The sequence below is a fragment of the Numida meleagris genome, chromosome 1 (assembly GCF_002078875.1).
Source record: "Numida meleagris isolate 19003 breed g44 Domestic line chromosome 1, NumMel1.0, whole genome shotgun sequence".
Taxonomy (NCBI): domain Eukaryota; kingdom Metazoa; phylum Chordata; class Aves; order Galliformes; family Numididae; genus Numida; species Numida meleagris.
Window position 1 is genome coordinate 169,399,646 of NC_034409.1, and position 72,089 is coordinate 169,471,734.

A 72,089-nucleotide genomic window follows, 5' to 3' on the forward strand; every position below is an offset into this window, starting at 1 on the left:
TCTGTATGAATATAACCTGACAAATTTGATAGATAAAGTTTGATATTATTCATCTCCTGCAGTACCACATAACAGGCATAAAAGACAAGGCCTTGGCCAAGTAATGATGCTGCCCTGTTGCCCATGGTTGTTGGCTGCAAGCTCCCTCCACAGTTTTAAGGGACCTCTTTTCCATATTTAGTGCTTCTACCAGCAAGGGTCCATAGTGAGCCCCGTGCTTTTAACAGCTTCAGGAATTAACTTCTGTAAACAGGAACTCAGATAGAAATCAAATTTCCCAGCCAGCTGTAACTAATAATAACATTCTGTATCAGAAAGTTTTGCCTGATCCTTACATATACACATTTCATAATTTTCGCTATGTCTGTCCTGCTTAGAACTGTTATTTTATATAGTGCCAAAATGTAAAATTTATGTTTTTAAGAGACAAATGAAGCAGTAGAGGTATACTGATTTTGTAGCCATTTAAGGCATTTGCCTTCACACAAAGCTACAGTATGAAGCATTCATTTAAACTCTCACCTGCCCTCTGCTACATGAAAAACTGTACTCAGAAAGCAGGCTTAATAAATCAATACAGTTTGATTAATTAAATGCTTTTGTCCTTTTTCTTTTCTTAGGAATGTAGTGAATGCTCTTTTATCCTCTTCTGGAGTCACAGATCTGTTTAAATAAATCCTAATATTCCTCAGCTACTTTCTGACTTACAATAACACACGATACTTTCCATAGACGAGCACAGACACAGCAGTTTCAAAGCCTTTCATTCAGTGAGTTGGTGAGATTTTAAGAAAAAGGTATTTCAATTTCATCCATTTGGGGCTTTCCTTCTGACAAGAATATAATCAAGAACAAGACTGCTATCAAACGTTACCTTAAAAATGAATGAGCCAACAGGAGCTGCTCACTGAGGACTTAGAAACTGAGTATTACCATAGTCTTTTTAATTTATATACTTATTGCTCTAGAAAGTCAATTTATATTGGCTTTGTAAATCTATTGTTCTATTTTTCTCACCTGCCTATAAATTACATCTGTGCTTCCATTACTGCAGGCTCATGTCCTCCTTCCTGCTATCATTACGTGCCTTATGCAATTGTATCTCTTGCTGTGATATGTTCCCAGGGCTTCCACCACTGGCAATAGACATTTCAACAAAATATTCTATGCCCCATTTCTGAAACAAAAGGTGTCTGGCTGTGGCTGAGTTCAGTCCTGAAAGGAAAACAATGCCAAGAAAGAACAGAGGAAATCTTCAAGGTTTATCACAGAGAGCTCTTGTATCACATTTGCCCCATTTCTGGGGTAGCACATGTTCTCCTAGGGGTAGGGAGAGTTTTACAGAATTTGCAGTGCTTTCCTCTGTGATGTGCAGAAGAGATTGTTAGAGATGGGAGGAAGAGAGGTGGAAAAGAACCAATTTTAACATCTCCTTCTCTCTCCTCATCCCACTGAAGGAGATCAATGCATGAGACAAGGGGCAGGTATCCTGCATGTGGCAGATGGAAAACAACTACAACTAAAGAAATTTGTGTATTAATTCACCTTCCTGTAAATTGGCTCAAAATGTTAAGTTAGTATTTCTTAGTGGCATAGAGTTTAATTGCTGAGGAGTTTCTTGCAATGGATCAGACATTCTAAATTTGAGCTAGTCAGCCACAAAACAAGAAGTGAACACTGTCACAGTTGCTCTCCACAATCCACCAATAACAGAAGTTCTACTATTCAACAGACTACACAGCTTTGCAAAGTGTTTTGTTTAACCACAATGGGAGAAACAAGACCAAACCAATCCCATGTCTCACTTACAATCAGTTGAAAACAGTGATGTGAACCTCTCTCCACTGAAGAAAGCAGTTTTGTCCACCTCCCAAGTGAAGCAGCTCAGAGCGTGAGATCTTTCACACAGCTTTCATTAACAAAAACAAAACAAAACAAAAAAATGTGTTATTTAATAGAATAAAGACTATTCCATAATTTTTATAGTCCCTTCCAGCAGTTTGGATAATTTAAAAATGCCTGAAAATGTTTCTCATCCTCTATTTACTGTGTTTCTCACCACTCTGCATGAGAGCTGCTGTAGTTAGCAAGGAAATAATAGTGTATGGTACACAGCATTGAAGTATTTCTTAAGAACTTCTTCAAAACAAAACAAAAAAACACCAAATCAAACCAAACCAATAAGCAACAAAAGAGACCAAAAAGTTAAAAACAAAGAACCAAAAGAAAACTATGGAGGAAAACTAAGGCACAGAAAGCATTTTGGGGCATTCTTAAATTCACTCAGTAGTCAAAAGCAGATTCAAGAATTAAAGAGAGGTTCACCTGAGCACTAGCCAAAATAGACTACTATTCCTTTCCCTCAACTACCTGCAGTACTCTTAATCTATACCATAAAAATGCCTCAATCCAAAGCTCACCTAGCTCAGGACTTAGCTGAATAGCTGGATAAATCTTTTTTTTTTTTTTTTCTTCAGAAAAATAAAATACACTCCAGTACCCATGAGAAAAGAATGAGTATTTAGAAGAATACGCATCTTCCAGACCTATGTTGTACAATGAGCAGCGGATAATCAATAATCATCAATAATCGGATACAAAACAATTCTCAAGAAAGCAAGCAATGACCATCCTGGAATGGGAAGGAAAGCTTCCTTTGGGTTAAGCTGTTTGCCAGATGTTCTCAGGGAAGCTCTTCTGCCACAGACTACTTTCCTACTTCAAAAAGCTGCCTTTCACCACAGAATTTTTTGAGAAAAACAAACCGTTCTCGTGAAGCAATGTGGAGAATATAAACATAACCAAGCATTAAAGGAAAAGGTCAGAACTAATTTCATGATTGAGCTTTCCAGACTAATATATTATGTTTCCAGAGTACTGAAGCTTGTTTTATTTTCTGTAGAAAAAGGCACCTACAGTTATTGGTCCACAATGATGTTCTCAATATCCGCTTTGGAAAAGAAGAAGACAAAGTAACTTAATTTTCGAGAATTAAATTGGAGTTTGGGGAAAAAAAAATAAACTATACTACTGTAAATGCAGTAAAACACTGGAACAGAAAACCTCACAAGACTGCAGCGTTTCCTTTATTGGTGCTTTCAAAGAAGAACAACATGCTTTTAGACACATCTTGGGAAACAAACAGGAGCTGGAAGCTACCGTGCTACTAGAAAACCATGACAGAGTTATTGTCACCAAAAGCTGGTGAGATGATTCCCATGACTGCAGTGTGGCTATCAATGGCTACAAGCTGTTCAGAAGGGACAGGTGAGGAAGGAGGGATGGGTTGTTGCTATCTACATCAGGAAAGGAATAGAATGTGAAGAGCTGTCCCTAAAGAACAGTCATGAACAAGTTGAAAGCCTGTGACAGAGACCAAGGCAGCAAAGGGAGCCTTGTGATCAGACTCTACTACAAGCCACCGGATCAGGCAGAGTCTTTCGATGAGGCCTTCTACCTCCAGCTACAGGAGGCATCACGACTGCAAGCACTTGTCCTGCTGAGGTACTTCAGCCACCTAGACATATGCTGGAAAAGTGGCATGGAGAGCTGCGGGCAATAAAAGAGGCTCCTGGAATGCATTGAGGATAACTTCCTGAGTCAAGTAATAGACAGCTCCACCAAGGGAGATGCAACACTGGACCTGTTGCTCACCGATGTAAATGAACTGATTGGTGACATCAGGATTGGAGGCAGCCTGGGCTGTAGTGATCATGCTATGGTTGAGTTCACACTCCGGAGGGACATGAGACAGGCAAAGAGTAAAATTTGGAAGCTAAACTTTTAAAAAGCTAACTTCCAGCTCTTCAGGGAGTTAGTCAACTGGGAAACTGCCCTCATGGGCAAGGGTGAGGAGCAGAGCTGGCAGATCTTTAAGGAGGCTTTCTTCAGGGCACAAGATCTTTCCATCCCCAGGTGTAGCAAGTCAGGAAAGGAAGGCAAGAGATTGGAGTGGCTGAACCAGGACCTGCTGGTCAAACTGAAGAGTAAGAAGAAAGCCACAGGCAGTGGAAACAGGGACAGGTACCGAGGGAAGAGTATAAGAAAGCTGCTAGGCTGTGTAGGGATGAGGTCAGGAAAGCCAAGGCCCAGCTTGAACTGAACTTGGCAAGGGATGCCAGAAAGAATAAGAAAGGCTTCTACAAGTACCTCAACAAGAAAAGGAAAGTCCAGGAGGGCATATACCCCCCTAGTGAGTGACACAGGCAAGCTGGTAAAAACAGACAAGGAGGAGACCGAGGTTCTTAACAACTTTTTTGCCTCAGTCTTCTCTGACAACTGCTTGCCACACAGTCCTCAAACATTTGGTTTGACAGGAGGGAATCGGGGAAGCAATGTCCCTTTCACTGTAAGCGAAGCGAAGACCACGTTCATGACCACTTGAGGAACTTGAACATCCACAAGTCTATGGATCCCAATGAGATGCATCCCTGAGTCTTGAGAGAATTAGCTGATGTAGTAGCCAGATGACTGATGTCATCTATCCTGACTTCAGCAAGACATTTACACAGTACTCCACAACATCCTTCTCTCCAAATTGGAAAGATATGGATTTGATGGGTGGACTGTTCAATGGATGAAGAACTGGCTGCAGGATCAAGTCCAGAGAGTGGTGGTCAATGGCTCAACGTGTGAATGAAAATCAGTGACAAGTGGTGTCCCCCAGGAGTTGGTGCTGGGGCCGATACTCTTTAATATCTTCATCAATTACATTGACAGTCAGGATGAGTGCACCCTCAGCAAGTTTGCTGATGACACCAAGCTGTGGGGTGTGGTTGACACATCAGAGGGATAAGATGCCATTCAGAGGGACCTAGATAGGCTTGAGCAGTGGGCCCAGGTAAACCTCATGAGGTTCAATAAATCCAAATGTAAGATCCTGTAACTGGGTTGAGGCAACCACCATTTTACCAATAGAAGCTAGAGGATGAAAGGATTGAGCCCAGCCCTGCCGAAAAAGACCTGGGGTACTGGTGGATGGGAAGCTGGACACGAGCCAGCAATATGCCCTCGCAGCCCAGAAAGCCAACCCTATCCTGGGCTGCATCAAAGGCAGCGTGGCCAGCAGGGCAAGGGAGGTGAAAAGACAGGAGAGACAAGAAGGGGAAAGAAGGGGACACACTCTTTAGCACCATCTGTGGTGATAGAACAAGGGGAAATTGTTTCAACCTCAAAGAGGGCAGATTTAGGTTAGATATAAGGAAAAAATCTTTTATAGCGAGGGTGGTGAGGCACTGGAACAGGTTGTCCAGAAATGTGCTTGATATCCCGTCCCTGAAGACTTTCAAGGTGAGGATTGATCAGGCCCTGGGCAACCTGATCAAGATGTGGTGTTCCTGTTCATTGCAAGGGAGCTGGACTAGATGGCCTCCATAGGTCCCTTCCAACTCCAAGGATTCTATGATTCTATATTCTGCCTTTTTCAATATTTAGACCCCTTACAGTTTTCCAGAACATTTAGATACCTTTGGAAATCCTACATACGTTGATTACATGTTATTCATGTAAGCCTGTTGACAACAGAAATACTGGAAGAATTATTGAATAAAGAAGTCACAATTCATTATACTTACAGTCTTCTTTGTTAAACCGAGTAAGGTATTACCAGCAGTTTTTTAAACCAAAATAAAGCAGAATTAGAGCATCTCAGTTGTAGGTCTTCCCCATCCAGCTTATAACGATATTTCATTTTTAGTAAAAGTTCACAGGAGCTTAAGATGATCATACATATTATTGAAACCATAACTACATATTTTAGGACTCACAGTTATTCATTCGTTTTTGGACGGAATCAATGTTGAAATCACCACTACAGGATAATGGAAGTAATTATTTGTCTTCATATAGCTTTTAGATTGAAATACAATGCGGACCTTTTAGAATAAATTATTTTTCTCACCCATAACAGGGAAGGATTACTAAAACAAATTGTTAAGAACTAGTAAGCAGGCATATACTTTGCATTTACCAGCATGCAGTGTCAACTCATCCTCAGATAAAGGCTGTCAAGAGTTGTGAATTCATTAATGTCATTTCCACCAACTAGACAAACCCTGAGTTAAGGCTTCTTGACAAACATCTTGATTTTGTGTTGAACACTGGCAGGTATTACAGCCTTTCTGTGTCATTCCGATTTGAGGTCATCACAGCAGCAATATAATAAAGCTTTTTCAAGGTGATCTCACAGTTTAAACTGAAAATAAAATTTGCATTTAAGGCACAATATGAAACAATGAAGGCATACTTTGCTTTGATAGCTGCATGTTCAGTACAAAGTGGTAGAGATATGTACTTTCTTCTCATTTTATTTCAGAAACCAAAAAAATAACCAAGAACTTTTAACTCTTTATAGAGTAGGGTCCAAAGCATTTTTAATATTTGCTATGTTTTCTTGAGGGTTTCTCAGTGGAAGTTGCATTATTTCAATAGTTTAGATATGAAATAATCTATATTACTTTAATGACAAAAGACATGATGCCTCCTATGTAAGTATCACTGATACCAGACAGACTATGCTAAGCAGTCAGAACTGAAAGAATTAAAGAGAATTTTTTTAGATATGCCTGGAGACCAACTGCCTCTTTGGTTTGTGCTTGGAAGTGTTTGGAAGCAGAGCAATCCAATAACCACAGGTCAATTGTCACCAATCAAAATTTGGAGAGAACTGCATCAAAGAAATAGGACTTCAAGCCACATCAGTTCCTGCAATACCCAAGTGCTGTCATTTCTAAGATCCTCTACAAATTCTGTCGTTGCTGCTGTTTTTATTTTAAACCCCACTAACATCTTCTGTGCCTGAAATTTTTTCTGTCATTAAGTTCCTCTGGTGTGTCAGTAGTACAGAAGAAATTTGAAAGTCACTGGGCAATTCAAAAAAACACATGGCTAAAATTGTTTCCCTGTCATTTACGGACATAGGCCAATAAACCTTCAAGAATCCCTGACCCTTAATGACAAAAACAAATGGATGACCTCTATTCTAATTTTCTCTGGCCACGAGGTTGCAAATGAAAATGAGTCAAAAAGTGAGAATTAAATGAATCTCACATAAATAATTGGACCATTTTGATTTCATTGACATCCATATTGGATATCATGGATTACTGTACAGTTGGCAACACATGCTGTGCAGTTGTTCACGTGCTAACGATCTGCTCTGCATGGGTGGTGCTTATTGACATTGAATGCTTGTACGATCTTTCATTTTTCATGCTGGGGGTAAGGACACCTAGCTGCTGTTATTGTTAGCAGGTATTGTTTGTATCCTACTCAAGAGCCTTGAGGAACGGAAGAGAACCGCATTACAAGTTAATGGGTCTCTACTGCTAAATCATTACTGCTAACTCAAAATGTCAATGTAAAACTGAATTGAAAGATGCTAATTTTTCAAGCAACATGGATCCTCTGACAGCATTTTATTACAGTAATGGTATTTACATTCCCTCCCCTGCTTAAGTAAAATGTGATTTAGAAAGTTACAGCAGTAAATGTTATTTGATCAGCTACATCAAAAACCATCTGTTTTCAACACAAACATTAAAAATGTCATTTACAAGATGTCTAATATTAATGTCATAATGAACACAAATGCATTCATATTTCACCTATCAGACTCCAAATTACTCATTCAACTGCCACAGCTTCTACACAACAGTAGAGGACAGTACGATTTTGGCTAATCCCTTTGATCAAACTTCTGCTTTCTTCCAGCAGGAGGTCAAGGACTGTAATCCTTCACAAGTATTCTGAGAAAATACAGGTGTGAGGAGGCTAAAAAGGGTTCAAGTAGGAAGAACTGTGGCTGTATAATGCCTCCAATTCCTGGGCAAGTATCTAAGTTAAAGGAAGTTGTAGCTCTTTTCCTACCAACAAAATGCTGGGAGAAAAAGAGTAAGGGAAGAACTGGCCAGGGAGTTTCTTCGGCTGGAAAGACCATCTTAAGTGCTGCTGAGAGAGAGGCCAGCCTCAAAGTTCCATCAGTTGCTCAGGGCCCTGTCTGATCTTGTTTTGAGAATCAGCAAAGATGGAGACTCCACAACGTCTCTTGGCAACCAGTTCTTGTCTGAGCACTCACCATGAATATTTTTCTTATAATTTATCAGAAACTCACATGTTGCAGTACATCCACTACTTTCACTTTCTACCTCCAACTATATTGCCTTCACCTTCCCTATAGCAACCCATCAGATTCTTGAAAACGGCACTGAAATTCCCCATTATCTTTCTATGCCTCAAACTTAACAAAAGCAGCTCTGTTGCTCTGTCCTGCATTATGGGCTCCAGTTCCCCAACCATCCTGGTAGTACTCTAGCAGACATACTGCAGTTCGTTGATGCCCTTTGTAGAGTAAGGCCCCGAACTGCTAAGCATGCAGCTCTCACTGCTGCTGCCAATTTGGCATCAGGGCATTCTCTCCAACTCCAAAAGCAGGGCTACCTGGGCTCACCTGTATCACTAAGAATGATGACTCAGTTTTCTCCTTATCTTGAAGACAGACTTCATTTTTCAGGAAAATGCTGAAAACAGTAGGTTAGGCGCTATCCACTTTATGGCACTGTGTGCACCCATGCATAGTTAACTGTAAGAAAGATGAGTACTATCAGAGAGAAAATGAGAAAATACATTTATATATTTGTATTTGGAACTCTCTCTCTGGATATGCCTCAGAACAATAATGTTGTTCTCCCTTTTCTCACTACCTCTTCCCTTTTTTAATGCTGGCTGTTGCATGTGCAACACAGATACCCCTCCCAGAACAATGGATGGAGTCCTCTTTCGTCTGGTTTTAGGCACTACGCCATCAAACAAGTCCTGGTTCTGGGTTTCTTCTTTATCATGCAACAGCTATAGAGACAGAACAGAAAATGTTACCTTCATAAGGAATTCATAAGATAAGCAAAAAAAACCCTAACAAGTCAATTCTGAAGTATGAATCTAGTCTCATAATACCTAAAACTGTCCAGTTGTCAGCCCCAGTTCATTCCACTGCAACAGGGTTCCCCTTCATTTCAGTAGTATTTTTCTTGTAAAACAATTCTGTGTCAAGCATTCAGAGTAGCCAGCAACATTTACTAGATTATTTTAATGTTCTCTTCAGTATTATCAATTGAAGAGGTGGTATCTAGTGGCATCCAAATGTGGGCAGCATCCAAATGTTTCTCAGCAGACTCGACAGAGAGGAACTTCACTTTTCTGGAAGTTACTAACCAGAGTAGGCCAGCCAGTTCAAGGCTGACTGCTTCTATCTAAATTGCTGCAGCTCTAAGAATATGTATTATATTTAGTTTATGGAATCATAGAATCACCAAGGCTGGAAAAGACCTCCAAGATCATCCAGTCCAACCACTACCAATATTTCCCCACTGAACCATGTCCCTTAGTACAACATCAAATGTTTCTTAACACCTCCAAGACAGTGACTCCATCACCTTCCTGGGCAGCCTGTTCCAGTGCCTGACCATGCTTTCAGAGAGGAAATTTCTCCTAATATCCAACCTGAACCTCCCCTGGTGCAACTTATGGCCATACTCTCTCATCCTATCACTGGTTACGTGGGAGAAGAGGCTGACCCCCACCTCATCATAACCTCCCTTCAGGTAGTTGTAGAAAGCAATAAGGTCTCCCCTGAGCCTCCTCTTCTCCAGACTGAACAATCCCAACTCATGTTTGCAGTTTGCCAGATGTGGCACGAAATTTTTTTTTCCCCTCAAGGAGAACAGCCTCCCCTGCCAAAAAGTATGTGACCGAGACAGAACTATATGACAGAAAAGCTAATCTGAACAGTTATATGAAAACAGTGAATTTGGGGCAATAAATTAACACAAAATTGTGACCAAGGCTTGAAACAGGTAATTTGCCTAGATCACAACAAAATTTTAAAGGAATAGAAAAGTAAATTAACAGTGGATAAATTTGAGTGGCTCCAAGAACCATTTAAGCCACTCTTGAATGACAACTTGCTGACAGCTGTTTGCTTAGTTTGCAGTAGTTAGCACTCCAAGCTTGCAGAATTCTCACTATTCATTCCCCAAGACAGTGAAAATTTCACTGCTTTTTTTTTTACTAGCTTGCAGTTGTTTTAGAATTTATTTTGTGCCAGGAAATAAAATGAAGTCCATGGTACTAGCAGTATGACCATCTCTTAATGAATACAACTTTGATCCCATTTTGGTGAGCAGGAAATGCATAATAAACTGCAAACATTCCTTTTGGAGACAAATTGGGGCAAATTATTGGGGAAAGAATATCAGCAGCTCTGTATGCAATTAATTCAATGCAGCTAACACTCATCTGCAAATGAAATTACTCCTCTGTCTTGCAATTTCTCCATATTTAAAGGAGGGAGCCATTTATTACTGTTATTCATCAGCCACAATTTACTACTCCATGCCCTGCTGCAGTTCACCTATTCTGGACAGCTAGTGAAGGTAGCAAGGTCCTGCTTCTGCAGGGAAGGAATTGGAGAGCTGCACGTCACATACCAGTTGCTTGCACATACATATATATCTAAGTACAAATATATGCTGTATAAACCCAGGTTGGTTCAGAAGAAGCATTAATATTTCTATGTTCTACAAGACTTACAGTGCTTTGTACAACAAAACTAGCAAGCAATCTGAAGTATTATGAACTACTTCAGAGAAAAACAGATATGAAAAGCAATACAAGATAATGCCTGATGTTTAGAAGGCATGAGGAGCAGTAATCAGTACAAATACCAAACTTTCTCTGGTAATCCATAGCAAAAACATTCACTAAATACTGAAGGTATATTTCCCATGTATATATTTCCCTTGAGTTTATTGTCCTACAAATATCTGAACAGCTCTTTTGTTGAATTTGTGGGGGGTTTGTGATAGTCCACATCACTGAATAGCCCACATGAACTAAAACCTTCTGGCTTTTGCTGGGAAAAGGCATGCCATGTGAGCCTGGAATTGCAAAACAACCAAATACCACAGTAAATAAGACAAAGTACATCTGTCACCACCAACCTTTTTTTTTTGTTAAACTTTTCATCAAAGAGCAATGAATATTGCATCCAAGTTTTCTGAAGATGCAGTGCTTTGCAGCTGGCAATTCATCTTTGATGCAGGGACAAATCCTGAACATTTTTTAATGTCCAGATCAACCCAGACTTATTTCTCATCAGGTCTCATGAACAGTGAAAGCACCTGTAGACAGAGACCTTCCCATTCCCAACACAAGAAGATTACTTTCAAGCCTGCAATAGTAACTGATTACAGGACAAATCTGATCTATTGTTCAGAATTAAAGAGTGATTTTTTCTCCAGGGAAAGGAAGCCTCTAAGGCTGGTACACTTCTTACAGACACCATCTGATATTTGCTAATCAGTTGAAGGCACTGAGAGTTCCCAGTCACAGGCTCAGGACTTTCTTCACAGTAATAAGCAGGAAGACCTGCACCTGGTCTTTGCACTGGCGACTTCTTTTATGCATCCCAAATTCTTTAAAATCTGCTTTCCAGTAATATTTAACCTCCTCAGGGAGATAAAGGAAATGGATTATATACTCCGAAAAATGAGCAGAATCTTATGTTTTCTAGTTCAGTACAGGTTTTCTTCTTTGTTTGTAGACGTAACTGAATTTAATCTGACAAAGCTTTCCATGAAGAACAAGCCTTCTTTCACACTCCCATCATGGCTGCTGAGCCTACTGTAAAAGCAAAAGAAAAGATGCATTCAACTAACTATATCACATAAAGAACATGTTTGTTTACATCCTAACAGGTTCTTATAATTTCAGTTTTGAACAAATCCCTGAGAGCTTTGTGTCATGTGCTAAACATCCCGATCAAACAACAGCAAGAGGATAGCACATCGGTACAACACACAGTTTTGAAAGGAAGGGGAAAAGCCTGCTGGGGATGTATTCATGAAGGTTAACATTAGCCCATACAGGCTAACATCTATAGTTAGTAAAGAGAGAAAGGCTCCTCAAGAGGGCAGTTCAGAACTGAAGATTCATTTAGCTATTCTGAATCTCTCTCCAGAGGAATCTCACTTTCCATCAATTTCAAAAACAGCCTGCAGAGATTAGCCTCAAAAAGATCACGCTAGCCTTTGTGAATACACCCATATCTACCTTCTGTCAGCAGGAACAGTGGCTGAGACATATAGTTAGCTACACTGTATTTAAATCTGAACACTGTGGATCACATATTAAATGACTTTTACTCAGCTAGAGCTCAGGGTTCTGCTAGTGTTGCTGAAAGGCTGTCTGAGCAGTGCTACTTGGGCAACTGTGGGATTCGGTTTTTTCCTCTGCCGTGTTCAAGCGCTCCATTTGATGACTACCTGCATGCTAGCACACAAAGCACTGCAGTACCCTCACCATCTTCAGAATCCACTAACATTCCGCAGCACAGTTCTTTCTCTCACTCTCACTGCACATTGTACCACTGGAGCAGCAATAGGAAGCAGGTTTTCACCATCAACCTAGACAAAAATTCTGAAGTTTTGAGACCTGCTGCCTATGATTTTAGTGGCTATTACTTAGTAGCAACAAGAGTGGAAAATAGTCTTTTAATCTTAAATATGGAAAAAAGCTGCATTTTGTGGCTCAGTGTTTTTGTTTAATCCGGCAGCCAGCTAAAAAACACAGAGCCATTAGCTTACTCCCCCCTTTCACGCTGAGATAAGGACAGTTTAATAAAAAAGAAAAAAGGGAAGAAAAAAAGGAAAGAAAAACTACAAAGAGAATAAACAAATGAAGTAACGCACAATGCAATTGCTCACCACCAGCTGACCGACGCTCAACCAGTCTCCGAAGAATGGCAGCCACCCTGGACAAGTCCACCAGCTTTATGGTTGACCACAATGCCATTTGGTGTGTGTGTCCCTTTGGCCAGTTAGGTCAGCTGTCCTGGTTCTATCCCTTCCCAGCTTCTTGTGCACCCTTAGCCCCTTGCTGACAGGGCAATGTGAGAATCTGAAACATCCTAGGCTCTGTGCAAGCACTCCTCAGCAACGGCTAAAACATCAGTGTGTTACCAACATTATCCTCATCCTAAATCCAAACAAAGCACTACATGAGCCTCTATGAAGAAAATTATCTCAGCAAAAACCAAGACTTGAGTACACAAGGAAAGGAACGTAACTGACAGAACTGATGCGAAGACCATTTCCTTACTCTTCCAGTTTTTCTATATTACATCAGGTCACTGCACTTCCCTTCCTGAAAAATGTCCACGATTTCTTAAAATTCTGTCAAACAAGTCTTCTACAATATTTTAAAACCAAAACAATGATTACAGCTCTGTTAAGGTCTCACCAAGACTTTCCACATCAGTGCTCTAGGATTCAGCCAAAACTTTTCAGAGTATTTTTTGTAATGTAAAACAGCCATTCTTTTACAATAAAGGAAAAAATACCCTTTAAATTGCCTCCGTGCCTTCAGCAAAGGAGAGACAAGGTTAATCACAGACAAGAGGCATAAGTGTTTCATTTAACATCAGTCAAGTTACAATCAAAGACAAAGACAACACTCCAGGCAAAGCTGATTTCCAAAGTACGGTTTGCAAAGTAGCGCAAGATAGGGATTCTTTTCAAAATCTCATGAAGACTTCCTAGGCCTAGGAAATCTGCTTCTAAATTTCCATTCTTCCTGTACAACATATCAAACGTGACTTAGACATAACAATATGAACTTGCAAACATGAGCTTCCAGATGTCTTCTAAGAACATTTTACTACTAATACCAAGCTACATCACCAAACAGAAAAGCTATGTTCAAATTTCAGAGACGGTATTTACACAAAGGTGTCAGGAACACAGAAATTATTACAAAGATAATTTATTCTTCCAAATGGACAGATGCGTATTATACAAACTATGTTGCAACACAGCACCTTAAACAGTTTACATTGTGCTATTAACAAAGTAACAGCATAATTAAAGCTTATTATAAATAGTAAGTAGTCATCTGAAATTACTTCTACTTAGCCTTCAATTCAAAAACAAGGCACCTTAGTTTCAAACTGCCTTTGAAAAGGCCCTGATGACCTTTTGAAAACCATTCTGCACCTTGAGACATGAAAGAAAGCTTCCTTTTTGTTACGTTCTTGTATCAGATGTTTTCTTCATGTACTCCATCAAAGGATTTGCAGAGAAAAATTAAAAGACTTTAATGTAGCTCATTCTAATTATCTTGCAGCATTAGATTAATAGAAGCTATACACTATACCTTAAGATCAGTGTTGTATAGAATTCTGCATATTAAGAATCTTTTGGCTTCAAATTAATCTCAGAGTATCTTAATTAAGAAGGGCAAAGGGCAGCATTTTTAATTATTGTCAAAATCTGAGAAAATGAGAAAGGAACATTTGTATTTATTTCATATTGTTTATTAAAACAAAAGAGAATCCAGAATTTTACAATTCATCTTAGAGGTGGAAAATTTTATGTCAAATATCACTTTCAGAGAGTTTTCTTCTACGCAGTGAATTCATATCCACTCATGAGGGCATTTTGTACTTGTACACTATTTGAAACAAAACCTGAACATCCTTCTGGAGAATTATTGCACGGTGAAGTTCTATTTGTGATGATCCTCATTAAACCAAGCACTACACTGCCCATTGTTCTACCTTCTGTAAGCTCAGTAAGACACATAAAATGCAACCAGGTAAGACTTGGCCAAACAGATTAAATCACAAAGTAGTATTACCAGTTCAAGAAAAGCAGCAATTTCTCTAAATAAAATACATGGCTGATCATTTACCTCAGGCAATTTATAAACAAAAAGCATATTATCTGAACACAAACACTTCAATGAACTCCATGATTCCCTTGTAACATGCAGTAACAAGACTTTTACAAAGAATCTGTATTTATAGAAAAAGGAATGACAGATTTGACCAGTAATTATACATTCCCAAACGCCATGCCAGGCCTTACCAGCTACTGGCATTTTCAGATTATGTCTCACAAATTCTCTGAAATTGCATTTTATTTAAAACTTAATTTGATGTTTTGTGAAGTTAACATATAGGTATCTCAGTATTCTTTTATCTAAAATGTTTTCAGCAATTAAATCTTACAATCACTTTGGAACATTTGGCAGTTATTTTCTTATTTTGATAAGAAACCACTTACATTTTCCATTCTATTTGGGCTAAATACTCAAATTGTGGTAAAACTTTTCCTCTCAACATGGAATTTTACCAAAACAAAAAAGCTAAAGCTTCCAACGCTTGGTAGAACAATTTCTCTGTACCGAGATTGTAAAGTTCCCCTTCCATAAAGCAGGTTTGACAATATGTAATATTTTAAATAATTATTGTGATTGAATGTTTACCCTTGCAGTTTCAATAATAAACATCTTTAGAGACATCCATCTTTCTTTCAATAACAAAACATGGGATCAGTCCATTGAAAAATATCAGTAAAGAAATAACCAGTGCATGATTTAGTATGTTTTAACACGAAAATGAGACCTTATCTCTGTGCCAAAAAAGACTGGATCTTGGCAAGTCACGTTTGGTAGCTTTAAAAAGGCCTATTCTTTAGTCACAATGTGGCGTTCCAAAATAAACAGACCTTAGCTACATGGCAATGTCACTTATTCCAGAAGATTTCAGTAGACATTAAGAGCTTCCAACTCGATCTCTGGGAATAATCCGTAGATCTGAACCGTGCTTTAGAAATACATTTCCTAAACAAACAAACAAAAGAATAGTATCAAATTAAAAAAGCATACACATTTAAAGAACAATCACGTCCTTAGGTCAGTGTTCAACATCCTTGTAATAATTTCTCTAATACACTACAAAAACGTTTTCTGTATTTCCACAGGGTTTAATCTTATCCCTCCTACAGCGCCTCTCTCCAAAAAGCTCTTGTTTTCAAGTAACAATACCAGACTCAAAGTCATGTAAGACTTGCAAGTTATGGCCTTTCAAACTTCGCTCTGTGCTGCAATGTCTCATTTCACTCGTATGCCATAATAATTCCAAGACCAAGAAATCAAGTTTTAACTCACTAAAACCGTATTTTACTTTGAGGTCATTCATGCATATACTGATTCTTAATTCTCTCCCTAGTTCAGTACGTATCTGCTTTTAACTTCAGAATCTCAGATGTACTATTCTTACAGGAAGGCCCTCTATGTATCTAAGTCTCAGTTTAGCTTGAAAAAATTCTTCATCTTCTTTTTTACTACTGTGTAATCCTAATCATGATAGTCTTTTCAAGAGTTCACAATGTGCCTAATCTTACATTTGCAGACAGGATTAAGATCATGAGAAAATATTTTCAATCTATGTCTTTAATTTACCTGAACCTTGACTATGAAATGCTGTTACATTACTGCTGAGTAATTGCTCAACATTTATCAAAGCTTAGGAGAGCTAAAGCAAAGCACATGGAGATATGAATTCAATGTGAATAGCTGCAAGCATGACAAACTGCCATATGAATATTTTCATTCAGGAATAAACTAGCCCTTAATCGATTTACTTTGCAGGATTAAGCTACAACTATTTTAGGCTACATAATACAGAATGCAAGTATATCTGTGAGGAAGAACAGCGTAAATATATCTTAACTTAACTGACATTACGGTTTTCCCTAAGTGTTCTTAAGTGGTTATGTGAAAAAGCATCCTCACATGTGGGTGATGATCCAGTAACTAAACTATATCGTTAGCTGTACCATCTGTTTTCAGTGTACTTGATCATATGATCACGATGAGGACAGCAACAGCTGAGGAGTCTGCCAGAGGCAGCACATCAGCCAAACAGCAATGAGGGTATCCTAAGGCAAGCCCAGGGTGGACAGAAACCACATGTGGTGCAGAAAGCTGAGTGGTCTCTTGATGTTCACTTACAAATGCTGTTGATGTAATTGTGGATCTCAGAAGTGGGTTGTTGTACCTAAGTGATTCCTCTTACAGTTCCAAAAAATTTCCAAAATTAATGTCAAGCAATTAAGCTTCTAACTATTGCTTCCTCTAACATGCTCTGCCTAACCCTAATTATATGAATGAGAAAGTGATATCTTTAAAAAAAAAAGACCAAAACTCAAAACACGCAAGAAATCAAACTGCATTACCTTCAGTAACACATGGCAGACAGAGGGCATAAATGAACAAAATCTGGCAAAAACATAATGCAAAACAAACAAACAAAAAAAAAAACAGAGAAGCAGCAAGGAAGTCTTCATCAACTATTCATCATGTTTGCAAGCAGGAGTAAAGTTAGATTCACAGTTTAAACCTGGTGCAATCACCTGCAATCCCTTGAGAACAAGAAGGCTATCCGCAAGACTACCCTCTCTTCTTGAGAATGTACTTTCCAAAGCACCTACAGCTCCTGCTCTTGAGCATTACTTCCTCAACACACCTTATCAGAATGGCTTCTGAAATAGCAAATACTAGTGGACTAGGCATAGTGGTGAAAAAATACAGCTATCACCTGGTATTTTAGTAACAAGTAATTGCTCTTTTAGACTGCACTAAATAGCTAAGTCCTAAAGATCACCAGCCCCTCATTCTTCCACAGTCCTAAATAATAACCAACTGCACAACAGTTCTGTGGATTAATAGTTCCAACTACTGGGCAGTTCTTCTCCCATTTAAGAAATCAAAACTTGAGATATAACAGTCAACCCAGAGTGTTATGTGTTAACTTAAAAGAAGAATAACAGGTTTTTTTTTTTTTGGAACTGCTGGGCTTCATAAATAACTTACCTGCTGTCTGTGCAGGGTTTATTCCTATTCCATCTAAGAAAAAATTAAAACAGAAAAAGAGACAGAGAGGAAGGTGAAATGGTCTTCACAGTTTATTACACTAAACTTACTGCTCAAAAATATAATACACCAAACAATACATATTTATCACATTAGTCCTTCAAATAGCTCTTTCCAATAAACAAAACAGTCCTATCAAAGGAACTAACAAGAAATCTACAGCATAGGAAATCCAAGCTATGTGTTAGAAGAAAACCACTCCAATGAATAATAGTGGCTTAACAGCTTCATGTCATATGTAAGTAATAAGAAAAATGCTACTATATTGTTAAATATTACTAAGTTCAGTTTGCAGACTGTAGAGTCTGTGAAAGAAAAGATGTTTCTGCTTTTATCAATATCCCTTAACTGAAACTACAGTATAAAAACTACATACTTACCATTTGTTATAATGGCACTTGTTGCTGCAGGAACTTTGAACTAAAGGAAATGAGAGTATGACAAAACAACGTAAGAGACATAATTAAAATAGAAAACATATGGAAAATACTCAAAGCAATGATCATTTTAGCTAGTTAAGTATGAAGGAATCATGAGAAGAGATTCCCCTCAGTTTTATAGATATAACAAAATAAAAATTTACACTTAAAGTTGATTAGACACCTCAATATAGAATAAGAAATTTGCAGTACTAAAATAACTAAATCCATTTATTACTCACTGGATGAAATAAAAAAGTTAAGGAATATTAGTTCTAGTTATACTAAATAAAGGAACACCTAAAACACACATGGAAATGAACTTCTAAGAAAAACACTTGTTGTGTCATGCCAAATACTGTGAACAATCAATACTTTTCTTTAAAAAAAAAAGTGACCAAGAATACATATGTTCAAATTTTCCAGAACAAAAATGGTCAACAATCTTAAAACCAAGACACATGCATGTACTCATGTGCATACTAACTTCATACTGGTGTGCTCAACTTATGCAAGCATGTATAGGACCAGAACAAGAGCCAACATGAAAACATTATATACTAGGAAAAAAGAAAAGGTTGCATCTGAAACACGTATAATTTGCACCGAGAGAATATTTTTACCATATAAATCAATTCTGTAAGTAATTAGTATTAATGTCAGGTAGATTATCACAATTTGAACCTCCCATGGTCCTGACTGAAGATGGTGTTGAACCCCAAATTAACTTTAATCTTGGTTAATTTTCACCTATTTCCTAGCTTTCTTCTTGGCTCCATTTGGACCTCTCCAACCGCACTGCTCCAAGAAGAGTTCACTCTAGGATGTGCTTACAAAAGGATGCTCTGAAAAGCACTGCATCATATCCATTTCTTTCAGAATTCTAACACCAGCCCAAGCAGGCTTCATACCCTCAATCAGCATCACGTGCCCCCATCATACCCACCCCTACACCCATCCATCATTTGTGGTCAATTCCAAAATATGAAAAGCCACACACAGACAGGGCTGCATTGGACATAGGCTGTATATTATTTCAGAATATCTGAACTTCTGGAGAACACAAAAAGTAATTATTTCTTAAGACATATTTCTATGACTACAGGGAGTCATAAAGGACACAGACAAATATCCTGTACATGGCATTCATAGTTGTGCTAACACTAAATGCTTTCCTGGTGGAATTAGAGAGCTCTCTCATTTGCTGAACAAGCCACTTCAGCTGAGCCTTTCAGTGGCATTCATTAATTGTGCTTTCCTCATTTTCTAATTGTTCAAATCAAAATTTTGAGGTCTGACTTGCAAAAACTCCACACACTAACAGCACTAGCTAGAGTTCATAGAAACTATGCTTAAATACAGCACTTAATTATTGGTATACTGAAAAATTGCTTTTCATCTCCAGACACACACCATTAGCAGGTTTTCTTTTATTGTTGCTTTTGTTTTTAAACTTATAATCTCTTAGCTTTGTGACCATTGGAGGTAAATCACGTCACCCACTCATCTTGCAATGTAGTATGAAAAAAGTACTTTTTACAAAAGACAAATCATATACCAGTGTCACTATGGAAAGGACACGAGGAAAGTAATAATTTGTCTTCAAAGCAAGGTTTGAATAATGAGTTCATAAAATGGGAGTTACATATTTAATACTAAGAATGTAAAAAGTAACACGTCATCTCATAATAGCTAAGTACTACTCAGCGCAGTTCTTACCCTCCTCCTCCTCAGCAGGAAAAAAGGGAGAAAATGAGATGGCAGGAAAAAAAAAAATTCACAGGTTTGAGATAGGAGCAGCTTAAGGAAAAGGCTTCTGAGAAGCAAAAGGAGAAAAAAGTCACTCTCCACTTCCCATCAGCAAGCAACACTCAGTCACTTCTCAGGAAGCAGGGCCTTACTACATGTCTATGCGCAGCGGTTGCCCACTTTCATAGTGAAAGTCTTTCCTTCTCTTTCTTCCTTCAAGTTTTACTGCAGAATGTGACATCATACAATATGAAATACTGGGCCAAATAGCAATCGTTGTCAATTAGATACTCAGCATATTAAAATAATCACGATATAGAAAGGAAAACTGCTACAGGAAATCATTACGCTTAATTCAGTATTAAACTTTTAATATTCTGTTTGACTTTAAATCAAAAATCTTTCCTGTGTTTCATAAGCACACTTTCCCACGCTGAAAATGTACGAGTTTTCTATAATACAAAGTCAAATGGATACTCAAGTAGCAAAGAAATTCTCTATTCATCAAATAAACCCCACTGTCCTTGAAACCCAAGTAGGATACCCAGCACCAAACACAGACACTTAAAAAACCAACTTGTTTGCTTTAAAAACTTTACAAATTGGTAACTGTAGCTGCAAAACAACTCCTCAGTTCCCTTCCCAGCCTTCCTTGTTGTCTCATGCCAACATTAATATCAGGCATCTGTGGCAGGAGTCCAGATTATGACTGTGAAGATTAAGCCACCAATGAAAACATGGCTCAGTCTGAACCCACACTATGCCTCTAAAATGATTCTGTCAGCCAGAGACAGAGGAGGGCAAGAGGAGAAAGCAACAGCCAGGCTCAGTTTTGGAACATACATCATCTTACACCAACTTAAACTACCTGCAGATGTTAGTGATAAAGCTGAGGCTCATACAGCCAACCAACTAAACTCTAAACTAAAACAAAGGAACTTCAAAAGAGACCCTTTAGTTAGTTAGCCATTTTGAATGATTCAGTATGCAGCTCCATTAGATCCTCAACCCTGCATGCCTGAGATGAAAGGAATCCATGACAAAGAACAGAGAGGGAACAGGACCACCCCTTCTGGAAGTTAACAGTGGAAACAACACATCAGAGTTCTGCTGGACTTCCCAGCCTAGGCCTCTGTGTGTGGGTTTTGTGGTCACAGCTGCATTCGTTCAGATTTAAAAAAAAAAAAAGGAAGAAAAACCGTAAAAAAAAAAAAGCCATCAGAAAGAGTATTTAAAGGTATTTATTATTATGTATATTATTCTGTTAAAGTAACATCACACCAAATAATCAACCCCTTTTATTCTCACATAAGCTGTGTTTCTGCTAAGAACTTCTGTCATATTGGGGTATAAACGTAATATTAGAACAGTTAAGACATGCTTTCCATTATCCTTCCTAATTATTTATTAGAATTCCAATGCTTTAACAAATAGAAGTTAAAATAGCCTAAGATTCCCCAAGATTTTAGACGAAGTCAGAAGGGGGACTGCAGGAACAGACTACCAGCTAAATCTGCTAACTAGATGAAAAAACCCACCCTGCTTTCAAACACCTATTTCCAAATGAGTGTTTCCTAATCCTTTGTAGATTGAATCTGAATAATAGATAATAGAGATATAGATAATACCTCTAATAATAGGTAATTTAGGTACCTATTTCTGGATTTTGGATCCCATGTGAAAGCCTAAACACACAAAAACAAAGAATGCAAGTGTCACTTGCGTCTGTTTTTGAATATAGCCCATATGTGTAATCTCAGTACCTTTTACAATCAGAGATCAGATGTATTCCAAAATCAAAGATTACTGGAACCAAGTGTGAGAAGTGTTAAATAATTTCTTCAAAAATTAAAGAGTATTCTGAATATTCTACATTAGTACTTGAAATATCAAGTAGGCAACAGCAGTAATTTGTAATCACGTTTACTACCATTCATTTTTATATTATTGATGTAAAATTGTGTAATAGTGAAGAAAACAGGGAAGTATGCCTATACTTCCTACTGATGTGCAACTTAGAATCATAAACTCCTTAGAATTAGAAGGGACCTCTGGAGGCCATCTAGTCCAACTCCCCTGCAATGTACAGGGACACCACCGCTACGTCAGCTTGCCCAGGGCCTTTTCCAGCCTTGCCTCAGAAATCTCCAGGGATGGGGCATCAACCACAATACTAGGTAACCTGCTCCAGTGCCTCACCACCCTCACTGTAAAAGATTTTTTCCTTATGCCTAACCCAAATCTATCCCCCGTGAGCTTGAAGCCTTTCCCCTTGTTCTATCACCAGAGACCCTGCTAAAGAGTCTGTCCCCTTCTTTCCTGTAGCTCCCCTTTAGAAACTGAAAGGCTGCTATCAGGCCACTTTGAAGTCTTTTCTTCTCCAGGCTGAACAGCCCCAACTCTCTCAGCCTATCCTCACAAAAATTCTGTAAGAAGTGCTCAATTACAGATTCCAAAAGTTTTGACAGATCCACTGACATCAGCAAAGCCTGTGTCTGCAAGTATCTAGTGACAGGACTTTCTTTGCCTGCTGGATTCTGCGTTGTCTTTTACAACCAACAAACTTTTGTTTTCAGGAGCACTCACAAAATTATGAGCAGTCACAATTTTCTACTTACTTCCTCAGCAGCAAACTTCAAGACAGCTGTGAAAGGTGTACTTTCGGGCACACTTAACCTGAAACGACAGTTTAAACACTAGGTGGGCAACTACTAACACAAATCAAAACGTACTTCTACTCATCATCAAGTGACTGATGACATCGTCACTTCACCACCAACAAGGCTCCTGCCAAAGATGTGTATGTACATTACGAGGCAGTGCAGTGATACACATGTCACTCGTCCCCCAGGGTAATAAAGTAAAAGCAAAAGAATGCCAACGGAACCCCAGAGGGCTCAGGGCCCCGCCTCACCCAGCGGCACCGCACCCCGGCCCGCACTCACACTTTGTAGGGCAGCCGCGGGTCGGACGTCAGCGTCACTTTAAAGGTAACCTTCGACCTGGGAAGAAAGAGCGGAAAGTGAGGGGTTAGAGGCGGTGTTAGGACGCGATGTAGGGCAGCGGGGCCAGGTGATACCCCCCACTCACTCACATGCTGCCGCTGCCGCTGCCGCTGCCGTCGCCGTCGCCGACACGTCAGCCTCGCGGCGGCCCTCGCTGCTCCGCCCGCTCGCTCAGCTGCCCGCGGCGCGCCTGACGGAAAGCTACAAGTTAAAAATGCCATGCCGGCCGATCAGGGGCAGCGAGTAGGGAAACTCCGTCTCTGTGCCAAGCCTATGCCGAGAGGAGAGGGGCTGAGGGTGGGTGAGGTGAACTGGGAATTGGAATGGAGGTTTCTAGTGAGGCGGCAGAGGGGGCCGTCCTGCGGTGGGGGTAGGGCCCAGGGCCCAGGCTCTGGTAGCGCTGCCGTGCACTGGGCGGGCCCTGAGGAGGGCCGGCAGGGGCGGGTCCCCGTGTTACATGGGGCGAGCTGGGGTTCGGGTGTGTTCGTGTAAATGCGTGTGCAGGAAGTGAAAATCCTTCACGTTTTCCTTAGACTCGTAGAATCGTAAAGGTTAGGAAAGACCTCTAAGATCATCTAGTCCAACTATAAGCACATCACCGCCATGCCCCCTAACCGTGGTTCTCAGTGCCACATCTCTGCGGTTCTTGAACACCTCCAGGGAGAGTGGCTCCACCACTTCCCTGGGCAGCCTGTGCCAGTGCCTCACCACTCTTCTTGAGAAGTTTTTCCTAATATCCAGCCTGAGTCTCCCCTGGTGCAACTCAAGGCTATTACCTCTTGTCCTATCACTGTTACTTGGGAGGAGAGGCCAACTCCCACCTCGCTACATCCTCTTTTCTTGTAGTGGTAAAAAGCGATGTCACCACTGACCCTCCTCCACACTGAACAATCCCAGACCCCTTAGCTGCTCCCCATATGATTTCTGCTTCAGACGTTTCACAGCTTCATTGCCCTTCTCTGGCCTCTGTGTCTTTCTTGTAGTGAGGGGCCCAAAACTGAACACAGTACTTGAGACGTGGCCTCACCAGTGCTGAGTATAGAGGGATGGTCACCTTCCTGCTCCTGCTGGCTGCACTATTTCTGATACAACCCAGGATGCTGTTGGCCACCCGGGCACTCTGCTGGCTTCTGTTCAGGTGGCTGTAGACTAACACCCTCAGATACTTTTCCACCGTGCAACTTTCCAGCCATTCTGCACCAAGTGATGTGTGAGACTGTTGTGACCAAAGTACAGGACTTGGAACCTGGTTATAGAAACATTTGAGTTGGAAGGGGCCCTTAAAGTCTATCCAGGCCAACTGCCCTGCTATGAACAGGGACACCCGCAGCTTGATCAGGTTGCTCAGAGCCCTGTCCAGCCTGACCTTGAATGTCTCCAGGGACAGGGCATCCACCACCTCTCTGGACAACCTGTTCCAGTGCCTCACCACCCTTATTGTAGAAAACTTTTCTTATATCCAATCTAAATCTCCTCTCCTTTAATTTGAAACCATTTCCCCATGACTTATCTCAGCAGACCCTGCTAAAAAGCTTGTCCTCTTTCTTCTTATGGCTCCACTTTAGATACTGAAAGGCTGGTTTCTCCAAAGCCCTCTCCAGGCTGAACAGCCCCAGTTCTCTCAGCCTGTCTTCAGAGGGGAGGTGTTCCACCCCTTGAATCATTTTTGTGGCCCCCCTCTGGATGCATTCCAGCAGGTCCACATCTCTCCTGTACTGAGGACTCCATATCTGGATGCAGTACTCCAGGTGAGGCCCCACCAGCACAGAGTAGAGGGGCAGGATCACCTCCCTCACCCTGCTGACCACAGTTCGTTTGATGTAGCCCAGGACATGGTTGGCTTTCTGGGCCGTGTGTGCACATTGCTGGCTCATGTCCAGCTTTCCATCCACCAGTACCCTAGGTCCTTTCTGGCAGGGCTGTGCCCTGTGTTCAGGATTTTGTTAAAGCTCATACAACTGGCCTCAGCTCATTGATCCAGCCTGTCAGGATCTCTCTGTAGGGCTTTCCCACCCTCAGGTAGATTGATACTTCCTCCCAACTTGGTGTCATCTGGAAACTTACTGAGAGTGCACTCAATTTTCTTATCCAGATCATCAGTAAAGTGCAGACCAAGGTCCTTGTTACCACACACTTGTATGCCAGACTGGTCAAGGCAAAACACTTTGTTGTGTTTCGTTTATCTGGGGTCACATTAGGATCAAGGTAAGAGAAAAGCCGAGCAAGAAGCAGTCGATGTGTTGGCATCACTAATTTCTTACCCATGGACTGGCTTAGTGCTCAGCTAAGAAAATTCATCTTTTCACAATTGTATTGCTTCTGTATTACACAGAACTGAATAAATAAATAAATAAATAAATAAATAAATAAATAAATAAAAACTTACGCAATAACATTAATATTTCCCTCTGTTTCATACATTTAACTTTATGTTACTGTATTTGTCTTTCACAACAATGTCACATTTGTGGCTCTTGCTTATTTTCATTTGTTAATGATCACATTGCTTTTCATTGTCCTGTTCTAAGAAGTCACACCGTAAATTGGAGATAATCAATTCTTCTTTGAGCGTGTAACCTTTTGTGTAGGAAAGTGTCATCCTGATGATTCAGAGTCAGTGTCTTTAAAAGTAGTATCAGAAATCCAAATGCTTTTATAAAAACAAGACCTCTTCATTGCTGTAAATTTGTAATTGTACTGTGGAAATTTGTACTGAGCTATCTAAACCTCATTAGAAAGGTATCAGGGTTGTTTTTTTTCTGAGAATTTAGAATGAATAAAGAAAGAACAGTGTGTATTTTTTTTTCTCTTTCAGCTAGGAGAATTAATGGACCTTAATGTTCTACCTGCAGACTATCCAAGGATGGATTACAGGTAACTATTTCACTAATGGGATTGTACACAACGACATTCTTCTCAACTCAAGAAAAATAAAACCATTCCCAGTGAAGTCTTCCCTCCTTTACCATGTGACTGAAACCAGAAAAGAAGCTGGAATTCTTTGTTCAGTTTGTATACCCTACAGCTCTTCTTTAGCTATGCTTAAGTATGTGCCGATAGCCATGTATTTTGTGATAGCAATGAGATATAGCTTTGGTTTTTGTAGCTGTGTAGATTGCAAACAGAATGACAATTTGAACAATTAAAAATATTGAGGTTTTGGCAATTTGCAAACACATTACTACAACACAGAGCATTAAAGACAGGAAAATGTGAAAAATAAGCCCCCAGAAAATAACAAAATATCTGTCCCTCTGCATACTGAGATGGGGCTGAGGTGAATTAAAGTACCTTTTGACACCACTTTAGAGAAATCCTTAATAGCATTGCAAGAGAGATAAGTACTGCAGTGCAGAGGAACTGTTCATTTCGCATGCAAGTAAGGGCACCTGGCTGGACCTAGTTTAGTGGTGTTGAAAGTGGCATTGAAGAGAATAGGAAAGGAAGTGGAATTTAAATGAACAGAAATTTACCTTGCCAAGATCTATTGACCAATATTTAACTACCTGAGCAAGACAGTGTTTCTTCTCATATCAGAGGGTAAAATTATCGCAGAAGGAGCAACTGCTGAAATAGATGGAACACGTAAAACTGTGAGGAGGTGGAGGGTGGTGTTTGTTTCTCAGGTAGTTACATCCCATACCAAGATTGTTTACAATATACTTGTAGTTTGAATCCAACTTCTTAATGAACATTTTGTGAGTTGGCATACATAATTACCATAATTATTTTACTAGTTATTTTACTTATCTATAAAGTAAACAAAAAAAACCCCTCTTTGGTAGTATTTAATACCTTCTTCCATTGGAGTTGAGGACACTGTGGAGTTAATATGCCAGAAAACCGTGTTTTAAAGCAATGCTATTTAGCTTCCTTTTTCTTCCTGCTTTGATTCCGATTTTCCCATATTACAGTCCCTGTTGGCTACAATATTTTGGTAAGTATTCATTTAGAGCAGCCTCATGGTACAGAACCGGGGATCACAATTTCCTGCTCATCTAGCAAACAAATAAATGTGGCCAGAGTTTGGCCATAAAAATTAAGCTGCAATGTTTGTGTTTTGTTGTTTCTGCTGTGTCTTAAAATCTTTTATCCTTCATGTGTATTCATAAGATTTATGAGTGCACCTGCCGTGTGAAGACCAGTTTATGTGCTACAAAACAAGTGTCTGTGCAGAGGAAGATTACCATGAAAACATCTATTGTAAGAACTCTGTGGAAGTATCAAATCTGAAATATTTATAAATGTAATAAAACCTCTCACATGCAAAGTATGCTTTTTGCTTGGTCAGTTCCTGACTGAGTAAGGCACATAGTGTTTCCAAGGATCTTTGCTTAAAAAGCAGTGGATTCAGCCTTTAAGCAGGTACGCGGAAAATTAAATTTTGGCACTTAGCAAAATTCTCTTCCATGCCCCAAACAATCTTTTTCTCCCCACTTCTGCGTCAGTCTCTGTTCTTGGCCTCGTGCCTGCTTGGTGCTCTTTGCTCGTGCTTGTTGCTTGCTGGAGGCTCCTGTGAACCAGTTCAAAGCCACAAAGTCACTGATGTATTGCTGCGAGCTCAGAATGTTGAATCAGCTCACGTAGAGATCTGAGCAGACACAGCAGAGGAGGAAGAGAGATCTGTCTTCCCCTTTTGTCGTAGGGAAGGATGGGATAACAATTCCTCTTGATAACTGTTTCCTACAGTCAGAACACTGGGCTGGGATCCTGCTCTTCTGGGACACTTCCCAGTGCATTGAGGCACATCCTCAGCTGCAGGTTCTGACAATGCCAGGGAAACCAGCTCTCTTTCTCACATAGATTCTAACCCTGGTCAGAATATGAGTTGATGTGCTCGTAAAAATCTGAACCAGCAGAGGTGAGCCACTGATGCTGCTGCCACTACTGAAATGCACCACCCACTGCCCACTCTGCTCACATCCACTGTTTGGTCTCCATAAACATTCAGCAAGTGTCAATGAATGTCAGTTAGTGCCATTTTTTCTTGCATGGTGGAATTCAGTTCCACTCCTTTGCTTTGTATACACTTCCATGTCAGATGCCATTTTGTCACATTGCCCTTCGTCTGCCATCTGTCATACAGCAACGAAATGTAAAGGAATATTGGTGGAAAGGTTCAGCCTCTACTGCCATACCACCAACATCCATCTCTGACATCCTAGGTCAACATAATAAAATAGAGGCATCATTTTCAGAGAAGCCCCTGTGTATATTTATACTGTGTCCTATATTCCAGAATTTATTTGAAATCACTTTAGCTTTGAAAAATATTCTGAGTAATTTTCGAGGTCTCATTTGTCTTAAAACCAATTTAATTAATGTATCTTTTGTTATGATGAAAATGGAATGTTTTTTAGTGATATCAATGCTTAGGTGATACTTGTATACTTTGTTTTATTACACGCAAGAAACATTTTTTAAGGTATTTTCCATATGATTTGCATACATCATAATGTTTTCAAATGTGAACTAAAACAATTCCTTCTTTTAATTTGAGGAGGTCTAAGAATCTAATTCACCAAATTCAGAGGGCTCCCGGCTCTCCAGTGAGGGAAATCTTTTGGGGAGAAAATATGGATTTAAAGACAGAGTGTCCAATTCTGCAGCTTTAAACTTTTTCCGCAGCTGTGAACTATGATACCTTTTTCTTGCATAGGCAGCAAACACAGTTATCTTAGAGTTTAATAGAATATTTTATTAATTATGCTATGTTGAATTGTGAAAGGGATGTTTTTTATCAGCCTGTCACCAGTTAAGGAGAACCTACCTGCTGCAAGCAGTAAATTCTGGCTCTGAGCATGCTGCTCTGAGATGACCCATTATTTATTTTCATCTAATTATGCAGATTCTTCTGTCCAGTAATCTTACCGGTATGCTGATTTCCTTGGTTCCACCATTAGGGTGTGTTTCTTTATAGTCTATTTATACTATCATTATATACTGCAGTGGGTTAGCTTGCTACTGGAGATAAAATCACCTTGTTTACATGATGATTCAGAAAATCAGACAATATATGCTGATGCATTGCAGGCTCCTGTAATGAAACATACAGAGGCATAAATTTGGACAATTGTTGTATCCTTTTCCTCTATAGAAGGTTAATATCATCTTGACAGTGGTGCTTTTCTGATACCAATGAGGGTAGTTTTTGTATGTTCTGTTTCACATCTTAAGAAGATTGTGCTGTATGTGCAAAATGAAATTGTAACCAAGTTCATGAAAATTCATACTTTATGTGCAGCCATCATAAAAAAAAAAAAAAAAAACATCAAAGGTCCTGATTCAGCTCCTACTGCAATGAAATTGGTCATAAAGCATGTAGCCTATTAGATTTATTTTACTTTATTTTTAAACTAGGGATACATGTTTTTATGTTAAATAGATCAGACTATTCTAGTGATTTCACAGATAGCATTTCACTAAAAAAGCAAACAGATTGTTGCTTAAGAAAGAAAAAGATAAAGCAAGGAGTAAAACCAAGCTACATTTCCATTTTTGAATGTAAGGACTGGCAAAGAGTAGGATACTATTTAAGAAGGAATGAATTTCATGCCTGGGAAGTTGTGATTCCGACAGGCTTAGTACTAGATGTCAACTGTGATATCCCTCACAGTTCTCTAAACAAGGTCATCTTGTGTATATTTTCTTTATTCAGACATTTATTATGTTGATAGTTCTCATATTTTTTCCTTCTTTTTGTTCTCTTTGATGGCAAGCCCAGAAGAGAGTTTATATGGCCTGCAAGTATTACTGTGAGAGGACAGCATTCACTGGCATGGAGGAGAGGTTACGCAGATCACTAGTTCAGTGTTTGAAAGGATTAGAAGAGAAATTGACTACAATGGCAGAAGGTGCTGCATATCTGTGGGAATGAAGGAGAGGTGAAAACCCACATTGTGTTTGTGAAGTCTGGGCTTTTAAATTGGTGAAGATTTCTTTGGCAAAAAGATAAACATGGCCTTTAATTTTCTTCATCTAGAACAGGCCTTTCTAACCCGCTCTGGTTCAGGACACCAGACTTCAAATAATCACTGTTTATCAGGCTTTGCCTTCTAATGTCTTTGGGTAGCACGCCAAGAATTTCTCTGCATGTAGCATAGCTTTCCTGTGGTCTCCTTAATGGATCGGAGATTTAGCAGGAGTGTTCTGACCTGGGAAATATGCCTCCTCATTCAGTGCTTACTGTAGCACAATGCTGAAGATTTGTCTGAATATGTAAGATGCTTTTCTGTTGGATGTAGTGAGAAACTTCTTGTTTCTGGACCATTACCCACGGAGCAAAATTAATTCTAGTAAGTACAAAATTATATTGGCACATGGAATTTTTAAGCTTTAAAATATAACACTGTTAGAAGTAGTTCAGAAACAAGCAGAGAACAGAAAATGACCCTTAAATAGCAGATGAAGTCTTGATCTTTATTGTGCCAAATGAGTTTCTTAGTAATGTGTGATTCCTTACAGTAACTTTTTGTTCACTTTCCATTGCATGCCCTTACATAGCATATGATCTTGTTAAGATTTATTACAGCATTTTTTGAATACTTCTGTTTAGCAAGACTTCAGAAAATTTGTGAATACTTTAAAGTCAATTTTAATTACAGATCCAGAACTGTGAACAGAAGGGATGGGGCTCAGCTGATCCAAAGTTGGTGTCAACTTTGTACGTATTCCTAAACTATTTCCTTCAGGCTCTCTTTATATTCTAAACAAAGAAGGCACTTCTAGTGTACGACTCCTGTCACCTAGAATAGCTATCTGAAAAGGTGAGCTGTTACCTGAAAGTGCCTGTTTCTTCCAAGTTGACAGAATTTGTAGGTATTAAGTGAAGTCTGTACCATATTCTATAGATTTAAATTGACAAAAAATGCTAAGAACAGGTAAGAGTATATTTGCTCTGGTTTGCCTGTTCCTGTCTGGCGCTGTATTAAAGTCTGCTCTATATTAAAATATGAGGTAGAATATATAATTTTGGGTAAGGCTTCTATTGACTTCCTATGGAAAGAAGACTGTAGAAACAATTGTTCTTCTGAAGTAGAAGTTCCCAGGTCTGTGTTTTTTTTTCAGCGGCTTGTCACTGAGTACAAAACTATCCTTCTTTCTACTGATATGTTGACAGACTAAACTAGTCTTTTTCCCTTCAGAAGGACCCTTATTAACTCCATTTCAAGGCCCATGAAAGTCTGTTTTATAAATGTTGTCTTTACCGTGGAAGTGGATTTTCTGAGACACCCAACTGACTTCTTGACTCTCTTACTCTATTAAAGATGCTTGTATGGTTTTCAGGATATCAATGTTGTAGAAAAAAGGTAATCTTTCAATTTTCTGGCATGCTGAAGCTTTTTGTCTTATTAACTACATTACTCTTCACAGAATTGCTGAATGATTCAGGCTGGTAGGCTGCAGACTTCGCAACTTTTCTGATAAACTTGTGCAAGTTTAACCTCAGAGTAAAAAAATAAACATTTTTCTTACATTTAAATTGAATGCGTTACATTTAAATTTGTGCCCTTTGCCTTGAGTTCTGTCACTGCAATGAGAAGACCTTGGTTGTGAAGAGCCTGGCTCTGTACTCCTTGCTCTGCCCATCAGGTATTTGTGCACATCGATAAGATCTGCCCTGAGCCTTCTCTTCAGCAGCCTGAACAGTCCTAGCTCTCTCAGCTTCCTGTCCTACAGTGGAAGTTTCAGTCACTAGATCATCACTGCATCCCTTCACAGTACTTGCTCAAGTATGTCCAGGTCTGTCTTGTACAGGGAGCCCAGAACTGGAGTCAGCACTCCAACTGTGTCTCACCAGTACCAAGTAGAGAGGAAGAATTACCTCCCTCTTCTTAATGGCAATACTTTGCCTAATGTAGCCCAGGACGTTGCTGGCCTTCTTTGCCGGAGGTGGATGCTGATGACTGATGATCAGCATGCTGTCCACCAGGTCCTCATGTTCTTTTCTGCAAAACAGTTTTCCAGCCATCCACTACAAGCCTGTGCTGGTGCACCTATTAACAGAATTTTCTGACAGAAGTTTATATCCTGGAATTATGTGAAGAAAATGGATTAAACAGTTAATTGCATTGCAGTTGTTATGTCTAGCAGAGCAAAACATCTGAGTGTAATTAAGTAGATCCCCTTGGTGGCCCTAAAGTGGCCTTGCCCAATTTCTCTGAATCTTCCCTGTATTAGGAATCTCAAAACTGCACAGAATATTCTGGACTCAGTCTCAAGTGCTAAACAGGGAGGAATCACTTCCCTTAATCTGTTGGTCTCTTTCTAATGCACCCCAGTAATGTATTTGGCCGTCATTGCTTTAGCTCATCCACCGGGCTGTCATTCCACAGCCAGTTACTGGCATGTGTTATTCCATTGCAGCTGCAGGAGTCTGCATGTATCTGTGTTGAATCTTTTCAGGTTGCAGTGAGCCCATTTTCCAGACTCTTGATGTCCCTCCAAATAGCAGCCCTGCCCTCGAGCTTACTGAATTTGCTGTTATCCACAGGCTTCCTTATAGTGCATTCTGTCCCATTATGCATGTTGTTAATAAATTTATCTTCCCTAGTGGTGACCTCAAGGAGAACCAGTGGTCATAATCCTTTAAGCATAGCTGTACAGTTAATTTTAGAGGATTATGCTTTCAGTAAAATGTTAGAAGATAATAGGGATTAGATTCCTGAACTTTCTGAAGCTGAAGGGATTTTTGCTACTTGCTTATCCGGATCCAAAATTGCACTCACAGTATTTATGACTATAAAATCTCAACATAATCTGCATATGAATCAAATATAAAGTTTTCTTTGAAACTTGTTCTAATGTTTGAGAGAGAAAAACTAATGAATCAGAAGTGGGAGGAAAAAAAAAGAACTGAAAAGTTAATCAGTTTCTTCTATAAACCTTGTTTGATTGTATTAAAATGTAATTTGATATTCATGAAAATTCATTTTCATTTTTTTTGATTGGCGGCATATCTTTATGTTTTTTTTAATTGCATCAATGCTATTCTGTTCATGTGACTCCACACATACAAACTCTATACATAACATCCTGATTTGGCCAAGAATGCGTATATTGCATGTAGTGAGTGAGAAGCTGACGAAAAGAGATTACATCCATAAAAGTGCAATTTCTCCTGGAAGTGGCCTAGTATTTGCAAATGTTTTGGCCGCATCTACACAATCCGAAGTCTACAAAGGCATCACCATTCAGATGATAAAATAACTGGCATGCATTAAAGAATATAAACACATCTAAACACCAAAACATTTGTTTTGAGAAACAGTAAGAGAGAAAATACACCATTTTAGGGCAGATTTTAAATGTGAGTCTACAGCTGTCTCACTGAAGATGAAGCAATCGCAGTCAGTACTGTCCAGCAGATGGGATAGCCTTTGGCTCATTAGAACAGGGAGTCAAATGAGATGTGAATATTTTCACTGTCTCAGTTTAATGAAGATCGGTGGGATAGACAGTGGAAGATCAAGCAAATTGGTGGAAAACCTCATTAAGGAAGATAAAATTTTCTCACTGGTCTATAATGAGAATTGTCAGAGCCAAAGACACTTGCAGGAGGAAAAAATTCATTTAGTTAACATTCAGGCTCTATGCTACAAAGCATCCACAAAAGGAAAAAAATGTCATGTTCTGAATTATACTAAACTATAAGACATTGAACAATATGACTTCTACAAACTTTTTTAAAAAGGAAAGGATTGGTTTTGAATCACATGAAATAGTGAATTCAGCTAAAAAGACATAGAAATTATCATGCTTGAGTAAATAGACTCTTCCACAAGTTTTACAGAAACTGAAAATGAACACATCCTACTTTAAACAGTTGCAAATTGCTTAGCTGGGGAGTTAATCTTGCTGCTTACAACAGCTCAGTTAGGTTTTGCTTTTTTTGTAACCAGTTCTGCAGCACATATTTAGAACCAATTTGTTAGCATTTTCTCCAGTGGATGAACAATTCTTACTTTACTCCATGTTAATGCTGGACTGATCAATGCAGGGAATGTCCCAAGAAGATAAAATGTCATAACCTACCTGCATGTTTTGTAGATTAAAAAGCATTCCAAATATTTATATTTAAAGGCTTTCTGTTATTAACTACAACACCTTAATTATGTCTTCTTATATTGTCTTTCTAGTTCCTATCTCTCCAGTCACGTGTTGTATGTATTATTCTTCTCTGGGTATTACTGATATGGTACAGCATAATATAGTAAACAGTGAATACGTTTCTGTAAAACAGCCCTTCCTTCTAGATAAGAAGGGCTGAATAAGAAATAAAAAGAATGGAAACTGAAAATTGAAATGCCCTTTCTTAAGCATCAGACATAAAGATATTCACTGTTAAATTTCTGTATCCATTTAACTGAGTGTAAGTTGCTTGCATTTAATTTTTATCGTTTATCATTTTAATCTTTAATAATTAATTATTTAAAATTTACTTTAGTAATGTAGAAGAAAATGATGAGTTCCCATTTTTATTTTTCCTTATGTGGCAATATTAAAAACCCATATGTAATTAAGACTACACTTTCTATTAGGATTTGCAAGTCTGTTCATGTGCAAGTATATATGTTATAGTTTTTATACAGATTTGTAATCTTTCTTTGAAACATAAACTTTCTTTTTCTTGGTAAGATTTTACATTCCCCATCTGGAAAGCATAGTAAAGTTATTATGTTTTATTAACTCAATTTTCTATGAAGCCAGATTATATTAATCAATCTTCAGATATTCTCAGTATGTGGAAAAGTAATTAAAATAGGTAAGTACCTTGTGATGTGAAATTTGTTCACCAATTTTGATTTTGCAACTTCTTCAGTAGTCAGAGGAACGGAACATTGGTGTAAAGTGTAACAGTTGAAGATGGAAATGCTACATGAAGACACCCATCCTACTCTATTGGGAATGGAAAACAAATGAGAATGAAAACAAAGTTATGTCTGGGCCTAAATCGTTTCAATACTACAAACTACCAGTTTCCATTCTACAAACTACCTGTGCTAAAGACTGCTTAAGCTAGTACATGTTTAAGCACTCAGACCAGTCACATCATCTAGCTGTCACATAATTCTGCCACTTTGTGGCAGAATTCTACTTAAATACTGTGGGTTTTGCTTTTTTTTTTTTTTCCTTAAAATTTCTAATGGAAAGCAGAATCTTGCACATAAAAAATCAGAACAAAACAGACTTATTGTGCATAATGTCCTATATCTGCTATGGAAATTGGAATGGCACATCCAGAACTTCCTTCCAGAGTGGAAGATGATGCATTGCAGTTATTCATGGAGAAAACAAGCAAAAGCCCACAGTGCTGAGTATTTTAGAAGTGTAATCAAGCTTTTCCTTGTAAGATATACTGGTGAACTGTTCTGCTTCCACCTTTTTGTTTTGTAGATGTAGTTGGAAAAGTGTCTCCAACTTGCCAGGCCCTGTTTCACTGGCTTCTTTCCCAAGGACTCACTGACCTTGGCAAGAATGTGATGAGATTTTTCTTTAACTGCAAAGGAATGGAACCATTGGATTGCTGGAGCCACACACACAGTCTATTTTATTGTTGACATCTAAATTATCTAGGAGCCTAACACTAAAATCCAAATTCTTATTTACAATGAGAGGTTGAAAGTCATACATGTAAAATACTCAAATGTTCTCAGACTGAAAATAGCTGTTCTGCCGGGAGGGGCAAGGTGAGAAATTGGTGCCCTAGTGGTAATGCAACTGGAAGTGTTGGGGGTGCAAATTCTACTATATTTCACCAGGGAAGATAGGCTGAACATAGATGGAAAAAGGTTTTTTCTGACTGTGAATCTTGCGAGTTGATACTAGAAGTAGGAAAATCCAAGAGGACATTTGGACCATGGACAATTGTAAAAGCCTTCTACATATTTCTTGAATTGTTATATATCTCTGTCTTATACAAATCATAGACAACAGGCAGTCCTTTCTACCTGTATCCCCAAGGTATTGGAAATCTGGGTATGGACAACTCAGATAAGAAACAAGAGAACATCAAATTTAGTATCAGAAATGTTCTTATTAATGATGACACCAGTCTGTGTTGTGTGATCAACATGCCTGAGGGACAGGATGTCATTCAGAGACGCCAAGACTGGCTCAAGCAATAGGACCAGGAGAACCTCATGAGATTCAACAAAGGCAAGTGCAAGGTGATGCATCTGGGTTGTAGCAATCCCCACTATCAGTACAAGCTGGGGGATGTAAGGATGGAGCACAGCCCTGCTGAAAAAGACCTGGGGATACTGGTGAATGGAAAGCTGGACATGAGCCAGCAATGTGCTCACACAGCCCAGAAAGCCAACCCTATCCTGGGCTGCATCAAAAGAAGTGTGGCCAGCAGGGCAAGGGAGGTGATCCTGCCCCTCTGCTTTGTGCTGGCGAGGCCTCACCTGGAGTACTGAGTCCAGATGTGGAGTCCTCAGTAAAGGAGAGTTGTGGACCCATTGGAGCATGTCCAGAGGAGGGCCACAGCAATGATCCAAGGGATGGAACATCTTCCCTGTGAGGACAAGCTGAGCAGTTCAGCCTGGAGAGAGCTCTGGGGCGACCAGGGTATGACCTTTCAGTGTCTAAAGGGGGGCTGTAAGAAGGAAGGGGACAAACTTTTTAGCAGGGTCTGCTATTTAGTCATTTAGTCAAAGGGAAATGGTTTTGAACTAAAAGAGGAGAGATTTAGATTGGATATAAGAAGTTTTTTACACTTAGGGTGATGAGGCACTGACATAGGTTGCCTAGAGAGGTGGTGGATGCCCCATCCCTGGAGACATTCAAGGTCAGGCTGGACAGGGCTCTGCTCACCTGATCGAGCTGTAGGTGTCCCTGTTCATTGCAGGGGAGTTGGGCTATTCAGCCTTTGAGGGTCCCTTCCAATTCAAATAATTCTATGATTATATGATTCTATGATGATTCTACGATTAATTTTTTGACCAGATCTACTTTCTCTTTCACTTAATTTTAAACTTCAAGAGAACATTTTGAGTATTCGTAGAAGCCCTTAGAGGACAAGAACCTTTTCCTCAACCTTGTTTTCTTGCTTCTTGTACAGGTGAGTGTCATCTCTGGCTTGTCTGTCTGATGTGTTCTCACTAAGGCTCCTCATAGTTGTGGGCTGCTTCCTTCACGTCCAACTGCTTGGCCTTTGAGAAATCTGGAAGCAGCTCATAATCTTTCTTTGCACATAGAAGGTTAAATATCAACGTTCGTATTTGCACTAGCAACTCATTGATCAGGAAAATGTCAAGACAGAGAGCAAGCTATGGCATTTTGGTATAAAAAAATTCAGTAATTCTGTTTAGTGATATTTCCCTGAGCTGGGGAATGCTAACATGGAATGAAGGTAGAGAGGGAAACTGTAGTATAACAAATCCACAGCAAAGATTTAGATTTATTAAAATTCATGTATAATTTTATAACTGCAGTTGCTCTAAGGAAAGATATCTAAAGAATAAAATTGACACCAACACCATACCTGCTCAGTATCAGAATCTGAGCAGCATCAGATAATTACTCTCAGTCGAGAGACTTGTGTGTGAGACTGGCAATCCTGAAAGTGGTGATTTTGTTTGGCCTATTTATTTATTTATTTATTTTAAATGGCAGAAAGATTTGAAGTGCCTTTGCATTCAACTTCTTAGTCCAGTCTGACATAGAAAGCAAGTGCTTGTCATGCATCTATCTTCCTCCTGAGTGGGATTGCGTGATGTGATGACCTGATGTAGCCAGTGCAGTGCTATCTAATGTTCTGTATTCCCTGGCTACAACCTGGTCAGTGGCCGTGCAAAGCGTATTCAGATAATTAAGCACGTCTCTGTTGAACTTCTTAAACTTGGAGTTGTGAAGCTGATTACTTCTGATGAGGGCCTCCGGGTGCTCTTCTAATGTATTAAAAGCAAGAAAAGGCAGGCTGTCCCAGCTTTTCTTCCGTCTCCTTATATTAACCCAGATGTTTAAGCATAGCTAGTTCCAAGGGAAACTGTTGGCTGTGCAGTAAATCATTCTCTGCAGATCTTTTAAAAATAAATAAATAAAAGTATCTACATTTGCAAATTGCAGAGACTGCTTGCTCAGTTTTGATTTCTTCATTCCCACTGGTAGTGCTGAATTTGTTAGGATAAATGAAAAGCCTCTTTTTTTTTTTTTTTTTTTTTTTTTTTTAGTTTTTTTTTTTTTTTTTTTTTTGTAGTGGTTTATTTTTTTCCATGTTTCTTGCATAAAGGAATTGTGATTTCTTTCAAACCCACAGCATTTATTTTTGTATAAATGTATTGGTGTCACAGTGTATAAATGCATATTAATTCAGTTGACTACAATTCCTGCATTCCTATTGAAACATTTGTTGAAACATAAGTGAAGAAAATTCAGAGGCCATTCTAACTAAAAATGTTTATTCATCATCTGAGCTGCAATCAGCAGGTTTAGGAGCTGAGAACAAAGGTAATATGTTACAATAATGAAATTAAAATAATCTTATTAATTTTGGTGATACCAAATCTGAAGCTACACGTAAGATGCTATATTTTGAATCTAATTGTGCTGTACAATACAGAATCTCTACTTTTGGTAGCTATTTTTGAATGTAGGAGGTCAAACTTGTTACAAATCAGATATTTACAGGCAGATCAGATATACAGCCATGTACCGAATGATTGATTATAACACAGATTATTATATTGTTGCATTGTGGAGAATGTACATAAACACAGTGCCTTAGCAATTCGATGAAATAGTAATTTGTGTTACAACCGTTGTCTCTGAGTAATTTCATTTTCACAAATTATTTTACATTAAAAGTCACCTTCCTAGTAGGACTAAGCATTAAAGAGCTGCTGTATAAGCTCAGACCCTGTCCTGCACTTCGTTCACAACCTTACTTGTTTCTTTTTCATTTCTTTTTCATTTTTATGCAATGTCAGTAATAAAGATGCTGAGGAATAGAATATATTTGCAGTTAAATTTGTGCAATTATATTCAGAAATGGAGATTGTAAAGCAATTTTACTTATATGTTGAACAACTCATATGAATGTCACTCTCATATGAATATCACTGGATGTAACAAGCAGAAAGGTTTTATATTTTTCATTGGTTTATTTTCTTTAATGTTATTTAATTCTTAGATCAAAGCTGTCCCTTCCCTTTTTTTTTTTTCATTCATTTGATGATTTTTCCAGTGGAACTCCAATTTCAAATTTTCTGTTATTACAGAATGTCTTCCATTTGGCGTATCCACCAGAGCTCTCTTCCATTGACCTCCAGTTAGTTTCACCTCTCCAGTATCTCCTCTCCTATTGGAAAGGTAAGATATGTTATATTAGTCCAATTCCGTCTTGAATATATCAGCTCTAAAATGTGTTTTCTCCCATTCTGTTTCTTCTCTCTCTCCTATGAGTTTTACGTTTTGAATGGTATTTTTTTTATCACAGAGACTCAACTTTGAATATTACTTTTAAGGACCTATATTTTTTCTTCCAATCTCACACAAGTCACTTATCACCGCCTGGTGTTTCAATACAAAAGTATATCCCATTCTTCAATTCCTGAGACAATTGTTACTTAGAACATTCCCTTGGAATTTGAAAAGGGTTTATTCAGCCTTGGGGTGGGAAGGTGAAGGGAAGACCTTGTTGTTTTCTGCAGCTACCTCATGGAAGGTTGTCAGGGAGATGGAGGTTGCAATGAAGGAAATCCTGACTGGATACTGTGAAAGAACTTTTAATCATGAGGGGGATCAAAGAGTGACACAGATAATCCAAAGAAGCTGAGAAGTGTCTCTCCTTAGGGATGCTCAAAACATGGAGCAAGGCCCCGGACTCTTTGAGCCAGCTGACCCTGCTGCAAGAGGGCTGTGTAGCAGATGGTGTCTGAGCATCCTGTCCCACTTCAACCCTTCTGTGATTCTCTGAGGTGACTTGTCCAAGGCAAAGCTAAATTGATAAGCTCTTTTTACTGGTTTATCTATTTTTACTTTTTTTTCCCTTTCAATACAGACGATATAACAGAGCTACAGTTTATACACAGCTGCAGGCTTTTTTTCCAGCCTGAAATTCAGGCTTCTTTTCTCCATTGTTAAATATATCCAAGTTATTACCCTGTTTGTATCGTAGTCTCTGTCAAGAATTCATGTGGTTCAGTTCTCTCTGACCTAATCCACTAGATTTATTCCACATAAAGTACAACAGAAAAAAGTAAAGTCTCTCTGTTCAAAGGAATGAAGAGTTCTTTTACTTCAGAGGAAGCCTTTGATCTAATGAACTGAATTATTTGAAAATGTTTGCATAGGGCAGAAACTTCCAAGCAGGAGAGGAATAGTTTTGTTTTACTACAAATGAATGAGTTGTCATGAAGAACTGGCAACAGAGAGAACCACAGAGACTATTTTTGCCACTGGTGTTAATGACACAAGGAATGGACTAGGTTTGTGATAGAAAAGGAGTATTTTCTACATGAATATCACAATATTTGTTACAACCATAGATAACCAATTCTAGGAATCATGAAAACCTAGCATATTTTTTTGTAAAATATAAAATGTAAGGTTCTTTGTGGTAAATTCACACTGTTACCTATAATAACAAGATAGCATAGAATAGGTTATGTAGACTGGAATTACAGAGGAGTGGCAGAATGAAATAAAAGGCTTGAGGATTAGAGTGAATAAGGAAGAAAATAAAATTGCCTGTATAGAAAAGTGGGTTCTTCAGATTTGGTTTGGCTCCCTGGAAACTGCTGCAATAAAAAAAAAATAGACTTAGGGAGAGCAGCAAGAATGTGTGTGTTTCAGACATACATATCTTAGCAACTGTGAATTTTAGGGGAGAAATATTTGGCTGGATCAAAGGAGCAGTGAGTTTTGAATATTTAAAAGACTTTTTTTCACGATAGAAGATTTAAATTATTCGTTTCAAAAAGCTGTACCATACTGGGAAACTCTGTGATGGGCTGAATCAGTAATAAAAGAGTATTTTTCTCAAATGTCATCTTCCGAAACATGTTGTTGAAGGTAATGAGCACAAACCTATTAAGAACTGAGGGAATACATGAAAAGTCTTATTTCAGGACAGAGGAAATTCCCTCCCTTGTCTGCTAATCTTGCTGTGTTGCTAAGACCTGGGAAGACACTTAGCCCTTCTGAATATTTTCTATTACTTAAGTAACAGATACTAGAGTTGTTTATCCCAGTGAAAGTGAACATGTGTAAGGTAGCTAGCTCTAAGAGTATGAACAACAACACCTAGAATTATTGGTATAACATTACTGCTTGTAGAGCAAAAAATATTGAATAGAAATGTAGTCGTTTTCTATAAAGAGACTACTTCGATTTAATTCTCTTGTAGATTGCTACATTAAAAATTATTTTAAGGGGGTGAGTTGGGATGGGGAAGAAAGAGCAGGGGAATAATCAACTTTCCAGTTAGCTTACAGAGAGTAGTCCATACTCAAACAATAGCTGGAATTTCAGCAGACCTCTGTATAACAGCTCTGCATCTCGAAAGATGCTACTAAGTTCACTGTAATAATATAAATCTTATACAAAAAGCTCATATATGTATATATATATGGGTCGTCCTAAACTAAGCTACTGAATTTCATAGGAGAATACAGCACCTCTCCTGTGGCTGAGCCTTGAAAATAATTTCATCTACTCTTTTTTTTCCTCCTCCATTTTAATTGTGATGTATTATATTTTACAGTCCTCATGGAATCCCCAACAGTGTCTTTACTTGAGCAATTTAATGTTCAACTTTGTTACTGCTGTTAAACGTGATAGTGGGCCTTCAGCTACCAATTAATTACTCAGCACCTGAAGTGTGTGCAAGTAGAGTGTGTTTTAGAAAGCTATTTACAGTGGCCAGTTCAATTTTTATTCTATAAACAGATACCTGGTTGCAGAACATTTCAACTGCATTTTATGTCTTTGCAAGATGATATGGGGAGAAGAGAGGGTAGCTGAATCCCCATTTAGCATTTCAGATCTGTCAAGGATTTGCTTTCTTGCATCACAGAAAGATGCTACTTCCAGTCTTTTGAAAATTCAAAATTGCAGGATATTACCTTCCTTGTTAGGAGGGGATTTATTGAAACCATTCTGACATGCCATTGTTCACAAAACTGCAATGCCGTTCATAACAAAATGTACCTTTTTATATCACAGTGTGGCCCTTCAAACTCTGCAGTTGTGCAGTGGGAGAGTACTTTAAGGCAAATTATCTGATGGATCCCAAGAAGAATGTCACTGCCTGGACAGCACTGCATTTTGGATATTTTTCAGTTGTAATATTTTGTCCTTCTCAGATTTGATCATAGATCTCCAGTATACAATATCTCTTTGAAAAGGCTTGTATTTAGGAAGGAATACGTCCAGGATGTTACCGGGCAGTTTATTTGTTAGATGATTTTCTGTTACCTTAAAGAGCAGATTACCTAAAGCAGGCAGCTGCCTCACTGAGAAACACTGTAGTGAGGAGCTGCTTTAATTGTGTTTTGGAAGACAACTACAGAGTCTGTCAATCTGTTTTGAAGAGCTTCCCAGAGAGCTATTTTGAACAGTTGGTTGTGGGAATTTAATCTCTGTTTTCACATCTAAACACTGTAATTCCCGGACACAAAACCACGGAGAATGAGACATCAAGTATGAATAACGCTTCAAATTATGAAGTTGAATTTTCCACATACTCAGAATACTCGTATTCATACTCAATATTCAATACTCATACTCAGAAAATAATAATTTTCTTTCATGGGCATTTCACAGAGTATATGTAAATATTGTTTAATCCTTCAGTTTCTGCTTTGATTATTGGTATGTATGAACATTAAGGAGTCCTCCAAATGTTAGTCCTGCTTTTCTCCCTACAAATTTTACAGGCCACATCAAGTTATAGTCAGGATAACACTTTGAGAAGAGATTTCCAATTTCTAAGTCAGCCTTTTCAGAATATATACTCTCTGTAGCTTATATCGTTAGCTGCTTCTTCAAGAAAGACTCATCAGGAATACTGGCACTGAGTCTACTTAAATCTTGTATGGAAGTGGCAAAGTAACGTGTAGCTCCTTTGGAAGAAATGTGGTCCCTCTATAATAGGTCAGGCAGCTGATCTGAGGAGGCTGTATGCATTTGGACTGGTATGTTACCCTTCCAGGAGAGGATTTCTATGTCTTTATAGCTGGCAGTCAAGTACTGCCTTTACCTTCTTTAGTTTCCTCATAAACATGAGCAAACTGAAGAAAAGAAGTTCATCTGCACTTCTAGGGAAGCTTTACATTCAAATGACATTTGAATTCAGTCACTGGCACAGGCTGCCCAGAGAAGCTGTGGGTGCCCCATCCCTGGAGGCACTCAAGGCCAGGTTGGATGGGGCCCTGGGCAGCCTGAACTGCTGGGTGGCACTGCCCATGGCAGGGGATTGGAACTGGGTGAGCTTTAAGGTCCCTTCCAGCCCAAGCCATTCTGTGATTCACTGTATTCTATGATTCTCTGGAGGTCTTCAAAAGCTGCCTGGATATGATCCTGAGCACTTTGCTCTAAGTATCCCTTCCTGAGCAGGGGTTGAACGAGGTGACCTCCAGAGGTCCCTTCCCACCTCAGCCCTTCTGTGATTCTCTGAAATTACTGTTTCTCGTTCTGGCCAGGAAGGCCAGAAAAGGGTCCTAAACTCTTTCAGGACTCTGTGTACAGTCAGCTGGAAGAGACATGCTGTCTGGCAAGGAAAAGGTTAGTAGCAGCTCTGTGTAGGATGCGGGAGAATGGCACCTGTTGTGTTGAGTAGGTTGGGCTGTTTCACAGCTAGTGCCACAGCTGTTTTCAACAGGAGAGAGCTCTAAATGCATTTTTGATTGAATGTAAATTATGCATTTGGTTTGGAGAGAATAAAAGTTGTGAAGAAACAGAAAGAGAAAACCACACCCCCTTCTTTCACATTTGAATGCACTGGATTTTCAATATAATCCATTAACCTGCACATAGCCTTTTATTACAGTCCTTGGGAGTTTGGAATATTTTTGGCAATGTACTTTTATGAAAAATACAAGTGAAAAACCCACGTAACTGCCCCCCACACTCCTGGAATTGAAGGTTCATAGGAAAATTCATTTATTTTCTCTAAGTATACCAAAAAAGGCATGAAAATGCATGTACATCAGATGTATTTCACTTTGAATTTATGTAATTTTGTCAAGAAATAAAAAAGCTCCCATAATTTTACCATAATTTATCTACTTAATACTCAGTACCCAAGGCATACCCAAAGTCTTTTAACAGCGTATTATCAAGAAAAAAAACTTCATTCAGTGAGAGAAACAATGGCGTTCTTGTTTAGAGGGTAGCTTGAATCACTGACCAGATTAAACAGTGTTTGAGCTGGTAAGTTGTCATGATTCATCTCAGAATGATCCCATCAGTTTCACTGGAGCTACCTGGGGTGTACTGCAAGAGCTTGGTGGTCGTTCCAGCAGGCATGATAGCACATCATTTCCTTATCTCAGCCCGAGTCACTGCTATGATGCTCTATATCATTTGCCTTAGTGTCATTTAGAGGACCTGCGAGATGTCCATTTTGTTACCTTACTTATAATATTCTTGACTCACGTCTAGGATGAAAAACCGAGCTGTATTCCTTAAGTCTCTAAACAACACTTGCTTAAAAAGCAGAGAATAATTTTTTCTGATTTCTTTTCCTGAACTTTTTAAATGTCATCATTATCTCATAGACCTGTTAAAATTAATAAATGATATTAATTACCTCAGTTCTTATTTTCATGCATTAATCTAGGCAAAGAAGAAAGCATAATAATCTGTCCGGGTTGCTTTTCAAAATATTCTCTTCCAGATACCTTTTCTTTTGCAGCACATGCAGTTCACTTGGAGAATGTGTAACAAACTTATGGAGAAAGTAAAACTGGAAACATTTTCAATTTTGTATATAATGGGTGAGATTTTGATTTTGCCTCTGCTGAAATGATTCTGATTTTTTCTGTGAAACCTGTATTTTCATCTGGTGAATATTTTTTAAATAATACTGAGATCTGCTATTGATTAATGTGTAAAGTATTCATGTTCGATGTTTTACCAGAGCATTGTGTTTCATGAATGATCAGCCGTTGTGGAGAAGTTATACAAACATGATAAAAGATATCTGAGTAACGTGAAAACACCAGTATCATAATTATGATTTTTAAACACTGCATTCAAAGCTTTCTTTTTGCTTGAAAACCACCTCTTATCGATTGGATTTACACATTTTCTTCTATTGCCACTGGTTAAGTGTGACACTTCATACCTGTTTCATCTCTGTAGTGTGTTTTGACCACATTTAAAGAAATCCATGGTGAAAACATGCTGTAAGAAAGAGTCAGATAGAAATATGTGATATATATACATATATATATTTCATTTAGTACTTGTTGCTAATAGATGTCATGCAGCAGCTGTCTTGTCAGCAGCTGTATTGTCAGCAGCTATATCCCAGTGCAGTAATATTTTATCTTTCTCACTCAGATGTTTTTGTAGCTCCCAGTGGTTCTTTGTGAGTTCAGAGGTTCCAGTGTCAGCTACTGGATAAGAAAATGTCCTTGATTTTCCACAAGGTGGCATATAAGAATCAGTCTGGCTGTATTTTAATTAATTTAAATCAATTAATATAGACTTTCTTAATGTCAAATGACTATGCATACCTAAAGAAGAAGGAATATGTTCAAAGGACAGAGTATACTGTGAGTGACTATTTAATGTTCTGTCATTAGCTAAATAACACAGAGGAACACTACTGTATAATTTACAGAGTTACATAACAAAATAAAATCTAACCTAAGCACCTCATAGTTATTTGTAAATACTTTTCTGTTCAGTAATTAATTGTTACTGAAAGTAATCCTTCATCTGCTAAACTGCTCCCATAACCTGTGACAGAATTTGAGCGCCAGTTCAATTTTTTCTCATGGGATAACATCTGTTCTGACCTCCCCACTGTGCCCTATTGTGCTTCTGATGGGAGAGACTTGCTGGAGTGTACCAGCTCCTAGAAGATAGCGTTCGATTTTCTTTTGAGCTACCAGCTCATTTAGTAACTGCCTCAGGATGACTGAAACTTTAAAAATCAAACTAAGAACAATTTTTAGGACATTACAAGGATTATGAACGAGATTCAGATACAAATCCTGCAAGGATGGGCTGAGACACCTGAGGCTGTTCCACCTGAAGGAGAGAAGGCTCTGGTGAGACCTGAGAGCGGCCTTTCAGTACTGGGAGCCGTAGGAAGAAAGGGAACAAACTCTTTAGCAGGGTCTGCCTTGACAGGACAAGGGGAAATGGTTTCAAACTAAAAGAGGAGAGATTTAGACTGGTTATAAGAAGTTATTTACAGTAATTGTGTTGAGGCACTGGAACAGATTGCCCCGAGAGATGGTAGATGCCCTGTCCCTGGAGACACCCAAGGTCAGGCTGGACTGGGCTCTGAGCACCTGATCTACTTAATGGAGTCCCTGCTCATTGCAGGGCAGTTGGACCAGATGGCTTTAAGGTTGTCTTCCAAGTCAAATGATTCTATGATTGTATGATTCTCACTATTGCCTTGTAAATGATCAAAAAGACAAATGGGAGTGGGAAGACTTCTCTTTCTTACTGTGGTGTAATAGCTAATTACAAGCCTGATTGTTTTGTTTCATGAATACAAAGGTTCAGAAGTGCTCAGTGTTGCAGTGAATTATGTGTTTTTGTCAGGGGCTGTGGTTTTAACCCTGTGTTTTCTCCCTTTCTCTGTGCTTAACAGACTGCAGCTGAGGCAGCAGAGCTGATGTGGCAAAGCATGAACAGGCTGAGTTTTTTTAAAAAAGTTTTTTGTCCTCCATCTGCCAGAGATTGCACGTGCTCCCTTGAAATGTCTTCATTACAATAACAACATACCTTTCATGATCCAAGGGAAGAGTTGCTTTCCTGTAACCATTGCTAAAACAACTGCAAACTGCTACAGTCCTAACAGGGCTGGCTAGTGTGCAAAGCAGCTCACTGTCTTTCTGAAAAATTGTAATTGTTAGTAATTTAGTAATTAATCCACCTGAATTTCTTAAGCTTCTGTAGTGGCTGTCCACCGTACATTTTCTAAGTGCATCAACATTGTTCTTCAATCTTATATTAAGGATTTTCTTCTATGTAGTGGTTATCCCAATGACTACTAAATATGAAAGTGCAGAATGTTATTCCTTCAAAATCTGATATCATTCTTATAATATCCTTATGGTGAATATTGCAAATAACATTATCCATTTATATGCTGAAAAGATAATCTGGAATTCCAATTTTATTGACTATTTGTAATTAAATAGAAGTACAATGTGGTGAATAAAATTTAGGTGAAAAAATGTAAGTGACTAAAAGAATATTTTCAATTTTCTCTCTCCATGGAAAAGGGAAAATTCTTTATTCTTAACGCCAGTTGTCATTCAGTAAATGTATAATAAGAATGTAACAAGCTGACCATTTTGTACCTCAGTGTTGAACCCATAGCAGATTGAGTATTGCTGGCATACTTGTTTCTTCTCCTTTGAAAAGACAGAAGTGTAACTCTCATTTTAAGCCTCTAACATAGACAGCTGGGGTAATGTTCATGATATCAGAGAATTATGTTACTGTTAACTCAATAAAACATCAATAGAAAAGTGAGATTTCTGATTTTTTTTTTCTATTTGCCTTTTCAGTATTGTTAATCCTATTACTATCTCCACAGCTGATTTTCAGCCTCCGTCAGATTATACCTGAGAATACTCTCAAAATAAAATTTCCCTCTCTTGTGGTGGAAAGTTATGATGTTTATTCTTCATAAGACAGCTTTTTGCTGACATACAGTGTATTTCTAAATCAGCTGTAAATTTTCTGTCTTCACATTGCTAGTGGCTTGCTTCCCTCCAACATTGTCATCTATGCTCCATTTCAAAATGTTTTAAACTTTCTTTCACATTTCAACACACTTCAGCACAAATCTGGGATAAGTATGAAGAGTCTGATCCTTTAGCTTCATTTGCTAGATATGGTAATCAAATTTTATTTGTACAGCACTGATACTGGAATGAAACATTTAGATGTTTTTTTAAGGGACATAGTTTAGTGGGGAAACATTGGTGGTAGTTGGACTGTTGGACTGGATGATCTTGGAGGTCTTTTCCAACCTTGGTGATTCTGTGATTCTGTGATTCTATGAATGCAGGTCACTTCATGAGATCCATCCATACTTGTTTCATTCTCACTGTGTCATCCTGAAAATGCTTTATTGGAGTTAAGCAAGATGAAATAATGATTTTAGTGCAAATGTACTGGTTTTATGAATGCATGGCTCTGCTCATTCTGACCATGAAATGATAATAAAATGTTGCTCATCTTGATGTAAGTAATCTAAAGCTGATCGTTATCCCTTTGGGGCTCCTCTTAAAATTTAGTCTATCTACTGTTACGGCTTTAAAATGGTCTGATTTTAAGACACTGTTGTTGATATAGATTGAATAGTTTCTCGTATTTCCCAGTCATGCATTTACTGAGTACACTTACTGAGTTTTTAATAAAGTTTGTTGTGTTCCTTATGGCAAAGGCTCTAAAACTCATATATTGCTCCAAACCTTATTTTGATGGAAAGGCTATGGGGGTTATTAAAGGCAGAGATATCTGTTTTCCAAAAATTGAGAAAAGAGAAACTGTCCCATTCAGTAATTGCACATTATTGCTTCATGTTAAGTAATTCAATGTTATTTTTCTTAATTTCATGCATATTCACATCATGGTTGCTGGAAGTTACACGTCATGCCATTCTCTATATTTCATCGAGAGGAAAATGCATATATTGGAAGGACATTCCCAGAATTAAGTCAGCAGCACTTTTTTTTTTCAAATTCTCTCTCTCAAATACTGAGCTCTCTCCTCTGCTGCTTGTTAAAACTTTTTACTTCATTGGCTATTTTAACTCAAATTTGGTATGGAAATCCATCTGATCCAATTATGTCTACAGACTGGAGACCAACATCTGAGCTGCCAAATCCAATCCTAGTTATTGATTGTCAAAGCAGACTAAAAACAATTTTCTAGGCCTAATTTGGCTTAATTTAGAAGGTAATAGTAGTAAGAGATGAGTGCCCTGAAAATGCTAATTTCTCTCCCTTGCCTATAAGAGAGATTTCTCATAGTATCTCACATGTGGAGTTATACAAGATGGTTTCATCCCTTGTGTTACTAGATTACTGCTATGCCTTTTCCATTTGAAGAACAACAATTACGCTGTCTTTGAGAACAATATACCATCGACTTCATCATTTTGTTTTGGTCTGAATTGAAATCTCAACATTGCTGCAAAAGCCCAACAGCAGATGCATCATCAGGTGGTGCTACAACTTACCAGCCTACACTGTCTCCTGGATAGAGTTCTGATGTGTATCAGTACTCTGAGGCTGAACAAATTCAGTGGGTTTTTTTCTTGTCTTAATGGAAATGTAATGCTGAACCGGGAATCCTCATTGACAGAGGAGATAAAATTGGTGTTTTTGCGACATAGTACAACAGATCTAGTTAAGTGTTTACCTTAGGATGGGACAAATTCCCCAGAAGCACCTGCATACAGAAAAGGTGTCTCATTAAGTAGTTCAGCTGGAGTCCCGCATCCCAGATGTCTGTGGGCAGTGGAGACAAATACATCTTCTGAGGTCTATGCAATACAATGAGCCAAATGTCACCTTGACTTCAGCTTCATTGAAATTCTATTTTCTTGAGTCCTTGCCTCATTCTTTCAATGCATCTTTGCTTTACCTTCTATGTCTCCTGTGAGTCTTGATTGTCTGACATTGCTTATAGTCTCCAGGATACCCAGCTCCCGTGTAATGGACTAGTGAGCAATTATAATCCTTCTACAGGGGCTTTTGCAGCATTCTCTCCCTATGATGGTTAAAGGTCAACTTACTTGAAACCTCACCTCAAAGATGCAGACATTTGAAAGAAGCAGTAATGTATAGTAATGTTGTTCCTTCACCGATGCCCCACTTAGTGGAAATGGGGAGGCTACTGACTGCACAGGTATCCTTAGATGCTGTCTGCAAGCCTCAATCTTAAATTCAGCTAAGCCATAAAATTTTCCTTACACTGTTAATGAGAAGCTATCTGTGACAGCGTAAGCTTTTTAAACAACTTTAAACTCTACTCTCTGCTTGCTTGGCAGCTCTAGGAGGATTCATTGCTTTGGTTGCTGGAAAGAATGGAATGTGGTAAAAGATGGCTGCTCCTTTAAAAGCTTCATCAAGTGTAAAAAACCACCAAATTGTCACAGTGTTTTACTTTAGTACATAATCTTTCAAAATGCATAATGCAGTCAGTTATAAGATCCATATTGTTGAAGGAGTGCAACTTACAAAGAGTTCTAAATGGAGTTATGAGAAGTTTGGAATTGGTAATGTCTTTTGGATTGAATAGTACCTCAGTCTCAATGTGGTAGATGTGCAGGATGTCTCTTTCACAGGTCCGGTGAATCTTTTGCATTGTTTGATCTCAAAAGGTTTTGAAGGTGAAGCAGCCTAAGTTTCCAACTACTGCAACAGCAGAGAATCTCTAAGCCAGATGGATTTGATCACTTCTAGACTCACATATTGTTCTTCAGAATTCCTGTTCTTCAACTGAAATCTTTGGAAATAAATCAATAATGAAATTGTAGGTACAGTTTGTCTCTCAATTGCAATTACTCTATCTATACAAGATACTTATTTTTGAACTTAACAATAACTTCAGCTATGATAAATGTTTAATTCATTAGTACCGAACATGCCAACACAGTAGTATTTTTCTCTGATTTAATATATTAAAACTAAGCTATTTATTTGTTTTTTTGTGTGTGCCTTCCATCCCAAATGACACTGACAGACTTTCTATAAAGACAAATAGCATTGAATAGCATGCTTTAGAAATTCCATCATGACATGAAAAAAGTGATCAGTGCTGAGGTAATTACATTTCTTAAAAGCTTTTCCATTACAGTATCAATTAGGAATACTGCGGCTTTTTTCGTCTGTCTCATAACACTTACCCGGAAGGTGGTTTGTCTTCTTAATGCTTTCTGCTGTAGAGATGTGAATTTATGATTACATTCTTGAGTGATTAAGTTCTAGGAATTATCTGGACTCCTTTGAATGCTTGAAAACGTACATAGTAATATAATTGTTATATTACTATGTATTTGAATTACTACATAAGTATGGAGACATCATCCATCGTACCTCTCATCTCTGTAGCATTTTTTATTTTCAGAGGTTAAATTTCTAATTTATGAACATAGCAATATTCTTTTTTTACTATTATTTTTGTAAATAAGCAAAGGACTGCTGTGAAAATATGTGTATTTCCAGAGTCAGAAATTTAGAAACTGAGTTTATCCAGGAACCAGATGAAGATCAGTCAGGGCCAGGAGATGAAAAGTTGAGCACTCTGTACAGATGACTGCACTGTTTGCAACAGGAGGGTCCTCTGGTCTGCGTGTGTGTCTGTAGGGACTAGACTTGAGGGTGCTTGCCCTCACAATCATTTCTGTGTACTGAAATCCTGTCATTTCTTATCATTCCTAGACAGGATTGAGCAGTGAACCCAGGTGAACCTCATGAGATTCAACACAGCCAAGTCCAAATTCTTGCACTTGGGTCATGGCACCCCCACTACCAATACGAGCTGGGGAATATAAGGATAGAGCACAGGCCTGCCAAAAAGGACTTTGGGTTACAGGTGGATTGTAAGCTAGACACAAGCCAGCAACGTGCCCTCGTAGCCCAGAAAGCCAACCATATCCTGGGCTGCATTAAAAGAAGTGTAGTCAGCAGATTGAGGGAAGTGATCCTCCCCTGGAGTACTGCGTCCAGATGTAGAGTCCTCAGTACAGCAGAGACATGGACCTGTTGAAGAGTGTCCAGAGGAGGGCCACAAAAATGATCCAAGGGATGGAACACCTCTCCTACAAGGACAGGCTGAGAGCTGGGGCTGTTCAGCCTGGAGAAGAGGAGGCTCTGAGATGACCTGAGAGTGGCCTTTCAGTATCCAAAGGGGTCTGTAGGATGGAAGGCGACAGACTCTTTAGCAGGGTCTACTGTGACAGGGCAAGGTGAAATGGTTTCAATCTAAAAGTGGGGAGATTTAGATTGGATATAAGAAAATAGTTTGTTAAGATAAAGGTGATGAGGCACTAGAACAGGCTGCCCAGACATTTGGTGGATGCCCCATCCCTGGAGACATCCACGGTCAGGCTGGATGGAGCTCTGAGCAGCTTCACTGCAGTGGGAGTGGACTGGATGTTCTATTCCAACTCAAACAATTTTTTGAGTCTTTCATTCCCCACAGCAAAATGAGGGGAAAATCCTATCTGCTTCTGGTACTAACATACTTTCACAACTGCTGCTTCATTAGATTATGTTGATAGTGTTGAGGAAGTGGGGAAAATCTGTTGGAGCAGCACAGCATAGTAGGAGTATAGAACATCAGCTCAGAGAACCCTTGACTGAAGGGCCATTAGTGCAACTACTGGTGCTCAGCCTTACATGGAGCTATTCCACACTAAGTGTACATCAGATATATGGGAAGTGTAAAGGCAAAGGAACAATACAGATGAAAGTTTTATAGACCCTTTAATTCCAGCAGCTCAGAACAGTGAGCCATCACCAGTGAAAATCTGGATAATACACAGTGCATATATACATCTTCCGGCACCGATTTTAGTTAATACCATTGTCAATAGACAAAGCTGAATTGCCTGCTGTAGAAATTGGACCACTGAAACAGTAATATGTGTGTGAGCAGTGATATGTGTATGTGCCTTAAAACTTGAATTCTTCTGGTGAATTTTTGAGGAAGGCTTTATTCTCAGATGACACATTTTTGGAACAATGATCATCAAACATCATCAGATCTGCTTTCATGATAGAGGACCCTAAAGCAGGCCCGGATACACTGACAGTAAACAGAATATGTGCACCTGTGCTGTGGAATCTCCTCCTTGGAGATCTTTGAAAGCCGCTGGGACATGGCCCTGGGCACCCTCCTATGGGGGACCCTGCTGGAGCAGATGTTGGGCCAGGTGACCTCAGGAGGTCTCTTCCAGCCTCAGCCACTCTGTGATTCTGTGAAAGGCACCTAGAACAGATGTCTGTATCAAACACATCAACACCCAGCTGGGGCAGGGGTAAACATGTATGATGTGATCACGCAGTTAAGCAACAATCAAGGAATTGTAGAGGTATGAACTGTGGCAACTGGACAACATTCCTGATTTTTAGCAGTAATTTTTCCAGAGTTTGGAAGAGACATAATGAGGACAGGCTATGAGAATATATTTAGAATTAAGACATGCATAGAAAGTACTGAAGCCTCTTGTAACTGATGGAGTAATGATGGAGATGTAAGTGATTTATCAGAGTGAGAGCACAGTTTCTTGTGTACTTTGTCTTGCTTGAGCTGAATTTTACTTTTTATTGGATTTCACCCATATATCTAATTAGGCCACAGTCATCCATTTAGGCTACTCCACTACAGAATAAAAAACTATTATATTTCAGTGATGGACGCATATGCTTCAAATGCTCTAGAGTGAGATACTTGAAAGTACTTAATTATTAAGGGAAGTAATTTATCCATGTGTAATTAAAGTGTCAAACTGTCCTGGATAAAATGGATCACATTTCTGGTTGATCTAATTTCTTAAAACACACTACTATTTTTAAAGGTGTGAATCCTATCTTTTTTACTGTTTGTGTATGCATGTACACTCAGCCTTTGTGAAAGGCTAGTCTAGGGTTTGATGAGTCAGTGCTGATCAGAAGCCTCAGTGCACTTGCTATTGACACTGTTCAAAACCTGAGCCCAGATTTGAATACTCCCACAGTCAGGCTTCAAATCCTGTAATTCCTTTTCTGACCTGAGCTTCCCAGCTGAGCCTACCTGGATTTGACATATATAGTAAATTCCACTGTGGTAACTCTAGGTTACTTTTCATCATCATGTTTTGGGACCCTTTAGGCTGTTTTGACTGTAAATTTTCTTAGCTCTCCTTCTAACATGTTTAAAGGTAATATCTAACTCTCAGCCTCCTCTGCTCTCACCTACCATCTCACAAGCTGTCAAATACTTACTCATGTGCAGAAAAATGAATACAGATTTGACATAATCAAGTTGCACTTATAGGAATTGTTTTTCACTCAGTTTTTTGCTTGGAATTAGCTTCTTGTACATCAAGCCTGAAATATAGCCTGAAGATAGGCCACTCTTGCCTGAAAGCTAATCTACTTATCCAGATATAACTCAGTGTAATACTGTTTCCCCACAACACGTACACTACTTAAGGGCAACACTGAAGAGTTTTATTTGAAGCTGAATATTAGCTATAGCATGGTTACTCATGGCCATGAAATAGGCAATGGAAATTAGCATTTCATTGAATACTCTTCAAGACTAACTAGAGGGTTTTCCAGTCGCCCTTAATACTGTGGGGGTTTTCTGCATGATGGCCCACTCTGAGCTTGGAGAGCTGTCTGGCAATACAGTAGGTTGCTGAAGAGCAAAGACTTGCAACACAAAAAATAGCAACTTTTTTAAAATAGCTCTTTTTTCTCTCCATTGATTACTCCTGACATTAGCTGAGAGGTAAACATTAGCAATATCTAAATACATAAATATATAAAGTTAGTTGAGGTGAATCTCACTCAATTAAATGGTTTTTATGTTATCTCTTTTCCTTCTCTTGTGACAACTAAAAAGGGATAAAGTGTCCCAAAAAACAAAGGCCAGATCAGGTGATGTGCTATGCAGTTTCAACAATCAGCTGGAAAGATGAAGAAGTTCACCCACTTGTAATAAAAACACAAGATGCTCGTAGTAACCTTCGTTTCTCATCGTTTTAAAAGTCTAATCATGCAGCCCTCCATTATCCTAACATGAACAGATTTCTTTAGCGTCAGAAGTCCTGGACACTCTGCTGTCAGTCTTGTTCATAGCATTACATCTAAAGAGATGCATTTTGTGTTCCTCAGCTATAAAAAACAGGCAATTGCAAAACATACTATCGTAGAGTAAGTGGCAGATCTGAATTTCTTCATATTTAAACACAATGAGCACTTTTTATACCAATATGAAAATATATGTAATTTCATGGATGTTTCTGCAGCACTCATCAATTTATTTCAAAAGGCAAAGGTAGCTTTTGATCTTGTCTGAAAATTAATTAACTCATGGGGATCTCATCACTGTTTATAAACATCTAAAGTGCAGGAGTCAAGTTGATGGGGGCAGATTCTTTTTGGTGGAGTGCAGCAATAGAATAAGGGGGCAATAGGCATAAACTGTAACACAGAAAATCCCACACTAACACAAGGAAGAACTTCTTTACTGTTGGAGTGACAGAGCACTGGAACAGGCTGCCCGCAGAGGTAGTGGAGTCTTCTTCTCTGCAGATATTTAAGATCCATCTGGGTGCCTACTTCTATGACCTATTGTAGGGCACCTACTTTAGCAGGAGGTTGGACTCAGTGATGTCTAGAGGTCCCTTCCAACCCTTAGAATTCAGTGATTGTGTGAACTACTGTACAGAAAAAAGAAGAAAACAAACAAAAAAAAACCCACTCATTTTAAATCTGCATACATAAGAGCTTCCCATAAAGAAAAATAAGGGTATGTGTTGATTAGATACAACAACTTTATTCCTCTGCAAGAAGATTTGAAGTGAGTGAACATGGTGTGAAAAACAGTGCTGTACAACAAAGAGCAGATGAACTCAGTGGATACTTTTTCTGCACTGAAAATCGTAGTGATACAATGCTCTTTTACTTAGCAATATCATACACATCTTCCACATAATCTTTCCATTTTTTTAAAATATGTTCTTAATAACTCTTTCGACTTCCTGGTATCGGTCAGGAACAGCTTGAGCAGAACACAAAAAACAAAGTGTCTGTATTACGTTAGGGTGCGACAACATGTCAAAAGTACAACTTCTTGCTCTTTATCTGAGCGCATTATAGAGAACAGCTTTTCTTCCTTAAGACTTGTGGTGAAGACTGTTGATATATAAGTGTGTTCTATGCTTCTAAAATCAAAACTTATTTTTAAATAACTTCAGAAAACTTGAGTTGACCCTTGCTTTCATGTTCTAATGAAATGTCAAAAGTTAGTGCATGCAATTCGCTCAGCCAGAGCTGACAATTTTCTGCACCAAAGGTGTACAAAGCAGTGAATTACTAATATCAGAGCTGGCAGCCTTTCATTTCTCCATTAAAAAGAATGAGGTCAACTGGAAAAGTATTTATTTTTGTCTTAATTTGACTACTTGTGGACTTTCATTTTTAAATGTGAAGCAGCCTGAGCAAGAATTATTTTGTGCCTCACTAAAGTCTTTCAATATTTTACATATAATTCTATGTTTTGTTCTAGCATTACCTAATGCCATAACATTGATAGACTTTTTTCCCCTTTTGCAGGGATCTTCAAAACTTCTCAGGGAGAGTAAAATGATTCATTTTAGGATACTGATTGAGTTGATGACTTGCAAAATATACCAAGCTGAAATGGAGAAAAAAAAAGAAGCAGAAGAGGAGCAAGCAATGGCTGTGTTCAGGGAGAAGTGCTTATAACCTTGAGACAGGTATTTCAGACTGAATTTAGCAATGGGTATTTTTTTCCTCTTGCTTATACACAGAATAGCTTCTAGAACTTGTCTTTTCTCCTGTGCATCATTTGCTATTGTTATTTGTGTACGGGATTAATATGGAGTCCTACAAGAGATACTGGGGTCAAAAAAAGGGCAGGACTGAGCATTTACTACCTGTCAAAACCACTTATATTTATGAGAAAATCTAAAAATTTTGAAAAGGAGGATCCATATGTAGTCCAGCCCTGGGGTACAAAGTGCTTATGTACTGCTTCATGCACTAGTCTTGTGTGTACTGGCTTTATGTAATTGCACCCTGAGGCTTGCACAGAAAAAATGCCTTGTAAAAACATTAAACATGACACACATACCATCTGTAAGGTACCAGGCGTGTTAGAACATGTGGATCTATTATAAGAAAGAAACAAACCTTTGATGGTTTTGAGCATTGTTCAGTGCTGGATCTTTCAGGGGAACATTCATTTGCCTAACAGTGATTGTATTAAGTAGGTCAGCTAAATAGACCTTGTGTCTCACAGCAGCATCAGTTTCTGCCCTGAAGCATTTAAAGGTCTTTGGAAACAAGATGGAATGTGAAAGAAACAAGAAAATGGGAAGAGGGAAGAAAGTTACAACAAGCAACCCAGTGGCAGCATGATTAATCATGCCATTTGAAAAGATTGACTTAATTAGCTGGTTAATTTGTCAACCCAAAAACTGTGGTTTATCCTTAATTCAGGATAGGTGCATGTTTATTCATACTTCCTTTCTGCGTTGAGGCCATCGCCTCTAGGGATTTACAGTCTGCACTCATCTACTCTAATGGTAGCATCATGGAATGCTGCAACTGCAGCTGGATTCCCTCTAACAATATTTTTTCATTTGGGGAATTCGTGGCAGCCTTCTCATGGCAAACTATTATTTCTTTGGCTAGCAGAAGAGCTCAGGGATGGTGAAAAAAAGGTTTAATAATAATCTCTGTTACCGCTTTGAAAAGTCATCTTGAAAAGTAAATACTGAGCAGCTATTCCTATGAGAATGGGAGAAAGGGGATAGCCTTCTTCTGAAAATGTGCCACCTGTTGCATTGGGAGGAAGAGGGACAGATGAAACAAATACATATGTAAGTCTATTCACAATGTTCAAATAATGATAGACTCATTAGCTCAGCTCATGAAGGTCTGTTGCAGTAGGTCTCTTTCATATTGCAGGGCGAATTTAATTTCCATCAGGCAAGATAATTTTCATGCTTTGTTTACTATGCCTTTGAACATCTTTGCTGTGGTTACAAAATAAATCTGATATCTGCTCATCCTCCAAAAAGAGTTCCAATTCTATTGCTGACTCAGCGGTCTTACTAAGAACAGATTTCAAATACATCTTTTCTTTGTTTTTGAGTATATCATCGCCTGCATAAGAAGTCATTTGAAGTGAGATATTTGTGTCAGGTACTACACCATGAAAAAAATGATTTCTAAAAAGCTCATCCAAAATCATAGTGCCTGCTTTTGGGATTGCATTTTGTCTAATACTCTGGCATGGCACCAAGCTTGCTGGAATTCCAGAAGTGTCTGAACACCACTCTCAGATGTATGGTCTGATTTTTGGGTTGTCCTCTCTAGAGCCAGGAGGGTCCTTGTGGGTTCTTTCCAACTCAGGATATATTCTATGATTTTATAATTCTGTGATTGATGGCTTTTCTGTTACAGTCTATCTGAATCCCTTCCCCATTTCATATCCTCTGGTCAGGATTCCTGAAATCCTGACTGTTTCTCAAAATACCTGGATTGCAAAGGGCAGCTTTAAGTCAAAAAGAGCTAGGGCAGAATGGCTGGTTCAGAAGAGAGCCCCCCTGGGTAAACTATTCAAAAGGGCTTTTAGGGAGAATGGCAGTTCTTACCTAAGAAGACTACTTAAAATCTTTCTTGACTCAAGCACCAAGTCCCAGTCCTGGCTGAAATTTGTCAGAAATTTTTCCCCACGTAAGATTTCCCCATATGAGATTGATGATGGTCATACTTTTGGGGGCTGAATCCCCAGAGTTTCACTTTGATTTGTTTTTATAATAGTTTCTGGTTTTGTAACAGTTTCTCTGTTTATAAAATGAGTCTCAGTCCTTTTTTTCCCCAGTGCTACTTGCCATCGTATAGAATTTTTTCTCTTCCTAGTGAATTTCAGAAAGCACCTTTGGTGTCATGGCAACCTGTTCCTTTAAGATTTGCCAGAGATACCTTGAACTTGCTTGAAATAGCATTAGATCAAAGTTTCAAAACCAAAAACTAGAAGCTTAGCTATTGCTTAACAAATCGAAGTCTCACCAAGGTACAAGATGCCACGGAAAGTAATACTTTATTTACTTATTTATTTATTTTGCTTTTTTTCCCCTTAAGCTTTCTTTTTCCAGGTCAGCTATAAATATTATTAGCATCAATATTGAAAGGTTGTTTCTGTGCAATCTTTTAAAGTCTCAGTTGTGCTTTGAAATACATACCTGCAAAAGCGGCAAAGAATCAGAAAACTTCCCTTTTCATCCCTGCCCAAATATACACTGGGAAAGAAAACAAGCAGTTATTTCCAAATCATTTTTATTTTATTCAAAGGGGATATGCTCCTAGGAACGTTATCTGTGACAGCTTTTTATCCTGCACAATGACCTCTCCCATTTACTGCTGTAGTCTTTTCTTCTACTTTGTCTCTTGCATTTATATTTTTGTGTCCGTTATTTCCCCTTTACTATCACTATGCCATAAAGAAAGATTAAATTTGATGGCAACAGTTTGAGGCTGAACACCATGGTGTTGGATTAATTAGGCAGTTAAATTTAGTGAGAGGAGTCCCTCGCTAAATGTCTTCAGAGACACTTCATTTGCTGGTTCTCTATGAACATGGGATTTAAAGTTAAGTAGATGAGAAAGCCAGATGCAAGTTTGGAGTTTGAATTATGAAGAGGATTTTGCAGACTAGGATAACTAATAGGATTTACACTTGCTTAGCAAAAGATGTCTCAAGAATGAAATGGTGTTGCATAAGAATAAAAGGAACTGCTAAGTTAGGTGTCCCTAAATAATTTTGAACATCTTATCAGCAAAAACTTTGAATATGCATGAAATGAAGCTCGCTCTTTTCACGTAATGCTTACTATGGAATTTGAGAGGGAGAGTTAATAAAACTGCCATAGATCGGTTTGATTTTTTCTTAAACTATTATGACTGCAAAGAATTTCCAGACACCTAAATTTGCCCTTTCACAGTAACATTGTGTTTGCATCCTGTAAAAATTAGAATTTCTACATAAAAAAGTGAGGACAGATTTGTTTTTGCAGATTTGTCAGTAATGTCTGTAAGTGTAACTTCAGTGTCTGGTCAAGAGATTCCTGAAGATGTAGTTCATTGTTGACCCATTGTGGTTTCCCAGTTACCTCCTTGGAGCATTATTCCATCCCAATGGCTTCCTGGATTGCTAATATTTTACTTCTCACTCTCTCTCTTACCCTAGACCTTTTCCCCTGCATGTCCCCTCTTTGTCCACTTTTACGGTAATGTTTTGTCTTTTCTCACCTGGCCTGTTGGAGACCCCATGTACATTGATCAGCTGGCCCAGTAGTCAGGGAAACAGTTCCTCCAGCCAATAACCAAATAAATCTGCTCCATCACTCAGATCTAATGAGGCTGTTGTTGTTATTATTTACACTTACAGAAAGGAAAAGAAAGGAAATAAAATGTATGGATAGGTTATTTTGCTAATTACTGCTTTTTGTAATTGTTTTTTTTTTCTGTAACATCAGGACATGAAATCAGAATTACAGGACCTTGGATGATCAAATCATGATTAAATACAGATGAAAAAATAAAAGAAACCTTGTCTTAGGGTTTCTGAATGAGTTCCCTATGCCTTCTAATGTTATTTGATATATTATTATTAGCAATAATGAAGTATGTATTTGATACAACTTAAAAAGCCTTACAATATATTTTTTCTCAGTCTTATTCATTCTTTTTCTATGAGTGGAGCAAAGCTTAAGTTACAGTGTAAATACATATTTTAGACACATAGTAATTAAGCATGTATAAATTTCCCATTCACTTTTTAAATTTTTAATCACTAAAGAGAAAGAGACATCCATAGAGTGTAAACTGCCTCATTTAAAAGTGTCTAAATAGACACACTGAACTGCCATGATCATGTTCCTATCTTACCTATGGACCAGAAAAGAAAAGAAAAGAAAAGTAGCAATGATAATGCACTGGTTTTGGGGTAGTTTTTCAGTAATGTTCAGACTGATCTCAGAACTTCTGTGTCAAAGCTCACAAGCTACCTTAGACACTTCAGACCATTTGCTATGGTTTTCTGTATTCATCTTTCACCACTACTGGATAAAAAAAAGTGACAAAAACATTCCAGAACCAACAGACAATTGCCACACTACAGCATTATTTCTTATTGCTCAGTTCCTCACTGCAAACTCGTATGTTGCCCAAAACTATGATGTGTTGAGGGAATGGTTAGGAAGCATCACGAATATCCCATTATGTTGCTATAGATCAAATTAGTTGAATGTACAGAAGGAGATTAAAATTTTGACAATCTGAATTTCAGTTAAAAATATTTTCATATGGCTTAGTAACTAGCCCTGGAGTTAATTTCCTTGCAATTAAATTTCTAATGTTATAAACTGAGTCTATGACTGCAAATAATTTTATGATACCAAAGTTGACCTGCTCTGTTTAATCATTGGTAATTACTTTCTTTAGATGTTTACTATGGCAACTGTGTCTGATGAGAAATTGACAGCTGTTAGCTTGATAGTACTTTCAAACATCACAGTGATTCCTTGAACTCTACTCTCATTCATGGACAGCTTTCCTTGTTCACTATTTTGTGCCTTAGCCTTTTTTTAATAAAGCCTATTTCTGTCAACAAGCATTAGGGATAATCAGTGGATAAGAATAGATGGATGCCACTTGAAATATTGTTTACTATATTCCTCACCTAAACTGATTGTTCATGCTTCCTCTTGTCAGTAGAAAGAGAAATGGGCATCTACAGAAACAAAATCATTACAAAGCATGGCCAGCATGAGAGGTCAAGTATCAAGCTGTGTATTCTACATTTTTATTAACGATCTGTAAATCAATATAAAATTACTCTGATGAAATCTAGGTTACAAGAATTTTCAGAGTGGTAACTACTGAAGAAACCAGGAAACCATGTCACACAAAACTGGAATCACTTTCTATTTTAGGATATTTTATACCCAAAAAAAGTATTTTATCTAAATGCATTTGGACATTAGGAAAGGTAGATTATAGCTCATACCATTGGGACAGATGTTTTGTATTAAACTGAAATAACTAAGGAAGATCCAGGGCTTATGACTGTGTCTACCTTAGCAAGTGGGGTGGACAAACAAAAGAGGACTTGTGAAATCATATAACTGAGGATGTGGAGCATCTGACATCCACACTTCACATATTCAATGTTTTTGTTGTTTTTTTTTCCTTCAAACTATAACTTCATCTCAAGGACTGGGTGTCTATTTATGTCTGAAAAGCATTAGCTGTTCACATAGAATTCCTTCTTGTTACTTCCAACAGCTTCCATCTTCAAAAGGAATCCCATTGATGTACTCCGTGACCTCATTATGATGCGAGTAAATGAGGTAAAAGTAGTGCATGTGAAAAGTACACTCCTGATCTGAATTAAGACACTAAAGTAAGAAAAAAAGAAAAAAGAAAAAGGAAAAAAGAAAGAAGAATGAAAAAAAAAGAAAGAAAAAAAAAGAAGAAAAAAGAAAAAGGAAAAAAAAAGTAAACAAAAAGAAGAAAGAAGAACTTATAACTAAAAGAATAATGAGTAAAAAGTAGAAATATTTGCTATATTACCAAGAATAACTGAATTTACAGAGAAAAAATACTGGATGTTAAATAATATAGTACTGTAGTCAAGAGATGATATTGCTACAGCTAGGGCCTAAAAGTTGAAGGTAAATGAATTTTAATTTTAAGTAGAAAAAATACTTCTCAAACAATGATTAAGCAGTGAAACAATTTATATATTAAAGTGGTTGAGAATCTTTTAATAGCTTCCAAATAGGATACTATACTTTCCTGTCAGACATTATTTTGTCAGCTTTGAGTTACTGGGCTCATTATGAGACCAAATGAATTAACTTTCATTATGTGATATTCATAATATCAGACTAGTTGATGTGATAGTCAACACTCTAAGGACTCTCTGCATTTTATCTCTCTCATTAGGTTTTATTTATTTTGTTTCCTTGAATAATCTTACTATCATAGATTTATGAGTGATTTGAATATGAGATTATTTACATTTTACACTGTTCTGATCTATATGAGCTTAAAGCTGTTGAGCTCTTAGATACTTCATAGATTGTCATATTTACTATTACACGCCTTGTCTGCTAAGCAAGTTGCAACTGTGTGTAACAAGATAAAAGTATTTGTACTTATTCACAACTTTTAAAAAATATGGAGACCAAAATGCCTCTTGATTGAAAAGTCCGAATAATCAGAGAAATGTATTAACTTCTGTCTTGTTTCTGAATCACATTATATAATTTTAGAAAAATAACTTTTTAATCAAAAATATGTCTTAAAATGTTACTTACTCAGATTCTGCAGATTTCCAGCATTATTTTCAAGTTTCTTTTTTTGCTTTTTTTTTTTTTTTGTATTTCCACAGTTTACACTATTTGTTAAATCTTTTTCTTCATAATATTTGGTTGAGGCTGGTGGAACTTAAATATTCTCATTGTACTATTTATCTAGCCGTACTAAAATAAATCAGATGGTTTAAAATGAGATAGCTCTTATTAACCATGCAGAGAAATGGATAGTTAAGAAATGCACTTTGAAGTAGAGGAGAATCAGGTTTTGAATTTGTTAGCATTTTAATACAGTTGAGAAACCTCTGGTATTCATAAGGTTCAGACAATGTCTTTGTTGACTGAGTGAATAGTTCAAAACCATTTAAAATTTCCTTTCCCTCGGGACAGTAAAAGGCCCAACCAAGGGGATTCAAATAAGGGTGAAGATATCCAAAGAGGGCACCTTCAGAGACTTTGAATGAAAAGCGAAGCACTTATCTTCCATCAGAGCATTGTTATTTATAATTCTAAGCCTACTGTTCTATGTTTTTCATTTAGGATTCTGTAAGATCTCCATCAAGTAATTGCAATGTTTTTGTGTGTGTGCTATCGCAAATATTTAGTCCGAGTGAAAAAAAAATGAAACTTAAAAATGAAAAATTAGGGAACCATATCACGAAAGCAGTTGTGTGCTTTACTGCATATTTACTCTTCAGTGATTCATTAGGAGATTACATAAGATGTACTTTGGTGCTTTAGTATTTGTTTTCTCTTCACAAATGCTCTCCACAAAAGTCCTGGCTCATATGGTTCATTCTCTAATGTTCTAATCAGGTGGATGAAAATTAAGAAATAATCAATAGATGTCCAAATTTATCCATATTTCATTAGCCTAATGCAAAATAAATTACAAATATCTCTCCAGTTGGGTTTGTTGTTGGTGATCTTCTTATAGTATTAATGGATATTAAACACTGTCTATTTTAATGTACTAGATGTCCATTTTTTCTGTTCTCATTTCTGAGATTATTCTCTAATATATACTGATTATTTTGCCTCATAATTTGGTTCATTTATGAGCAGATTTTCTAGAACACACTCTGCCTTCAGAAATATCCGGTTATTTTTTCTAAACTGAACCAAAATGGATACGTAAGAACTCAATTATCTGAGTAAAAACAAACAAACAAACAAATAGACAAAAGGACAAATTATTGTGGCTTCCATCTTACTGTTTGTTAGGAACTTGGCTTCTTATGATAGCAGGCACTGCCTTTTTCTGCTTAGGACTCTCAGCACATATTCATCCCTTGAGGCGGGCATCTAAAGGCTTGTTTTGTTTTGTTAAGACTTACGAATGGGCAAGAACAGGGTTTAGTTTTAAAAATGTTTGTGTAGTTGAAGCAGCTATGTTCTTTTTCTACAACAGCTATTGTGTTAAAGAAATCACAGAAGCACAGAATTGTATGGGTTGGAAAGCACTGCTGGAGATCATCTAGTCCAGTCTCTAAGCTGTCTAGAAACCTGAGTTATCCTGTCTGCCTGGGAGGATTCAACATCATACCATCCGTAACAGTGCCATGAGTATCAAGCTAAGAGACACAGGAGCACATGAGTGCTGAAGACACTTACCACGACACCACGCCTGCATGCTCCTAGTTCTTTTCTTCTTTTGTCTCCTTTAGCATTCACCAGAAAGGATTGAGACCACTTCTCTGCCCCAGGAAACTGCTAGCCAGGCACTACTTCATACTTAACAGAGCTAAAAACATGCCCTCCTACAAAAATATTTGCTTAGCTTTTTTAACCATAATTATGTACTATTTAAGTAAATGCTATAAGGGTCTTATACTTAGGAAAACAGGCTGATGTAAGAGACACCTACCAAAAGTAACCTTTGCAAGAACAGTTTCCTCGTATGTAAATTGAACAGAGATAATTTTGTTACAGTTTATAGGAGAGCTGCTCCAAAAGTAATGCCTCCAGTTTTATAATGTGAGCCCATGAAATTAGAGGTGGGTGCTGGTGGTATGGCAGTACAGGTTGAAGCTTCCTGCCAGTATTCCTTTACATTTTGTTTTCATGAAACAGAAGCAGTCCTCAGCAGGTAAGTGATGTGCACTGCTGTTGAGATAGGGAAGAGGAGATCTTTCTGGATTTCCTGGAACCCGGGCAAACCACCAACTCTGACCAGTACATGGTGGTGCTGACTGAGCTGAAGGCTCCAACTTCCAGAGTCAAGTGAGAGAAGACAACCTTTCTCTTGCAGCTCTGTAACACCAGGCCCCATAACAGATTGAAGACTGCAGAGCGCAGTGTATATCTTGGCTGGACTACCACCCCTGCTGTATGGTCTGAATTTGGCACCTTCTGACTTTCATCTGCTCAGGCTGTTGAAAGAAGGACTGCGTGGGCAACGTTTTCCTAGCAATGATACTGTCACAGCTGCCATTGGTTCAGCTTTTTATGAGTGTTGCATGCAGGCTCTTGTTCACCACTAGCAAAAATGCACAGCTAATGGTGGTGACTGTGTAAAGCGTGCTTTGTAGCTGAGAATTTGCTCTGTCAAATAGTGTTATCAAGCTGTCTGTATCTAGTGTAGTTTCTGTGGAAATAAATCAGAGACATTTCTTTTGGAATGACCTATGACCTAGAAAAATTTAAAAGAAAATATTTTAGAAAGGCATGGCTGGCTGCTGGAATATCAGGGGCTAGGACAATTTCATCTCATGGAATTGAAATGACCACTTCTCTTTACCACCCAGAAGGGTAAATAAGGAACAAAAAGATCATCCACATCCAGCCAGCTGAGAAACTCTTCGAGAACATCCTTTCTTCTAAGACGTGGCACTAAGACTGTACTGGGCAGTGGAGCGTGGGGAGAGCAGATATGAGAACTCTAAGGAGAGCCTAAAGCAGCTTAGGAACCCACCTAACTGAGACTTAAATCTAATTTAAGCCATTCCTTAATTCCTTAGCCCAAATGAATTTGCTCAGGATGAAACAGTTCAAAGTTTTGTGGCTCATTCACTCCTTGACCAAGTAAAACAAGTACAGTATGTGCTTTAAGTAAGCTCACTTCTGTGTATGATCGAGATTAAGAGGTCCTTGCTTGCCCATGGGTGCAAGAAATATGCTCTGGGTATCATCACTGCTTCATGCCAGTGTCCAGCAGACACTTCTGGTATCTACTGAAGGCCTTTGTAGGCAGCAACCAACCCTGCAGCTGAACACTGCAGATTGGTGTCATGGACCGATTCTGTAAATTTCTGTGCAAGAATGGCTGGGTGAAATGTTCTGATTTGTCCTTTGCCACAGTCAGACTGGATAATCAAAGTGATCCTTTCTGCTCCACTAATTATTCAGCCTGTTAGCAGTCTTTACAAGGAATAATGTCAGGAATTTATTTTCCACCTAATTTCCCAGGTGAAAAATAAAGCAGTTTACTGACATTTTTTAATGTTTGCAAGTAGATAATGTGTTATAAAAATTGATGAGGCAGTGAAGGACTTATTCCACATATTAAACAATTCATACAAATGGTCAAAGATTAAAAACTGGAGAAGTTAAGAAAATCCCTCTTAAATGAGATAGTAAATAGAAAATGGTAAAGAAAGTTTAAGCATTTTCATTTAACTCTTTGAGAGCATATTGAATTATTTATTAAAAATAAAAAAGAAAAGCAAAAGCAAAATCAGTGCATTGTTTTCAGAACACACCACTGGAATTTGTACTGTACTTGTACAAATCATATCATTCCGCTCTATCAGATTCCCCAAGGAAAGTGGGGAAAGGACAGTGATACGGAAGGTAAGTGCCAGCCTTGGCCACTGGAACTGACACTTTCACCTTCATCCTTTAATTCACGTGGTGGGGAACATTTATGGCACTTTACCTGTTTCTCCCCTTGCTGGTTATTCAACCACTTTGCAAGTGAAGTCACCACCCAGGACTGAAAATCTAGGTACAGACAGATGATGTCCTGTTTTAGAATCAGACTCTTCCAATGACTCTCTATCACCAGATGCCAGTTAAACAAAACCAATGCGTGTCATTTTGCCTCCTAGAAAATCAGCATCATAACTGCTGTGGGTGTACTGGTAACAGGCTCTGAGAGACGCAATGAACTTGCATCTGTTCTGTCAAGGCAGAATAACCTGCGGCTGGGAAGTTAACCTGTGATTATTAGAAACTCTGGCTTTCAAAACAAATAGAAACCTGGCATTTTGGAAGCTGTTTTCAGGGATCAGATTTTCATTTCTTCTCCTCTTTTTCACTTTTTTTTTGGAGAAAAAGTATGAAATAGTAATCCCATAACCATTTATCAGACAAATAAGTACTGTCAGAGGAAAAACACCCAAACTTTGAAAAGCTAGCTAACTTTGAAGAGTTAGATAACCTCTGTTGATTGATCACACAGTGATCCCTGAAAAACTATTTTCTGTAATTTCTGTGTCTTTTAAACACACATTTTGCACATCATTCAGATTGTGCTAGAAGTGCATAGACAGTTCAGTGTTTGTGTTTCTCTGCTGCTCCTCAGACAGTTTTCCCTGGGTGCCTTCATTCTGCCAATATTGAGTTTTCTACATTTTCAAGAATCTCTGTCTCTCTGTGTTGTAATATATGTATCCATTGCTGGCAATTAATACGGTATGTTGCTGTGACAGTTTTGGAGTGCGTCTATTGTAAGATGCAATGGTTCGGTAATATAGCAGCAGAATGTCAATTTAAAATCCATTCTTTCTTTCCAGTTTATTTTTATCAACATAAAAAATAACCTGCCCTAGGCAAGATAAAGCCATTTGTAAAGAATCTTAATAGATTTTCTTCTGTATGAAAAATTAAGAAAATTATTTTTAACTAGTACTTTTATATTGGCCATGATTTATTTTTAAGGACAAAGCCTAGGAGAGGAGAAAAATGTTCTGATATTTGTAAAGCTGCGGCTTCCAAGTTCGTAAGTATCATCAAAACTGAAATCTGAATTATTGACAGAAAATTATGTCCCCATTTGAACATTAACAGGATCAGACAGGTGGATTTAGTTAGATTTGTTTTGTCAGAAATCAAAAGGCTGCATTAGGCTATTATACCCTCAGGTACTTTTCCAGGGAAATTCACTAGGAAGAAATACATTAATTGATGAAATGCAGTGGTTAATTCAGACAGCAAGTAAATAAGTAGAGAAATGACTCAGCATTGCTTCTAGAGTGAATTATCTCTACTGTAGATTAAAATTAAAAAGTCACATTAAAAAGAAGCCTCATTCAAAATGCGGTAGAGGCTTGTAAAGATCAGAACTGATCTGCTGTCAGTTTATACAATTTTCACACAAAACATTTAGATAAAAGGCACTTTGGAATGATCTGGTCCTTTCTGTTGAGCTACATACATGACTATCTTCCTTTCTCCATCACAATTTTCTTGACTGTCTTTTAGTGCCATTAATAGTGGCCATGTCACAGTGGACTCAGCCAGTTGTCGTTCCTTTGTAATTAGGATATCTTAGCTGTCTTTAACTTCTCATGTTTGGAGGCAAAATCATCACACAACTCCTGCAAATTTATGAAATTTGATCTATAAAACAGCAAAAAAAAACGAGCTGTTCATTCATTGCCCAATGAGACTCAGTGTCACAACAGATCAGTGCATGCTCCCCCCAGCATATGTCCAGCCTCTGTCTCAGCCATATCCCTTCATCACATTTTTAGGATTGGATGTAATTTCTCTTTCTCTTTGAATATATGTCTGAATGTGAGGTTAAAAGCATTGTTTCATGGATTTTTTATTTTTTTTTCCAAATAAACAACATAATTCAGATTTAGAGGCCCTCACTTGAAAAGGAGAACAAAACACTTTCTTACAGACAGGAGCATTGCCATGACTGAGAGATGAGCCACCCCATTGCCACAGGAGCCAGGATCCCACCTTGAATAAAGGTATTTTTTCCCTTTTGTTACATGTTACTCCAGTCTAGATCTTGATCAAATGTTGACTATTAACTATGGGCTCATCTGGATTGTCTGTCAGTAATAACTTCTCATTCTTTAAAATGCTTAAATAGCACTGGGTTCCCCTTCATAGCGATGGCTTGTCTGGCTGAGGAGCATAGGAATGCCAAACTTTATTGTGTGTGGTTATTTTTGGTCCAAGACAGACTTTATCAGTATCAGAGTTTCACTTTGGAAAGTACAGACTTGATGAGAGCTTTATTTTCTAATGTAAAATAATGAATTATGTTATGACTAGTTGAACAGAAACACCTGCATTTGTGCTATGAAAACTGAAGAGTGATGCATCAACACAGAGCAAACCCATCTTGAGAAGCATTCCAGGCCAGAATGTCAATAACTGGCATGAGTCTCTTTACTTGTATTTTTTTTCTGGACTTTCTCCAATTTTCTCCAATAATTAACCATGAATAGTAAAGAAACATTTGGAAGACAGCAAAGGAACTGCCTAGAGAAGAACAACAAAATTAGAAATATTGCACATACTTTCTTTCTAAAATATTCTATATTTCCCCCAGCATTCTTCATGTAGTTACTGACCAGGTACTTTCTTGCTATGGTAACCCCCTGGTTAGTGAACTTTAATCTACTGACTGATAGAGGAGCATTTGGCTTTCTCCTTTGTGAATGAAAACTGAAATGCAGAAAATGTATCCATGTAAAATAATGTTTGTCCCCAGTTCTCTCCTGTGCCTTGCTCCTTGTTTGTGATACACTGACATCTCATCACCTATGGGTTCTCTTTTGGATTAAGTTTATACTTCAGCATAAACCAGCTCTCTGTGAAGCAATATAACTTGTACATGGACAGATCATTCCAATGACTTTTCCAGCAGTCATCATGGACATGGTTTGGCTTTCTTTATCCTCCACAGTCCTCTAGTACTACTATCCCTACTAGCTTTTTCCTCAGACATCTCATGTCCATGTCCAAGTAATGCCACACAGATCCTGAGAATCACACCATACATAAAGTATTTCAAATACTTAGAGGCAAAAATATCCAAACACAAAATTTGCCATAGAGGTAACAAGGTCAAAGACTGCAGATCAGATGCTGTCATGTTGTCTGGCCAAGCTATTTAAGAGAGGATCCATTTGTTGCAGTGTAGGCAAGAGCCATTCTTCATTGCCTGAGCTGTTGTCCTGGGATAGATAACTGTAGCTTCATGAAGTAGTACCTTGATATCAAGAGTGCAGTTTGCAGCTGACATCATTTTTGTACAGCAGTGTCTGTATCCCTTCTTCAGCCCTAAATCCACTTGGACCACACCAGATAAGCCTAAATGCCTAAAATGCCTAAATTCCCTTAATCCCCTATGCCTTAATCCCCTTAATCCCTTATGCCTGAATTCCCACTAACACAACAACCTGGCACCTGATGGCTACTTTCACTCTACAGGCACTGCTGAATACATGCTCTCTGGTGTGCCAGCTGTAGGTAAAAGTCAAGGGGTAATGTGAATACTGCTCCTCATTTTGCATCCTATTAGTCAGTCAGGAAGGGAGTGAGAGATTTCTGTTGCCAGAGTGAGAGAAGGCATGAGCACAGCCCTGCAGGTCAGACAGCATTCTAGGGGCATGAGAGGCCCCAGACTGTTTACTGTAAGAGGAATAAAGTGTCTGGAGAGCAGGACTCCCCCTCCACAAGCTCCATTCATGCTTGCTTGTGCAGACTTTTACAAATGTCCTTTGGTTTCACTGTGCCACAACTTTCAGCAGAGGGAATATTTTCAATTTGCATTGTCTAAGGTCATTTCTAGTGAAGGTTAATGGGCTTTCTGTGACTCAGTTTGTGCACTGTATGGCCTCACTTTCTCCTATTTTTCAGGAAATTGTTCGCTGCCAGACGACACATTTATTGAGAGAGATGGGGAAAACAATGGCACTTAAAAGCTTTCTTATCTGCCATAATACCAATCTCTTGCAACACGTGCTCCTATATCATTTCACGTTGCACATCGTCCATCACCCTCTCTTGGGTATGTAAGGCACATGCATGAGCATTAGTAATGGATGAGTATTCTACCCTCAAGGGATAACTTAGGTATTAAAAGTGTTTTATTATTTGGAGCTTTATTTTGCTATGTAAAGATGCCCAGATGGGATAAAAAGCCTTGCAGAGAAGAACTTGGATGTCTTGGTGGATCCATGGAACAAGAGGCAGAAGTGTGCCCTTGTTGCAGAAGAGGACAACAACCTCCTGAGTTGCACTAAAAAGAGATTTGCTAGTAGGTCAAGGGAGGTGATCCTTCCCCTCTACTCAGTATTGGAGAGGCCCACTTGGAGCACTGCATCCTGTTCTGGGCTCCAAATTAAATGAGAAATATAGAATACAGGAGCAAGTCAAGAGAAGGGCCATGAAGATGATGAGGAGACAGCAGTAGCTGTCCTATGAGGATGAGGAAGGACTGAGAGAGCTGGGACTGTTTAGCCTGGGCAAGAGAAGATTTAAGGGGGAATCTTACCAATGAATATAAATACCTGAAGGTGGTGATAAGTGATAGGACTCAAGGAAATGACATGAAACTGTATCAAGGGAGGTTCAGATTTGGTACTAGGAAAAGTTTATTGACCGAGATGATGGTTGGGCCCTGGAACAGGCTCCCAACCTGTCATAGCATCAAGCCTCCCAAAGTTCAAGGAGTGTTTCAGTTATGCTCTCAGAAATATGGTTTGAATTTTGGATGGCTCTCTGGAGCCAGGAGTAGGGCTCCATGATTCTTGTGGATCCCTTCCATCTCAGGATTCTGTTATAATTATACCTCTCTTCAGTATGTGGTCTTGGTATATCTTTAAAAAAATAGAACTGACAATACATTCTGGTACTCATTATGTTGAATAGGTAGAAGAGTTTCAATCCTGATGCCTG

The 72,089-nt window shown here is 38.4% G+C and overlaps 1 protein-coding gene and 1 long non-coding RNA gene across 3 annotated transcripts; one reads left to right on the plus strand and one right to left on the minus strand.

Moving 5' to 3' along the window:
• Window positions 14,331-23,154, minus strand: UFM1 (ubiquitin fold modifier 1). Its single transcript, XM_021377342.1, has 6 exons — window positions 23,032-23,154; window positions 22,883-22,939; window positions 22,556-22,613; window positions 18,150-18,189; window positions 17,710-17,742; window positions 14,331-15,675 (listed from the first exon to the last, which is right to left on the minus strand). Coding segments are annotated over exons 1-6 (258 nt in total). The 5' UTR covers window positions 23,034-23,154; the 3' UTR covers window positions 14,331-15,607.
• Window positions 29,675-47,614, plus strand: LOC110388260. 2 transcript variants are annotated; one of them, XR_002432837.1, is made up of 5 exons: window positions 29,675-30,237; window positions 30,547-30,605; window positions 36,929-37,007; window positions 39,166-39,256; window positions 46,725-47,614. It is a non-coding gene; the product is annotated as an uncharacterized LOC110388260 (long non-coding RNA). The 2 variants fall into 2 exon arrangements; XR_002432836.1 differs by lacking the exons at window positions 29,675-30,237; window positions 30,547-30,605 and having other exon boundaries at window positions 36,750-37,007.

Excerpts from the sequence above, each read along its gene's own strand:
- UFM1 (XM_021377342.1), bottom strand. Across the intron at positions 18,190-22,555 it reads TGAAGTTTGCTGCTGAGGAA|TTCAAAGTTCCTGCAGCAAC; the intron begins GTAAGTAGAAAA and ends CATTTCCTTTAG. Across the intron at positions 15,676-17,709 it reads AAACCCTGCACAGACAGCAG|GAAATGTATTTCTAAAGCAC; the intron begins GTAAGTTATTTA and ends TTGTTTGTTTAG.